This window comes from Macaca fascicularis, chromosome 5, assembly GCF_037993035.2.
Source record: "Macaca fascicularis isolate 582-1 chromosome 5, T2T-MFA8v1.1".
Lineage (NCBI taxonomy): Eukaryota > Metazoa > Chordata > Mammalia > Primates > Cercopithecidae > Macaca > Macaca fascicularis.
Window position 1 is genome coordinate 78,974,539 of NC_088379.1, and position 72,089 is coordinate 79,046,627.

The window sequence follows — 72,089 nt, forward strand, 5'->3', positions numbered from 1 at the left end:
CTCAATTCTGGCTCTCCTATGAACCAGCTTTGTCACCTCGGGTATATCATTTGTCTAGGCTTTGGTTTCCTCTGTTGATTGCCTGTAAAATGGCAATAACTTAGAGCAGCACTACTCAGTGTGATCCATAGTCTGCTGCCCATCTGTGACCTGATATTGGTCAATGATGAGGAATCTAGAGAAACAGACTGCATGCATTAAAATACTTCTATAACAATTTGATAGCATAATTATATGTCGTTTGACTCTACTAATAAAACGTTTGACTTTGTATTTTGTAAATCTCTTTTTTCATTATTCTAGTGATTCATTTTTATTACATTCTCTAAGGTATCAGTGCACAACAGACTGGGTGAGGGGCAATCAAAAGAAACAAAACAAAATGAAAAGGAAAACAACAACTGCTTCTTCATCCCGGATAGTTTGAGAACTCTTTTAGACCAGTGCTTCTCCAGTGTCAACGGGCAAAGGAATCACCTGGTAATCCTATTAGATTAATATGCAGATTCTGATCCAGCAAGTCTTGGAGCACCTCAGAGTCTGCATTTCCGACAAGCTCCTGGGTATGCTGGTGTTGCTGGTCTGTAGGCCACTTTGAGTGGCAAGGCCTTAGATAACTTCCATGACCACATGTTGACTAATTTGTACCCTACTTTCTTCCAAAGTGGAATTACCAGAGCATGAGGAAATTGAGGTGACCTCTGAAGACTTCTAAACCTGTCATTTCTTTGGGACTTTTATGTACTTTGTTCAATTTGATTTTTAAAGCTTTAGCATGATCATCTAGGAATGGTCACCATGTTGTTTTCCACTTTTATTAAGGCTAGATAACTTTACAGGAATTACTAAGTCTTCTGTATCGTGATTTTATGAATGCTTGTTTATATAGTTAGATTCAGGTCAATGGCTTTTTAGAAATACAAATTCTCTAGGCCACATGAGCCATCACTCCAGTCAGGCATCTGTCCTTTGGGGGGCAGGGTTCTTGTTTAGCCATCAGAGAGGCCTTGTGCTAGACTCTCAACACAGCTAGATGACTTGACCTTAAAGAGAAGAATATAAGGACCCAGAGGGAAGCATACGTGAAAAGTGACAAACAAAATGCCTTAAAGTATATGAAAGTTGTGGGTAGGAGTGGAAGGGGTTGGCCCTCCTCACAGGTTTCAGTTACGGAATTTGCAATATAAAAGACCATGACCTAGCTTGAAGAAAAAGAGACATGAATAGCACCACTGGAGCTTGAGTAGTGGAAGAGAGGTTGCCTGACAGGAGCTCAATCCACAGCATCTGGCCACTGCCAGGGTCAGAGCAGGGGGTGTTGGGTGTGGGAAAGCATTAATACCCTTGTTCCTCTCTGATATTGCAGTCTTCATATTGGCGTCTCCCATTGGCTGAACCCACTGGTAACCAGACGGCAAGGAATTCTGCTTTTACCATCTATGGCAGTCAGCCTCCTGGGACACAGAACAAGGCAGGGAATGATGGAGAACAGATTTAGAGAGAAATGCAGAGGGTAACCAGCCCAGAACCCACATTCTCCCACTCACCCCTCTCCCGCACCTCAATCTCAGCCTTCCCAAAACGTTTTATACACACATTCACATTTGAAACCACCACCAGGCATTTACATACCACATTGTGTTGGGACCAAATAATACAAGACATACTGTACAACAGAGGAGTTTGTTAGGGTTGAGTTGGTTTAATCTAAGATGCCTTTCTGCAGAGTGGCTTTGAGGTGGGCTCATAAGGAGCTGAGGGACAGGGACTGGGGGAAAAGAGAAAGTCCCTTGAGATAGAGAGTGGTACGAGTAGCTTTGTGGGTGGGAAGAGGGATGGTAGGAGCTGAATGCAAAAAAGCCTAGAGTCTGAGTTGAACAAAATAGAGGGAGCAATGGCTCTTAAATATGGGAATGACATCATGGAGACACAGAAGGTTAATAATGATAATAATAGCTCTGCATTGGGTAAATTAGGGATAAAGCCATAATGAATTACATCTTCATAGTAATTTTTACCTACACCATGTCTTTTGCCTAGCGTGGGGACTGTGTTATTGTGCACAAATGTTTTCTGTCACTCCCTGTGGAACTTCTTTTTATCAGCTCCTCCCTACCAGACAACTTTCTGATTATCCTTGTTCATTGGCATCAAGCTTGGCTATATGACTTGCCTTGGCCAATAAAATGTGAGTAAAAGTCAAGTTTGCCACATTTCCAAGCAGAAGCCTTAAGATCCATTGCATGATTTCTCCACCGATCTTTTCCTTCTAGATGGAGGCAATAAAGTGTGAGTAAAAGTTATGTTTGCCACGTTTCCAAGCAGAAGCTCTAGATTCATTGCATGATTCCTCCGTTGATCTTTTCCTTCTAGATGGAGGCTATCCTTTCTGCCTGGATCTTAGAGTGAAAAGGACCTGAACAGATCACTAGCCAATAATCCACAGTGGACGCATAATGAGAGCAAAAAATAAGCCTCTGATATCACGAGCTGTTGGTATGTGGGATCATTTGTTAATGAAACATAATCTGTTTATCTCAACTGGTAAACCAAAGATACTAATTTCTTCTCCATTGCTGAATTCAGAATACTCTTTTTAGCTTTTATCGTATTCGACTTTCCTTTCATATTTAATGCTGAATCAGTCCTTTCTTCATGAGATATTTTCCTTTGTAGCTCCTCCTGGTTTTCCTTCTGTTCTGTGCCTCCTCTTGCTTCTTGCATCTTCTGTGGGTGCCTAAACCACTGTTCCTTTCTTCAGTGTTGGTGTTCACAAAGTTCTGTCCTTGGACCATTTACATAACACATGTACTCTGAGCAATTACATTCACGCCACTGGCTTCATCAGTTAATGAAGAGAGTCCTATAGAGATTGCAGTGGGATGTGGGAGCACCTCTTTCTTATAGCTCTAATGCCAGATCCAGAGGGAAATATCAGATCACGTGTAAAGGAAACAGTGAGAACAAGCTCAAGGGCATTTGAATGGGTTATCAGAAGAAAGAAGTTTATGGTGAACCGAGCTGAGCTGTGGAACCAAGTTAGGTTGGAGATTGAGAATGCTTAGATTGAGAGTGAGCCTGCCTTTGATATGTCTCCTTAGCATGTCAGATGCAATGCTGGACCACAGCTCTTCGTAGCCCTGGACAACTTCTGGAATGTTGGTATTGTCAGAATGTGGAGAAGGAAGTAGTAAGAAGGAAAATTGTAATTGCTTAAAAAATATGTTTTGATGGGAGAAGCTGAATTCTGCACTGACTGGGCAGGTGGGTCTGTAAGTGAGGGCAGTACCAGTATCCCTAGAGTAGGAAGTTGACATCTCCACTTGCCTACATCCTGCTGGTAATAAGCAGGGGAAGGTGATGGCACATACTGGATGCTCCACAGATATGGAAGGCTTTGATTAGAACTGCAAATTCAACACACCCTAAACTGGTTTGATTTATCCGCCCAACCTCAATCCATTCTTCCTTCTTTTTTCTGACTCTCAGGAGGTATTTGGAAATATGTGTGTTGGGGTTGTGGGGGTATGGAAGGGGACTTTTTTGATGTTGCAACGACCAGGCAATTCTATTGGCATTTAAGTGGATTGTAGCCAAGGATGTCAAACATTAAAAAATGCACAAGAGAGTCCCATACACAAAGAATTGTCCTGTCAAAAATGCTACTGGCACTTCTGTTAAGAAACACTATGGATGTCATCATTGGACACCCAATTGCCCAAGTTAGAAACATGGATGTCATCCAAGATCTCTTCTTGTCCCTTCTCCCCTTACTCAGCTAAGCTGTCACTGAGTCCTATTAATTCTGTCTTCGAAATATTTCTCAAATTAATATTCTTCTCTTCATTCACACTGCCTTATATTGGCCTCCAAGTCTTCCTCTTGTCTCTAAACTAGACTGCATGGTCTGGTTGGCAGAAACCCTGCCTGCCAAATGTGTGCCAGGCACACAGAAGATGCCACTAAATATTTGTTAAATGAATGCATTTTAACTCCCTTTACTGCTTTCTGTTTCTTAGAGTGAGCATTCCAAAATGCGTATCTGATCAGGCTACTTCTGTTTTTAAATCTTTCATTTGCTCCCCATGATCTATGGGGTAAAAATCAAACGCCCTGTTGCAGAACACAGGCCGCTTACCTCGCATTCCAGCATCGTCTCCGACCATTCTTCCACATGAACTCTTTGTGCCAGATTTTTCAAACTGACACGGAGCCCCCTGCCATTTCTTGACTTTGCATATTTTGTGCTCTGTGCCAGATAATCCCTTTCTCCTCTTCTCCAAATGCTTAATTCATAACTCTAGACCTGGCTGTTGTGTCATTTCCTCTGGAAAGCCTTCCCTGACTGCTGCCCCTTCCACCAACAGCTGGACTCAGACCCTTCACTGTGCATCCATGACATCTCTATCACATGCCTCCACCACACTACACAGCAATTGTTGTTGCAATTGTTGTTTCTATGCTTTCTCCACTAGGCTGTGGGATCTTTGCAGCTTGTGGGAAGGCACTTTGTCTTTCATTTCTCTCTCTCCTGTGTATTGCACAGTCCTTGACCTGTAACCATTCAATTAGTGCTTGCTCACATGTGTGAGGAAGCTGGCCCAGGACCACATAATCAAGAAGTGGCAAAGCTGATCTTGATCAGACCTTCAGGCTCCAGCACACCCCACCGTCTCTCATGAAGCTTAGCAATAAGAAAAACAGTTGATGGATTGATGCACTAATTCTAGAATGAGGGAATATCAGTGAAACTGGAAAAGAATGCATAGAGTTCGTGCAACTTTCAAATATATCTATTGAGCATATACAATGTCCAGGAACAGAGATAAATGTTTTGGTGGAAAGTGTAACAGGTCTAAAGGATGGATTTTTGTTGGCTATGGCAGATAAAGGGGCATGACCAGGGGAATCCTGGAGTCACATAGGTACTATCCTAAGACTGGGTGCTCAGGGAGGAGGTGGCTGACCTCAGAAACTTTGTAAGTTGGGTAACGTTAGAGTAAATGTTGGCCACCATCAGAAATAGCCCCAGGGACTCCTGCACAGCCAGTTTCTGTCACTCTGTGGGGGTTGGAGATGAGTTACCAAAGGAAAAATGTCTCAAAGCCACAGCCAAGTTTCCTCCCATGTCGATCAGCAGCCAGAATAAATGAGGCCTGAATTCCCAGGAGGAAATCTGGTATTAGAACTTGTTGTTTATCAACAGCACCACCTGGCACATCTTTAACCACTGGTTTCTTTTAAAAGTGGGAAAGGGAGCTATAAATAAACAGCAGCTTGTCATTTCAAACACAGGGCTAGCGGGGTGGAGGTGGGGAGTCGGCAAGTGAGGGACCCAGAGGTCATCAAAAATCCAAGAACTGGAGTCTTCATAGCGTGTGAGTTGTGGAAACGGCATCCTCCAGTCCATGGTCCCACCAGGACGCCTTCAAGGGCAGGCAGGCAGGAAGCAGGAGTACAGAAGCCAAGGTGCAGAGGATACTCTAATCTGAAAGCATCATGGGGCCTTCCTGCCTTCCTGGATCACCACAAGTGACCTTCGTGCTTTACAAGCCCATTGCAGGGTTTTGATAGGTGCTGGGAAATAGCAGGATGATGACAAACTGGTGTGAGTGTGAAGCTGCGTCCTGGCTATAAACGGGTTTTAGAAAAAGGGATGAATGGTTTTGCAGGCAGTGGCCAATATTGGCTAACAGAACGCTGTGGAAATGTGCAAATCAAGAGTTAATAAGAGCCAGCTAGATCACAAAATGTCATATCCCTATTTTAACATTCATGTTGATTTCCTCACTAAACTTTTACTAGGACAATGGGACACACAATAAAATGAATTTCGGTAGTGGAAATAAACTTCGTTCATTACTAAAGATGTTGCTTTTGGAAAGTTTGTGTTTATATGATCTTTTTTTTTTTCCTAAAAGTTTAACGATCTTAGCTCAGCTTGGTTCTCAAATATGGACATATAAACAGTATTTCAATTTTTTTTTTTTTCTGTGCAAGACAAGCTTAGAAAAAACAGCTAACTTTCCTAAGCTTTTAAAGCCATTAAAATGAAAAATATTTTAAAATTAATTTATGGCTTCTCATTTGTCCTGGATGCTTAAAAACATTTTTTCCCCTATGGAATTAGTTGGAACTTTACACTGATGCCTAGGTTTGGCTTAGCATGACCACTGGACTTTGTTTTGCCTTCCACAGACTTTATGTCTGTGCATTCCTCTTAGAAAGGGCTAAACTCCTCGGGGATTCAAAACTAAGTCTTAAGCAAATCATTGTAAAGACCTTTTCTACGGTCTAAAAAAAATCCTTAATAGAAAAGCACAAGAAGAAGGAGTGGTTATTAAAGTGAGCCTTGAGTTGGATCTTCAAAAAATCAGAAAAAAAGAGGATCTCGCACCATTTTATGGCCAAGTTTCATGGTGTTTTCTGTAGTAAACAAATAGTCTTAAGTATGCTTAAGTGGAAGCTCAATTAAAAAGACAAACCTTGGAAAAGGCTTTGTGGAAGGCCAAGAGATTTCGATTCTGCAGTTGCCAGTCCAGGAAGGAAGAGGATTCCAAAGATAAAGAGCATCCATAGAAAACATCTTGTTTGCAACTCCCAGGAGTGGTCCGCCAGGAAATGAACAGGAATTGCTGCTTCACTTCTGTGAATCAAAGAGAGAGAGACAATCTCAAAGGTAGCCCAACCGCCTAACTTGTTGGTTATGTCCATTCCTTACCATCCAAGTGTTTTGGTTACCAATACCTCCAGAGAAACTCTCTGTTCTCCAAATGGTAAATACATTAAAGGGTTGAGCAGCTAATACTGTATTTCCATTGCACTGTTTTGCAATTCTCTCTCCCCAATTTCAATTTAAGTCTAAATTTAACTGCATTCTTTGTTTCAGACTCTGCCATAGATGACTATTCCTGCTGTATATGCCAGAAAATTTAATTGCTAGGGAAATGCAAATTCTTAGGTTAAGGGTTATGCGATATGAAGTTGTCTGTTTCTTGGCACAGCAATTATATTTGAGCAGGTTTGATGAGGTGCTCTGAGGAGTGCCTGGCAGTTAGCATGACTAGGTCCTGGCTATTGCAGGACTAACCTTCACCCTGAGGGGAGACAAACAGACTCCTGTGTCTGGACTTGCCTTGAGGGCAACTATGTGTGGTACCTGGGAGGTGGGAAGTTGGGTTGCTAGAACGATTGAAACGGTTTATTCAAGAGCCACGTAACAATGCGGTAGCAGCATTGGGTGATGATGGTGGTGGTAGAAAGCCTTCATTGGAGAGCCAGAAACAGGGGAATTATGTCTGCAACAAACCATAGCGGGAACAGAAGTGGAAGTCTCTCCCATACAGCCTGTTGGGTACAGGTGCCTGCTCTGCACTCTGAGAGCCTGGGTACATTAATTGTGTGGTAATGGGCAAGTTACTTAGCCTTTTTAGTCTTGGTTCTTGTTAACTCTAAAATGGAAAGAATTAACAGTGCTTACCTTGTTGGGCTAACTAAAAATTACTAAGTTCATCTGCAGATAGCCATGAACACCTAATGTTATACCCTCACCATGCTATATTATCACCCCTGCTCCTAATGGAATTGTGCCACTTTCTAGTTGTGTGATCTCAGGCAAGTTGTTTGCCTTGTCTGTACCTAGGTTTGTTCTTCTGTAAAATGTTATAGGTTTATTGTGAGGATGAAATGAGTTAGTATTTGTGAAATGCTTAGAAAAAAGTAGCTGGTACATAGAAGTGCTTGTTAAATGAACAAAACTCTGCCTGGAACATCTGAGAGTTTACTACATGTTAGTTCTGATTATAAGTGTGTCCACCTTCAAGGAGAACTTAGCTCTGTTCTGAGCTCTGGACTAGAATGAGAACTTATGAAGCTGGCCAGGGAACAGTGGTAAGAGAAAGTGCCTGTGTGGGTATGGTGGAGAGCGGGTGGGGGAATGCTAAAACATCGCTTTGAAGATTATCCATTACTATGCATAATGATCTCAGTGTGGTAGAAGAATTAAATGTAGGCCCAAGGCAAATTAATTAATATTACTTATAGCCATGTCTTCATCATGATTAAACAATTACTTTTTCTAGAACTATTGTGAAGAATCGAGGACTTCACAATGTAGAACTACTGGACCTTTGATACAATGGTGGCATTTCTGTAGTGTTTCATCTTCTTTAATCCTTAAAATGTGTTTCTTTTTATTTGGTTTTAATGGATCTCCTGCTGCTGATCAGGAAGCATTTAATATGAAGTTTGCCTTGGACAAAATTGAGTCACTGAAGCATGTCTTTTGAAATACAAAGTTATTTTTTTAAGTGATGAAGAAACCATTGGCCTATATACCAAAGGTAGAATGGCAGTAGAAATGACTTTCTTTTCTTTGACTTCACTCCAAGATCTGGAAGGCTGTGAGTCAGGGAAATGAATTTAGAAGGAGAAGCGGGGCCAGCACTAGGATTTTTTCCCCCATCAGTCGGTAGCCTGAGACTTTTATTCCTAGTTTCCATTACTGGGTTTTAGTGCTTCCAATTTAGTGTTCTAAAAGTGTCCCAGGATTCGGTTTTCCTGCTCTGGTGTGGCCAAACGTGTCTGTCTCATAGACTCCAAAGCAGCTCTCACCAACCACCGCACAGTCTCCAAGAGGGTTATGAAGCCTTGTCCAGACTCTGCAGGGCAGAATACTATGATCAATTAGCAATGCCTTTCACCAGCAGAGGTGATGATGCGAGAGGTATGGTCTTTACATTTTATTTTGACATCCCTGCTCTAATTTCTCTGTTTAACTGGGAGAGAGGCTTGCAGAGAGCTCCCAGCTGTGAGAGTTTAAGTTATATTACTCAAACTCTCAAAGTCTCAATCCTCATTTTTAAAATGGAGAAACAACAATAACAACAGTAATTAATCCTTGCCAAGCCTGTTTCTAAGGGCTTTACATATATTAACTCATTTAATCCTCACAACAACTTTTGAGGTAGGGCTATTGTTATCCCTTTCCCCAAAGGAAGCTGAGGCTCAGAATAATTAATTGTCCCAGCTAGGAAGCAGCTCAGCTCTTCTCCTTTCAGAATGTAACCTCTTCCACGTGCATGTGGAAACCACTCAGTATATGTTCACGATTTGCTTTTATTTCCAGATTACAAGAGCTTCTGGGAAGAACAGGAATCTGTAGAAGGAGCAAACAGGAAATGGGTTAGCAGATTCTGCTATAGTTTTCATCTGTCATGTGCTGTTGAATTCTCATGTCACTCTGAAAAAGGATATTAACACTTAGATGGAGTCTACAGGCAAATCTCTTCAAGCCACATTTCCCATCTACATAGTCCCAGACAGTTTGCAAAGCACTTATGTGTTGTTATCACTGTCCATCCTCACCACTGTGTGATATTGGCAGGGACCTTAGTTTTTATTAGGGATTTTTGTTTTGTTAGAAACCTTTGGGTTTGTTGTTATTATTATTATTATTATTATTATTTAGAAGATGGCACAGCCGGCATGACAACCCAGGTCTTTCAACTTCTCATGGAAGACTCTTTCTACCATCCTATACATCTCAAGCCCAGTGGTTCTCAAAGAATGGTCGTTGGATCCCAGCATCAGCAGTGCGTGGGAACTTGTTTGATATGAAAATTCTCCAGTCCTACCACAGATCTCCTGAATCAGAAACTCTGAGGATGAGGTCCTAGAATCCATGTTGTAACAAGCCCTCTGAATGATTCAGATGCATGCTCGAATTTAAGGACCATTGCACTATTTTAACCTTGTATAAGAGGAAAAGTGGAAGGAAATTGAGATAATTGACTGAGAAATATGTGATGTCTGTCATGAAAGGTTTGAAAGATGTTTATGTAGAAGATGGAGCAGTTTTGTTCTGTGCTGCTTCAGAAGCTTTTTAATAAATTTAAGAAAGAACATTCTAAGAAACAGCCATTGTAATTTGAATGTTTTAGGAGGCATTTCCAATCACTAGAGAGAGTCAAACAGAGACCTATGGCCCATCCATGACCACAGAGTGGGGTGGGAGAAATTCTTATAATGGACAATTAAAGATGGAGTTTTAGGGAGCCACAAAATAGATTTCTTTCTTTTCTGAGTTTGTAACCAATTGAGAAATAAGAAAGGGGATTTAAAGGGAGGTCCATCTTCATTACTAGTAAAGCCTAGGGTGTAGAGCATGTATGTTCCATTTTTTTTTCTTTTTTTCCTTCTTGCTGTGTGATAAGCCACCCAAAACAGTGACATGAAGTAATCATTTATTTCCTTGTGATGTGAAAATTGGCCAGGCTCATCAAAGTTTCACTCCGGTCTCTGGTGTGTTTGTATTTAAATAGTGGCTGGATATGGGAGTATGCACGCACACATCTAGCAACTGAGCTGGAAAGACTCCATCAGCTGGGCCTGGAATGACATCACTCCCCTACACCTGTCCATATGGTGACCTCAGGGCACCTGGACTTCTTTCAGAGACTGAAGGGTCCCAAAGTGAGAGTCCCAAGAGAAACCAACAGAAGCTGCATGGCTTTCTAACAGCCCCGGGAATCAAGCTGAACCACGACCACAGCATTTTGTTTATTAAGACAGTCACAAAGTCCCACCTAGGTTCAAAGGGAGGGATCATAGACTACACATCTTCATGGGAAGAATGTCAAGGAATTTGCAGATATGTTTTAAAACCACCACGACAGTCTTTAAAATCTTCTCCCCTTGAACTGAATTCAGCCTCAAACAGTAGACTTACCTCTTCCAGGCCAAAGATTGATATAAGAAGCTTACTAACTGCCCTCTCTGCAGGCAGGCAGGGCTCCAGAACAGAAAATGCTTCGTTTCTTTTTCAAATTCACCAATCAGATAAGTTGTTCCTGAGCTGGGGAGAGGGGACTACGACAGGCCAGGAGGGTTACACTGGAAGTAGTCCTCATACTGAAACTTGAGCCCGGAGAATATGGATTACCTCATCACATGCAGTTAGATTGGCTGGAATTCATTTTATTTTTAAGCTTTCAAGAAATTATGAATTTTAATTCCTAAATATTATTTGTCGATTTAGTTCCAGGATAACTTCGTATCTCTGGCAATTCTTGTCTTCAAAGAGAATATGGACATTTTGTCATAAATATGTGTCATTGTATTTTTTTGTTTATTCATTTATTTCCCTTCCTAGCAAACTGCCTTAATTTTTTGAAACATCTTTTTCTGAGATATAAATCATATAGCACACATTCCATCCATTTAAAGTATCTAATTCAACGGTTTAGGGTATATTCACAGTTATAAGCAACTATCACAACACCCAATTTTAGAGCATTTTTGTCACTTTAAAAAAAAACCCTGTACCCTTTAGCTATCACCTCCCTGTCCTTGCATTCCCCTCCAGCCCTAAGCAACCACTACTTTATTTTTTGTCTTTATAGATTTGGACATTTAATCTAGACAGAATCATGTATATGTAGTCTTTTGCGATTAGGCTTCTTTCATTCAGCACGCTGTTTTCAAGGTTAATTCATGTTGTAGCATATATCAATACCTCATCCATTTTCATGGTCAAATAATATTCCACTGTTTAGATACATCACATTTTGTTTATGCACTTATCAAGTGATGGACATTTGAGTTGTTCCCACCTTTTGGTTATAAACATATGTGTACAAGTTTATGTGTGGGCATGTTTTCATTTCTCTTGTGTATATACCTAGGAGTGCAATTGCTGGGTCATAGGGACCATTTGAAGAAATGTCAAAATAGTTTCCAAAGTGGCTACACCTTCATATTGCCACTAGCTGTGGATGAAGGTTCTTGTTTTTCCAGATCTTCAACACTTGTTATCATCTGACTTTTTAATTCTAGCCATCCTAGTGGATGTAAAGTAATATTTCATTGTGGATTTGATTTGCAGTTCCCTGATGACTAATGAGGTTGAGCATCTTATGTGCTTATTGGCCATTTGTATATTGTCTTTGGAAGAGTGTTAATTCAGATCGTTTTCTAATTTTTAAAATGTGTTGTTTTTAATTATTGAGTTGTACAAGTTCTTTATGTATTCTAGATACATCTGTTATCAGATATTTGATTTGCAAATATATTCTCTCATTCTGTGTCTCTTTTCACTTTCTTGGTAGTGATCCTTGAATCACAAAAGTTTTTAATTTTAATGAAGTGCAATTTATCGATTTTTTCTTTTGTTGCTCTTGCTTTTTATATTGTATCTAAGAACTTATTGACAAGTCTGAAGTCATTATGCTCTACACCAATATTCTAAGAGTTTTAAAATTTAGCTTTTGTGTTTAGGTCTTTGATCCATTTTGAATTAATTTCTGTTAATGATGTGAAATAAGGGTCCAACTTCATTTTGTAATGTGGATATCCAGTTGTGCCAGCACCATTTGTTGAAAATATTATTCTTTCTCCATTTGATGGTCTTGGGACCATTGTCAAAACTCAATTGGCCATAGACACATGGTTTATTTTTGGGCTTACAATTCTATACCATTGATCTACATGCCAGTACCACACTGTCTTGATTACCATTGCATTGTAGTAAGTTTTGAAATCAGCAAGTTTGAGTCCCCTATCTTTGTTTTTTTTTCATAATTGTTTTGGTTATTTTGGTATCTTGCAACCATATGAATTTTAAAATCAGCTTGTTGATTTCCACAAAGAAATCAGCTGGATTCAGATAGGAATTGCATTGAATATGTAGATAAGTTTGGAAATATTGCCATTTTAACAATCTTACATTTTTAAATCCATGAACATGGGATGTTTTTGCATTTATTTAGATCTTTAACTTCTTTCAACAACATTTTGCAGTTTTTAGAGTGTAAGTTATACACTTATTTTGTCAAACCAATCTTGCCTGCCGGTAATATATCTCACTTGATTGTGGTGTATAATTCTTTCTGTATATTTCTGGATTCAGTTTGCTAGTATTTCATTGAGGATATCTGCTTCCACGTTTAAAAGAGACATTGGTCTATAGTTTCTTTTCTTCTGATTATTTTGTCGTGTTTTGATTTCAGAGTCATTTGATCTTATAGTGGTGTACTTTGTCTCTTTTCTATTTCTTGGCAGAGTTTGTGAAAAAGTTGGTAATAATTCTTCTTTAAATATTCGGTAGAATTCAGCAGTGAAGATATCTGGACCTATAATTTTCTTTGTGGGCAGATTACTAATTCAATTTCTTTGCTTGTTACAGGTCTATTCATATTGTCTACTTTTTTTGGAGTCAGCTTCAGTAGTTTGTATCTTTCTAATAATTTGCCCATTTCATTTATCTAATTTACAGTCATGCGATTGTCCATATTATTAATTTATGACCCTTTATATCCTGTAAGGTTGATAGTAATGTCTCCTTTCTCATTTCTGACTCTAGTGATTTGAGTCTTCTCTCTTTTTTCTTGGTTAATCTAGCTAATGGTTTGCCAGTTTTCTTTATGTTTTCAAATAATCAGCTTTTGGTTATACTCATTTTTCTCTATTGTTTTTCTATTGTCTAGTTCATTAATTTTCATTGTAATATTTATTATTTCCTTCCTTCTGCTTGATTTGAATGTAGTTCACTCTTCTTTATCCAGTATCAGAAAGTAAAATGGTAGATTATTAGTTTAAGATCTTTCTTCATATTTAAGAGAGGTATTTATAGCTATAAATTTCCTTTTGAGCACTGCTTTAGCTATATTGCATAAGTTTGGCAAGCTGTGCCTTCATTGTCATTCATCTCAAAGTATTTTCTTTTTTTTTTTTTTTTTTTTTGAGACGGAGTCTCGCTCTGTTGCCCAGGCTGGAGTGCAGTGGCCGGATCTCAGCTCACTGCAAGCTCCGCCTCCCGGGTTTACGCCATTCTCCTGCCTCAGCCTCCCGAGTAGCTAGGACTACAGGCGCCCGCCACCGTGCCCGGCTAGTTTTTTGTATTTTTTAGTAGAGACGGGGTTTCATCGTGTTAGCCAGGATGGTCTCGATCTCCTGACCTCGTGATCCGCCCGTCTCGGCCTCCCAAAGTGCTGGGATTACAGGCTTGAGCCACCGCGCCCGGCCTCAAAGTATTTTCTAATTTCATTTTTGATCCACATGTTATTTAGAACTGTCTGCATATTTGTATATTTCCCAAATTTCTTTTGATATTAATTTCTAATTTCATTTCTTAAAGTAGGAGAACATACTTCATATTATTTTAATTCATTAAAATTTATTGAGTTTGTTTTGTGGCCTAGCTTATAGTCTATCCTGGAGAATATTCCGTGTGCATTTGAGAAAAGCATGTTCTACCGTGTTGTTGGGTGGAATGTTCTAAAGGTGCCTGTAAGGCCTAGTTGGTTTGTCAATTTTACCTTACAGTTAATTTTCCTGACATTCCAGTGAGATTTATAATTATTATTTCCACTAAAAAAAATAAGCCTTAGTGCTATGGTAAGTCTAGTGGACATCCATTGTTTGTGTGGCGTGGGCTCTGTTCCCCGGTTCTCCTAGTAACATTCCCCTAGTTAATCACCCCTAATTTCAGGCTGTGCTTCAGATGAAGTTGACTCCATTCTTTGCTTCAGGAGTAGACATATGACCCGTCCTGCCCCATTAGAGCATGGCATTCCCCAGGATAGTCATTGGATCAGGGATGGGCACGTGGCACAAGCCTAGCCAATCAGGTCCAATCTAGTTAATTTTGCCCTGTTTTGTGAGCAACAGAGAAAGGAGTGTTTTCTCTTCCTAAAGGACTGGCACTGTGAGGATATAAGCCGGATGCTCTCAGCAGCCATCAGGAGAATGGAATCCAGCCAAAGGGAAATTGAACCTAGAGATAAAAAAGGTTGGGGCCTAATGACATTCTTCAAAACCCCAAACCCAGTTGGATCTGAAAACAACATTATTTCTAGACCTTTAAATTATGTAAGCCAGGAAATCCTATTTTTGCTTATGCTTAAGCTACTGAATTAGTTTTCTATCACTTGTAACCAGAGCTCTAAGTAACGTAGCATGATTATGGTGAAAGAATAGGTGAGTGATCAAATATGAAAGTAAATTAGGATTGAGAGGAGAGTTTTAAATCTGTATTTTAAAATAAGTAACTCTTTTTTTGGCTATTATTACCATCTCTCCAAAGGAACACTGGTAATCCACATTCATGCTGAAGTCACAAGCAAATCATTTTTATCATAATATTATATTTCCTCCACTCCTGTTTACCCTCCTATACTATTTATTTTGTTATGGCATCACAATTACCCAAGCTAGAAACTCAAGCCTTTTAAAATTCTTTTGTCTCCTTATGCCTCACATTCAATTGATCATTAAATCCTACCAAGCTACTTCAGAATTTTCTCTCAAACCCATATGCTCCCTTCTGCTTCCACCATTTCCCCACTACCAGGCATTTCCCACACTGTTACCTGATAATGTACGTCTCAGTCCTACTCCTAACATTTGTGGGGCCCAAAGAAGAGTTAAAATGGAGGTTTCTAGTCCATTGCCCAATTCCTTCTTTTCCCACCCAATCACTGTCCCACTGCAAGGGGCCTGACATAGGTGGACAGTTCAGCCTACATATCTAAGCTCTTTCCCAAATCCCACCAAAAAACAGCCTCCTGTTGGCATAGAGGATGGACCTGTGGAAGAATGCACAATTTGCAAAACCTAAAAGCAGGCTTATGATTTTCTCACCAGAAAGTGTCAGTTCTCAAGAAAACAGACTGTGATCTAGAGTATAGGCTCTGGATAGGCATATCCTGTTGGCCCTATGGACTCCTCGCCTTGTGGAAATTGGTGTGTTATAAGAGAGTCAGAGCTGGGTCTCCTAAAGGCTTTGTTCCAGTGAAGATCCCTCTTGTCTCAGTCTAAAGACAGTACTATGCCACTATGCCACTCAGTCTGGGTAAAGTTCTCAAGTCTCACTCTGTAGCCCACTGAATGGTATCTAAACTTCTCACCTCCATACCCAAGGACTAGCACAACTCAATTTCAGCATATTTCCCATCTTTTCTCATTTTTCCATAAACTTTACAACTCAAAAATTACCTCCCCTTTACAGTTTTACTTAAACTCCTAGGCTGAATTAATTTCTTTCTCATATTTTCATAACCCTCAGTCTAACTCTTTTTTCAAAAATTTATTTATTTATTTATTTTATTATTATACTTTAAGTTCTAGGGTACATGTGCACAACGTGCAGGTTTGTTACATATCTATACTTGTGCCATGTTGGTGTGCTGCACCCATCAACTTGTCATTTACATCAGATATAACTCCCATTGCAATTCCTCCCCCCTCCCCCCTCCCCATAATAGGCCCGGTGTGTGATGTTCCCCTTCCCGAGTCCAAGTGATCTCATTGTTCAGTTCCCACCTATGAGTGAGAACATGCGGTGTTTGGTTTGCTGTTCTTGCGATAGTTTGCTGAGAATGATAGTTTCCAGCTGCATCCATGTCCCTACAAAGGACACAAACTCATCCTTTTTTATGGCTGCATAGTATTCCATGGTGTATATGTGCCACATTTTCTTAATCTAGTCTGTCACTGATGGACATTTTGATTGAATCCAAGTCTTTGCTATTGTGAATAGTGCCGCAATGAACATACGTGTGCATGTGTCTTTATAGCAGCATGATTTATAATCCTTTGAGTATATACTCAGTAATGGGATGGCTGGGTCATATGGTACATCTAGTTCTAGATCCTTGAGGAATCGCCATACTGTTTTCCATAATGGTTGAACTAGTTTACAATCCCACCAACAGTGTAAAAGTGTTTCTATTTCTCCACATCCTCCCCTCAGTCTAACTCTTGAAGATACTTCCACTGAAGCCTGTATAACATTGCATTATTGTTACTTTTCTGCATATCTGTTTTCCCTATAAAAGAGTAAGTTACCTGAGGTAGATCTGCGGTCTTTTCTCTGCCCAGCAGCCATTCTTTATTCAGGGAGTAGCACCCCACCTCTTCTTTTTAGGAAAGCTCCTCCTTCTCTCACTCCTTCAAAACTCTTTGTTCCAATATGAGATTTGAACAAGAGCTGTCTCTGCCTCTTCAGCTATGGTGATTGTTAGCAGGTGACCCAGTTTGGGGCACTCAAGTCCTTCCCCACTAGTTTCTAGCCTGCAAATATGTAGATGAGACTTTTCCTCTTGGGTGGTGAATCTGGAAAGGTGGAACCTGGAGTTCCTGGTGTCAACTGGGTGGTTATGATGGTCACCTTCAAGGGGAGAATTGCCAGAACAGAGGGCAAGCTGAGATAACAGATGGGAAGAAAACATCTGGAAAGTGCTCGAGGCTCTAGTTCTTGTCACCACTTCTGCAGTTGAACATGTTAGTCAATACATTTTTTTTTTTTGCCTCAGCTAATTTAAGTTTTGTTTTCATAATTTGCAACTTAAGAATACTGTAAGTTTCTCCTCCAGTGAAGAGGTCATGAATTTTTCATTTTTGTATCCCAAAGACTGCTATAGATCTTCACACAGAGTAAGGACTCAAGGTGTTTATTGCTTTGAAGAAAAATATAAATTAGTTGAATTAATTTATTGAAGACTGTGCTTGAAATTAAAAATGAAAAAAAATCCAGTGTTACTTAGGTGTATTGAGAGAACAAGAACTTGATGGTTTGTGCAATTCAATGTGAGACAAAATAATGAAAAGCAAAACAGTTCTAGAAAAAGAATGAATCTGTTGCCAGCTTGGCAAAGTGAACTATAGAAAGCTGGAAATATTCATTTTCTTTCCTTCTTATCCAATGGCCATTATCTACCTTTAACAAAATGATATAATTGTGATTTTGATTATTAAGTATGAAAACTGGGGAGTTTAACTCCTCTCCCTGAGCCTTGTTGTAGTTCACCATCCTAGTTTGGGCTTTGGAAGGCAGGCGAAGAAGATAAAATGAGGTGGAGAATGTAATGGTCTGCACCAACTCACAAGCAGGATGACTCATTCCTAAACAAGAGTGAAAGCTTTGTACCAATGCTCAGACATTCAGTAAAATGAGGGCTGGTTATAACAATATTGAAAAATGCAACCACATCTTCACTGAACTGGTCTGACTGGTTTAGAGCTGCATGTTTTGCCAACTGTAGTGATCGTACCAATAATAAGATCATGAACAGTCCATCAGTTGTGAAAACCAAGTGTCATTTAGTCCCAGAACTGGATGGAACCTTAGAGGTCGCCTGGTTCAACTACTACCTGCTGCCTGATCATCTCCATAACTGCCCTTAAATTAATTTCCAAGTCCTTCCTGAATCCATTCATCAAGAGAGGTCTAGGTCTCAAGACACCCCATTCCCCCTAGGGACTGCTAGACAATTTTTTTAATACTGGGCCAAAAGCTATTTTATGAAGCTTCCTGCCAATGATTCAAATGCCCTCACTTAAATTCTTATAAAATAGATCTAATCCTTCTTCCAAGTAAATCTAATCCCTCTTGCAAGTCCTTCAGATACTTGCAGCTATGACATATATCCAGGCAAAGCACCTCAAGGTTCTTCAGCAGTCCTTCATGGGACATTAGGGTTTAATCCCCTTAGGGCAAAGACTGGGTCAGGTAGCTACTTAGTGCAAAGGACATGCAGCCAGATAGAGCTAAACCACAGTCCCTTCTCCTCAGTGCACCCCAAGGCAGCCATGCTTCATGTACATCAAATAACCTTTCTCAATTTCAGACTTATCATGGCTAAAAGAAAAATATAATTTCTCTGAACTTCAGTTATTTTATTTGGAAAATGGAAACAAGAATAGCCACATTAAAGGTTGTCGTGAAGATTTAGTGAGGTAATCCATATAGAATGGCTATCACAATGCCTGGAACACACAAAGTAGACTATTATTATAGTAATACTGTATCTTAATATTATGTATATTATCTTAGTCAGTTTGGGCTGCTATAACAAAATACCATAGATTGAGTGGCTTAAACAAGACAAATATATTTCTTATAGTTCTGGAGGCTACAAGTTCAAAATCAAGGTGCCAATAATGCAGGTTTCATTTTCAGGACTCCTGCCTTGGTTTGTGGGCAGCCACCGTCTCACTGTGTGCTCAAGGATCTGTGTATGTGTGACGAAAGAGAGAGGTGGGGTGGGGAGAGAGACAGTGTGTGTACTGGCTGGTCTCTCTGGTGTCTCTTTCAATAAGGACACTAATCCTGTTGAATCAGGGCCCCACCCTTATGACCACTGCTAAAGTCCCTGTCTCCAAATATAACTTCGCACACTGGAAGACACAGTTTAGTTCACAGCATATACTATCTCCAGAATTAAAGAGAAAAACACACATGCAGCAAAAAAGTCAGCATCTATCATGGCTCCCAGGTGAACACTAAATAGACCCCAGTGCAGTGGAGGCAGACAGTACAGGAGATGGATTACACTTGATAAATGAGCAGGATAGGACTGCAATGGGACCGGCAGTTCATGTTAAGGAGTCTGCATTTTTCTCTCCAAAGGGTAATGGGAAGACTTTGACAAGTTGTAAGTAGCAGAAGGACCTGATATGACTTGTGTGTTACTAGACTCATTCTCTCTGCAGTGCAGAGAATGGGTTGGAGGGGATTTAATCGTATGAGAAACCTATCTTGCAAATATTAGAGGGCTGTCCTAAGAGTAACAGGAAAAGGATAAAGGTGTTCAGAATCCAGGCACAAACCCAAAAGGATGGAATTTGAACTCAAACCTTATTGGTTATTATTGAGCCTTTCTAATAACTAGTGGCACCCCACCACCTCCCTCTCCCCACAGCCTTTCTATAATCTCTGATTTTCTCTGATTATTGTGGAAGAGTGAATTTTGGGTGCTGATACTAATTAGCATAGTGTAAGATAAGCAGCAATTTGGTTGGAACATTTTAATAATAGTTATTTTCTCTTTTGCCTGTATTTAAAAGTTCTAATTTAATGAATAAATTATCTTTAGAGATCTTAGTTATTTCTAGTTTTGTTGTTCCATCTGATATGTTAATTTCGTCAACAGATTTATTTCAATAATGGAAAAAGAAAGTTAAAAAAAAAAACCCCTTTTCACCTTGAAGTCTAAACCAACTTGTATGTCAATACCTTAAGGAAGTCTGGTGAATTAAAGAAGTTTTTGCATGGAAGGGCATGAATGATGAACTTGCACAGAACTTTTTTCATACCTAAAGATGGGGCATTCCTGAATCAGAGTCACCTGAATTTATTTTAAACAATTTTTAAAAAATACTCAAAATAAGATTAATTTTCATTTAAATGAACAGCAAGAAGGTGTAGCAGAAATAGCAGTGGACTAGAAACTACAGGACCAAACCCTCACTTTGGCTCCATTCTTAACTGGCTATGTGTGTTGCATCATGAACCAATAGCGTCTCTGGATCTCAATTATTCTCAGAAAACAAGAGAGCAGGAATAGATAATTCCTACGGCCTTCCAAGCACATGCTTATTATGTTCAGGCTGTGCTCTAGGGGTGTGAGAATGAATAAAACACATTGATCATTCACTCTTATGAGGGAACATGATTTATAAAACTGCCATTGACAAACAAACAAATAGGATACATTCATACAGGGTAAGAGTATAAAGAAAATGAAATGGAAGAAAGGCATGTAAAGAGATGTGAGTTTGTTGGGAGTAAACATTTATATTTGCAAATAAAATATTTATATACAGTGGTAGTCAGGAAAACTCTGATGAGGTTCCTTCTTTGCTGAGATCTGAGTGATGAGAAATAGTTATCCATACAAAATTTAGGGTAGGAGTGTTTCTGGCAGTAAGATACCTAGAGCAAGGTCCCAAATACTGAAGGAGATTGGCGTATTCCAGGAATAAGAAGCTCAGCATGGCTGAAGCGTAGTGAGTGAGAGAAAAAGTGACATGAAGGGAGGGCTAACAAGTGGGCAGTGGCTGGATCATGTGAGTCTCGTTGGCTATGGAGAGGGGTTTGGATTTTATTATCATATTCATGAGCAATTTTGGACCTTTGGACAGTTTTAGGCAAGTAGGGATGGGGTCTCTTTTTGTCTTATTTTATTTTTTAAGGTTACTCGTGGAAATGGACTGTAGTAGGGGTGAAAATGAAGCAGGCACTAGATAAGAGCCTGCTGCAGTAATCCAGATGAGAGATGATGGTAGCCATGGCAGTGGTGGGAAAAAGAGTTGGGATATGTTACAGAGCTGTAGTTGTGAGTACTTGCTGAGGAGTGGATGTTTATGAGATTGAGCTATTGGCCTCTAAGATTCCATTGTTCTATGCTCCTATCTGAGTTTGCCTCTCTCCCTTCCCACATCTAAGCAGTGGCTGATTGGGGTGAGAAAGGTGGTTTGTGGTTAATAAGACTAATGCAAGCTAGCCTACAGGGAGATCAGAGAGAGACCTTGCATCTGTTAGCTTGTTGCCTCATCTCAATGAGCCAATGGAATGTTCAATGTAAGAGATAATCTCTGGAGAGAAAACTAAAGTGGGGAGTAGTGGTGGCATTTAGGCAAACCTGAACCCTCTGACAAAGCAAATTTCTGCTTCCTTTCCCTTTCAAATTTGTTCCCAAGAACTTGGTACATTCAGTTTGGCTGTAGTGGAGACAGCTGTTTCAAACAGAATTGAATCCAATTTCCATGACATTTTGCACACATGCAGATCTTGGCATTCAAATGATTCGTGAGTGCAATTAATAAATGGCAGCATTATTTTGGAACACTTAGTGCATTATGTTTTCAGGAAATGCAGTCTACCTAACCTTTAACAATTTATACTCTGCTTTCATTTTTATTTAGTCATTTCACTGTAGTTTTTGGACACTTGTTCCTAAAACATAATTATCTTCCTATTGAGATAAACAGTAGAATGTTATTTTCTTCTTGCCATGACCCAAATTATGGGATGTGTCCATTTTAAAGGAGTAACATGATCAAACTGATGTTTTAAAAATGCCATGTTCATTCTAAACCTACAAAGAATATTCTTGGTGTCTTTGGGATCTTGCCTCTATCTGCTTTTGTCAATAATTTTGTTGCATAAACAACTCTGCCTAGCACAGCTGGGAGGTCTAGATACTGGATGTACTCATTTAGCAGATATTTGAGCCTCTTACTCCATGCAAGGCTCTATGCTGGACATTTGGGAGAATCTGAAAACAAAAGACTACCTCTGCCTTCCATCTAGATACTATCCACTTGGGAAGATTGCACAGAAAAGGCTAAATGATGCAGTAATTTTAGAAATGTATAATAATATCAGAGATCTTACAATAGTAGGATGTGACTAGGTGATGAGTAATGGTTTATAACTGTGCTTCTCAAACTGTCAAATACACATGAAGCTCTTAGGCAGCTTGTTAAACTGCACATTCTGATTCAGCAAGTCTACGGGAGTGGAAATAAGGTGAGAATGAGTTCCCCATGGATGCCAATGTTGTTGTCCCATAACCAAATTTTGAGTAGCAAGGGATTAGATTTAAGATCTCTAAATTGTATGCTGAGGTATCAGGTGCTGTAATAAATTCACAAGGACAGCACAAGATATTTTAAATTTTAAAATAAAACAAAACGCAGTGATGCTCATCCTCTGCCATGTGAACTACTAGTTTGATATAATGTATAGTTTCAACATTAGATCAAATTACATTCCTTTCAATCTTATCACATCCTTGCAATGTTGGATTCTTGACAGTTGCTGTGATAAAAATGCAAGTAATGTGCAAAAATCAGTGTGGAACAGGCAATGAGGGTTGTGGTGTCCAATCTGAGCTCAAAGTCTGAGCAGTTGTGCTGTGGCTCGACAGGCACACACATCCTATTAGTAAGCAAATGTGGTTATATAAAAATAACATTTTTTTCTTTATAAATTTTAGGAGCACAAGTGCAGTTTTGTTACATGGATATATTGCACAGTGGTGAAGTCTAAGATTTTAGTGTAACCATCACCCAAATAGTGTACATTGTACCCATTAAGTTATTTTTTCATCCCTCACCTCACTCTCGCCCTCCCACCCTTTGGAGACACCAATATCTATTACTTTACACTCTATGTCTGTGTGTACCAATTATTGGGCTCCCATTTATGAGTAAGAACATGCAGTATTTGACTATTTCTGAGTTGTTTTAGTTAAGATAATGTCCTCTAGTTCCATCCATGCTGCTGCAAAATACATAATTTCATTATTTTTAATGGATGAATAGTATTTCATTGTGTATATATACACACGCGCACACACACACACACACACATATATATATACACAGTTATATCACATTTTCTTTATCCAATCATCCATTGATGGACACTTACATTGATTCCATATCTTTGCTCTTATGAATAGTGCTGTGCTAAACATATGAGGGTATCTTTTTAATATAATGATTTTTTTTCCATTTGAGTAGATATCCAATAGTGGGGTTGCTGGATGCAATAGAAGTTTCTATTTTTAGTTCTTCGAAAAATCTCCATACTGTTTTCCATAGAGATGATATTAATTTACATTCCCACCAACAGTATACAAGCATTCTCTTTTCTCTACATCCTTGCCAACATCCATAATTTGTTTGAGTTTTTAAATATTTGTCATTTTGACTGGTGTGAGATTATATCTCATTGTGGTTTTAATTTCCATTTCTCTGATGATTACTGTTGCTGAGCATTCTTTCATAATTTTGTTGGCCATTTGTAAGTCTTCTTTTGAAAAATGTCTATTCATGTCCTTTGCCCACTTTTAAATGGGGTTATTTGTGTTGTTTGTTGTTATTAGAGTTTCTTATAAATTCTGGATATTAGTCCCCCGTTGAATGCACACTTGGTAAATATTTTCTCCCATTCTGTAGGCTGTCTGTTCACTCTGTTGATGTATACCTTTTGCTGTGCAGAAGTTTTTAGTTTAATTAAGTCCCGTTTGTCTGTTTCTGGTTTTGTTGCTTGTTCTTTTGAGGTCTTAGTCAGGAATTCTTTGCCTAGACCAATGTCCAGAAGAGGTTTCCCTTGGTTTTCTTTTAGTATTTTTATAGTTTCAGGTTCTACATTTAAGTCTTTAATCAATTTTGAGTGACTTTTGTATACAGTATAAGAAAGGGGTCCAATTTCATTATTCTGCATATGGCAATCTGATTTTCCCAGCACCATTTATTGCAAAGAGCGTCTTTCCCCAGTGCATATTTTTGTTGACTTTGTCAAAGATCAGTTGGCTGTAGACATTTCTGGGTTCTCTATTCTGTTCCATTGATTTTGTGTCTATTTTTATACTAGTACCATGCTGCTTTGGTTACTATACCGTTGCAGTATCATTTGAAGTAAGCTAATGTAATGCTTCCAGCTTTGTCCTTTTGCTTAGAATTGCTTTGGCTGTTTGGGCTCTTTTTTGGTCCCATGTGAATTTTAGAATTGTAATCCCAGCACTTTGGGAGGCTAAGGTGGGTGGATCCCCTGAGGTCAGGAGTTTGAGACCAGCCTGGCCAACATTCCAAATCCCCGTCTCTACTAAAAAATTAGCTGGATGTGGTGGCAGGTGCCTATAATCCCAGCTACTCAGGAGGCTGAGGCAGAAAAATCACTTGAACCCGGGAGGTGGAGGTTGTAGTGAGCCGAGATTGCGCCATTGTACTTCAGCCTGGGAGACAGAGCAAGACTCTGTCTCAAAAAAAAAAAAAAAAAAAAAAAAAAGGTTCTTTCTAATTCTGTGAAAAGTTGTATTTGTATCTTGATAGGGATTGTACTGACTCTGTAGATTGCTTTGGGCAATAGAATCATTTTAATGATATCAATTTTTCTGATCCATGAGCATGAGATGTTTTTCCATTTATTTGTGTCATCTTTAACTTCTTTAAACAGTGTTTTATAGTTTTTCTTGTAGACATCTTTCATCTCCTTAGTTAATATAATATATTCTTAGGTATTTTATTTTTTTGGTATCTATTGCAAATGGGATTGCCTTCTTGATCTGGTTCTCAGCTTGATCGTTAGTGGTATATAGAAATGCTCCTGATTTTTGTATGCTGATTTTGTATGCTGAAACTTACTGAATTCATTTATCAAATCTAAGAGTTTTTTTTAGTGAGGTCTTTAGGGTTTTCCAGCTACAAGATCATATACTTTCTTTCAATTTACATGTACTTTTTTTTTAAAACAGCTGCTAAGCTTTTAGAACATGATTACTTATTAAGTTGTTTGAGCCTAACTACTTAGTAATGAAACTATTAGGTATTTCTTTTGGTCTACAGACCCCATGGAAGAAAGGGAGAGACACCTAGGACCCTGTGAATAGAGGAAGTTTGAGAAACCTCTGGGTTATGTAATAAGTACTATAAATTCAGAGAGGCCTGGAGAGGTCAGTTAAGGTCATGTGAAGGACATGGAAACTGAGACAGGTCTGCAGGGAAATGATGTGGCTGCACACCCCAGATTTTCTAAAATGCATGAAGAATATATGCTTAGATTGACATGTTTATTCAAAACTTCCACTTCTCTGTTCTCTTTGGTTGTTCTTTGAATCCACACAGGCTTCTGCTGAGGACAGCTTTTGTGCCAGGCAGGACCCACATTGTGGAGCCGGCAGAGGCAGAACAGAGTAGCCTCCAGAATCTCAAAACACATGCTCTAATCTGGAGAGTGGTTTGGTGCACTGGTCTATGCCTTTGGTGCCAGTGTTGTCCTTCCTTGGTGAATAGTACCAATGCCAGCTGGCATTCATCATGACAAACCACAATATGCTTCTGTCATTTAAATTTCTCCAAAACCCTAAATTCTGTTTTCATTGTCTGAGTGACATTAGTTTTTGTTAAGCAAACCAATTTTTAAATTGTCCTTCTCTTGGCCAGACGCGATGGCTCACGCCTGTAATCCCAGCACTTTGGGAGGCCGAGGCGGGCGGATCACTAGGTCAGTATATCGAGACCATCCTGGCTAACACGGTGAAACCCCATCTCTACTAAAAATACAAAAAAAAAAAAAAAATCAGCCAGTTGTGGTGGCAGGCGCCCGTAGTCCCAGCTACTGGGGAGGCTGAGGCGGTAGAATGGCGTGAACCCGGAAGGTGGAGCTTGCAGTGAGCCAAGATCGCACCACTGCACTCCAGCCTGGGTGACAGAGCGAGGCTCCATCTCAAAAAAAAAAAAAATTGTCCTTCTCTCATACTTTTTTGGGGAACAAGTCTATATTTTCTCCACAGAACACACATTGATTTCTAGAGAGTGCTTCAACACGAACATGTTAATAAAGTTTCTGGTCAATTTTACTAATCACTTTCCTCCCCAACCCAACTGGTAATGGTGTTGAGTTTGGAGGAATGGGCAATGGAAAAGGAACTGGGGTTCAAGCAGCAGGCAATGGGGAACTTGTTGGTACAGAGCAATGGTGAGGTAGGAAAGCAAGTGACATTTGAGGAAGATTATTTTTGTAGTGTTATTCAGGATGGATTGGAGAGAGGAATGGCCAGGGAAGCTACTAGAAGAAGCTCTAGTGTGTGGTGACAGTGGCAGTGGAAACGAGAATGAAAAGAAAGAGATGCAGCGAAAGACTCATGGGACTTTAGCCAAAAAGAGATGCCGCAAAAGATACAAGGGACTCTAGGCACTGGTTGCTTATGATGTGAGGCAGATGGAGGAGGCGGAAAACATGCTGAGGATCCCAGAGGGCTGGGACGCTGGGGGAATGATGGGGAAACAGAGGAAAGCCAAGAGGGAAGACCGCATTTTGCAAGTCTTCAAGAGGTAAGTTTGGGTTTTGATGTATTGAATTTCAGTCATGGTGGAAATATGCCATTGCAGTGAGAACTGGAGATAAAAAGACCAGGGGTAGAGGTTTGGTCAGTGCAGAGGTAAGAGGTGAAGGACTGGTGATGAGGACATACTCTGAGGGAAAGCGTGGGTGTGAAAGTCCAGCTACACTGTGAACCGTGGGGAGCACCTAATCTGGTGGGACAGCAGGATAAGACAGAGCCAATGAATTAAACAAAGAAGGAACAGTCAAACAACTTGGAAGAGGACAGTATATTTTAAGGTGGACTGAAGGAAGCTGGAAAATTTCATTGATCCAGTGGCTCATAGGTGTAGAGTATGATCTTAGGTATTTTTCACACATCAGTACATGGATTACCCACAACACACTTTGAGCTAGATAGCTTCTTCCTCATTTACAGTTGAGGAAATTGATGGTCAGAGATACTAAGTGACTTGGCCAAGGCCATTCAGATATCAAGTGGAAGAATTTGAACCCAGGTGCTAAGTTTTAATCCAAAGTGCTTGCTCTTCCCCTAAACTTTTCAAGAGTGGAAATGAAGATGGTTAAAAGATTCTTGTGACCATTGAGAGCAAAGGGTCTTAACCTTTGGTTCTTAAGGGCTCTCTGGATAAACTTCAGGAAGTTTTTTAATCCCTACAATTATATGCAAAATTTTGTATGCAAAAAAAGTTTACACCCTCCTGCCCACCCACAGTGAGATGATCGATAACATCTACCAGATTCTCAAAGGGATTTTGAATCCTACCAAGAATTTCAGAACAGCTATTCTAGATGGCTGTTTTAGTGCAGCAGTGAAGGTTAGGGAATTATGGATTAAATAGGTAGTGAGGAAGACAAAAGTAGTCTGAGACATAGTCAAGAAATTCAGCTCTGAAAGAAGAAAAGAATAGTACAGTAGCTTGAGGAGGTAAACAAGTGAAGCTTTTATTTAGTTTTTTTTTTTTTTTTTTTTTTTTTTTTTTTTTTTTTTCTTTAAGACAGGGAGAGGTCATCAGGCACAGTGACTCATGCCTGTAATCCCAGCTCTTTGGAAGGCCTGGCTTGAGCCCAAGAGTTCAAGATCAGCCTGAGCAACACAGTGAGACCCCATCTCTACACAACATACAAAAATTAGGTGTGCATGGTGGCCTGCTGCTGTAGTCCCAGCTACTTAGGAGGCTGAGGCAGGAGGATCACCTGAGCCTAGGAGGCAGAGGTTGCAGTGAGTCAAGCTTGCATCACTGTACTCCAGCCTGAGTGCCAGAGTGAAACCCTGTCTCAAAAGAGAAAAAAAAGAAAAACGAAGATAGACAGATATGAGATATGAGCCTGCTTGGCAGCAGAGAGGAAGGATCTAGTGAAGAAAGAGATATTGATGACCTAAGGGTAGGAGGGGGAGTGGGTGCTGACCAAGGAAGTTCACCAGAGACAGGAAAAAGGTTGGTAGTCTCTCCTGGGGATGTCAGTCTCCATTAATCACTGCTGGTGTTCTGTTAGCTGGTTCAGTGAGATTCTAGGAAAATTCTCTCTCAGAAATATAGTCCAAAATATCTATAAAAAAGATAGGAGGGAAGAGAGAGAGGGAGGGAGGGAGGAGGAAAGAAACAAAGGGAGGGAGGGAGGGAGAAAGGAAGGGAGGGAGGGAGGGAGGAAGGAAGGGAGGGAGGGAGGGAGAGAGGGAGGGAGGGAGGAAGGAGAGATGGAAAACAAGTCCCGTAATGTTTCTCTAGGATCAAGGCAAGGAGAAGAAGGTGAGAGAAAGCAAACCGCCTAAGTGGTCAAAGCCAATTCTGTGACATCTTTCTTCCTAGGGGTCAAAGCTAATTCTGTGACAATGTCTACTTTGTGCGTTAAGAGGAGGTAGAGACTCTCAGAGTCAAAATCCACACTCAGAGCTTTCAGGGATACACTAAAAGAAAAACTCCTTCTGGGCCGGGCGCGGTGGCTCAAGCCTGGATTCCCAGCACTTTGGGAGGCCGAGACGGGCGGATCACAAGGTCAGGAGATCGAGACCATCCTGGCTAACACGGCGAAACCCCGTCTCTACTAAAAACACAAAAAATTAGCCGGGCGAGGTGGCGGCGCCTGTGGTCCCAGCTACTCGGGAGGCTGAGGCAGGAGAATGGCGGGAACCCGGGAGGCGGAGCTTGCAGTGAGCTGGGATCTGGCCACTGCACTCCAGCCTGGGCGACAGAGCGAGACTCCGTCTCAAAAAAAAAAAAAAAAAAAAAAAAAAAAGAAAAAAAAAAGAAAAACTCCTTCTGTCTTCCAGGTACCGTCATTTTTAAAGTTAGAAGGAGAGGGAGGGGATCTGGCTAGGCCGTTTTTATTACAAAACTCTTCATCTGTTTTTATCTCCTGAGTTTCAGATCCATTTAATTAGTCTTTCTAAATGCCGTATTCTGCTTTTAATGATTTTTTTTTAAGAAAACCTCTTCTTCATGCAGATCCAAATTAAATTTGGTGTTTTGTTTACATGAAGGAAAATATAAGGATTGCCTTGTTTGATTCTCCATGGACTGTGGGCATTGTGTTTTGGAGCTTGTTTTTAAACAAAAATAGAATTTTATTATTATTATTAATAGATGCCCATGGAATACCAAAAAAGAAATTGAGTTCAAGTGTATAACTTCTGGGCATTATTAGCTCACAATTCACTAAGGTATGCATAGGTGCAGAAGATTTTAATTAAAAAAATACATATATACATACACACACGTATTTTACCTAAATTAAAATTTTGATTAGCATGAAATGTATGTTCAGATTCTACTTTGTGCTGGGCGTTGTGTTGTCCTTAATTTCAAGGAGTTCAGAATCAAATCAGTAAACAGAAAAGTGAGTAAATTAAGAATTTTAATAAAAATAATAACTAACATTTATTGAGCACTAAGTCTGTGCCAGGCACTGTTCTAAGTGCTTTACAAGTATTAATTCAGTGAATCCTCATGATAAAGCTACGTCATAGCCACTAGTATTATTCTTATTATTTTTATTTTTTATTTTTATTTTTTGAGACAGAGTCTTGCTCTGTCGCCTAGGTTGGAGTGCAGTGGTGTGATCTACGCTCACTCCAAGCCCCGCCTCCCGGGTTCACGCCATTCTCCTGCCTCAGCCTCCCGAGTAGCTGGGACTACAGGCGCCCGCCACCACTCCCGGCTAATTTTTTGTATTTTTAGTAGAGTCGGGGTTTCACTGTGTTAGCCAGGGTGGTCTCTATCTACTGACCTTGTGATCCGCCCGCCTCGGCCTCCCAACATGCTGGGATTACAGGCATGAGCCACTGCGCCCGGTATTATCCTCATTTTGTAAGCGAGGAATTGAAGGATAGAATAGTTAAGTAACTTGCCCAGGGTCACACAGCCAGTAAGTGGTGGCTCTAAACATCCCGCGTTCTGACCGGTAAGTGCAGTTATGGAAACAGAAAGCCCAGGACAGCAGGGGCTAGGAGAAAGGATTGATGGAGGTAGAGGATGCTTCCCCATGCGGGTGACCTTGGAGTTGAGATCCTAAGGATGAAGCGGGTGGTAAATTATAGGAAGAGAAGTCTGAAACAGCAGGGTGAGTTCTGGAACTCTAGCAGTTTGGTGTTGCTGGAGTGTGTTGTAGGAGGAGTAAATATTGGATGGGAAATGAGATTGGAGAGATATCCAGGAGGCAGATCATAAAGGCCTTGAATGCCCTGCCCAGCAGCTTAGACTTTGTCCTAAGTCTTGTGAAAGAGTTAAATAAAGGAGAGATACAGCCGCATCTCAGAGCAAAATACTGGAGGTGATTATATAAGTGTTTTATTCTCTGAACCCGTCTAGATTCTTAGTTTTTAAAAAATATACATAATTTTAAAAAGAAAAAGAAAAAATAACCCAAGAAACTACAAAGGTTTATAAAAATGACGTAAGTTATGGAAAATTTTAACTTACTGCTGACTTAGGTCCTTGATTAGTAAATAACACATCTCCTTTGTATCTCATTAATAAGAGATTAATGAGATAGATAAATTAATTTTAATTCATACTATTATTAATTAATAATAAATAAAATGAGGATGTAGTAAAAACCTGATTGTCCTTCAGGCTTTGGGAAAGACATCTCTTGAGTGTTAATAGAATAATTTGCTTTATGCCTGCAGTTTAGATTCTGTCCCCAGACTCAATTCTAAGCTTTATTCTGGGGCTAAATTGCAGTCCTGTATGCACGGTGTAATTCATGTGTGTCCTGCCCATATGTTCCAGGCTCTCCACCTTTCTAGAGACAGGTTTTCTTTTCACATACACATTAAATAGTATGAGGCCCCCTCTCCTGTGTTATGAAAAGGCCCTGCCTTCCCAAGATTGCCAACACTTCCCAGGGGTGACACATTATCAGGGTCACCTCCTGCTTTGAATTCCAGCTCCCAATAAAATTTTCTCTTTCATAATCATACCTGCTTATTTAGTCTCCCTCCCTCCTTAAACAAAACAACTGCTTTCTTCGTAATAATTTTTGCCTTTCTTCTGAGTCAACAAGTGTAAACTGCAAACAGCTTTTAAAGTAACAATGTTTTCTTTACTATTACAATAATACCTTACATTGCTACATGTATTATAATTGCCCAGTACATTACAGTTTTCAAAATATTTTCACACTAGAGCAGGTATTACTGTTCTCATTTGAGAGGGGAATGGAGGGGAAACTAGCATTTGTAGACTGCATTTTATGAGCCAGCCATGGTGCTCCCTTCTTCACATATTTGAGTTCATTAGCATATGGAATCTAATGAAACCCATTTTCCCTATCATTCTTCACAAAACTTTTGCAAAAGCATGTGTAACTGTTGTCTATTGCCGTATAACAAATTTATACAAATTTAGCAGCTTAAAACAACAAATATTCATTACCTCACAATTTTTGTGGGTCAGGGATCTGGTTGTGGCTTGACTGGGTACCTCTGGGTCAAGGTGTCTCAGGAGGTTGCAGTTCTGCTGTTGGTCTGGGCTGTGGTCTCATCTAAAGGCTTGACTAGGGGAAACTTATCTTCTAAGCTCATAATATAGCTGTGAAAAGGCCTCAGATCTTAACCTAGCTGAGGTCTCCCTCAGTTTATTCCCATGTGGGCCCCTCCATAAAGCAGCTCACATATGGTAGCTGGCTTCCCTATAGTGAGTGAGCAAGAAAGTGAAGTGAGCTCTTAAGTTGGGAGGCACGGTCTCTTTGTACTCTAATCTTAGAAGTAATATCTCATTACTTTCGCCCTATTGTATTTGGTAGAAGTGAATCACTGGATCAAACCCACACTCAAGGGAGTGGATTATACATAAATACCAGAAAGCAGGACTTTTGGGGGCCACTTTAGAACTTGCTTACCATAGCATTATCATCCCCACTTTATAGTGGAAGACAAAGGGAGGTTAAAGAGAGTAAGAAAATTGATCAAGATCCACAACTAGCAAATTAAAAAACCAGCAGTAAACTCTGATTTGATGTTCTAAGAGGAAAATGTTCCAAAAACATCTCTTTTTTTAATCAATAAAGAGAGCTAAGTCAAGGATATCAGCAATTTTTATTAAAAAAAAAACAAAACAGAAGGTCCTTCCAGTGACTTCCTTGGGTTCAGCACAGATTCAGCCACATCCTTTATCCAGTGGTTCCCAAATGCTAGTCAATGCCTAGGAAATAGTTTTGGCCAGTCTGCAGCAAACTAAGACATATAAGAACTATGTAGAAGTTTTTCATAATAATAACGTTCAGTGAAAAGTCTTTTCTTTATTCTTATTCTTTTCATTTTGAGTTGTTAAAACTGTCTTTTGTAATGTGTTAGCAATAATAGAATGATAGTCTTTCTAAAAAAGTATTAGTCTTATTTGACACAATGAATAATATGAAACACTCTGCTAGATTCCTAGTTTTTTTAATGAACTTTCACTGGTTTTTGAAATTCGAGAGTTTAGAGGCCTCTGCTTCACATCACAGTTACACAATCCTGTAAAGTGTCCCTTAATAGAATGATGTCTCTGAGCTTTAGATAAGATCCTCAAATGTTAAAGAAAGTCTCAAGTATGTTTAAAACATTTAGTAAGGCAGGAGAGTGGGGTTTTATTTATAGGAAGTAAATAAAATCATTTTTCCTCAAACTTCTAAAAAATAAACATTTGTATTTTATAATAGTTTTAGATTTACAGAATGCAAAGATAGAGGGTTCTTGTATTCCCTCATCTAGTTTCCTGTACTGTTAATATCTGACTTTACTAGGAGACATTTATCACAGCTGAGGAACCAACACTGACATATTATTATTAACTATGCTCTACAATGTATTCAGATTTCACTAGTTTTCCCCTGATGTCCTTTTCCTGTTCCAAGATCTTACTCAAGATACCACATTACTTTAGTAGTTGTGTCTTCTCAGCCTCATCAAGTATCTAATAGTTTTCTCTGACCTTTCTTGTTTTTGATGACCTTGATAGTTTTGAGGGATATTGTCAGGCATTTTGTTGAATGTCACTCAATTTAGATTTTTCTACTGTTTTTCTATAAAGATTCAGAACTCTAAGAAGACAAAATAATTTACATTGAAGCCAAACACAATTTATGAAAGATATAAGAAACCTGAGTTGTAGGCCAGGTGTGGTGGGTCATGCCTATAATCCCAGTACTTTGGGAGGCCAAGGCGGGCGAATCACAAGGTCAGGAGTTTGAGACTAGTCTGGCCAATATGGTGAAACCCCATCTCTACTAAAAATACAAAAATTATCCTGGTGTGGTGGCAGGCACCTGTAGTCCCAGCTACTTGGGAGGCTGAGGCAGGAGAATGGTTTGAACCTGGGAGGCGGGGGTTGCAGTGAGCTGAGATCGTGCCACCGCACTCCAGCCTGGGTGACAGAGAGAGACTCTGTCTCGAATAATAATTAAAAAAAAAGAAATCTGAGTTCTAGATCCTTGGGATATAGCTCTACAAATTCCAGAGTTCTGCAACAGTGATCTTTCTAAAGCACAAAACTTCTTGTGTCTTCATTCTCACAATCTAATCTTTCAATAGCTCCCAAAGATTGTAAGATTAATACCATTTATTCAATGATTACCTACCAAGATCCAGGTACTATGCTGTTACTGGTGAGTCAAAAAGACATACAACTTTATGTTGAATATCAAGAGGCTTTCAGATCCCACTTTCATCCTCCCTTTGACCTCTGAATGTATTATTTTCCTCTACAGTGGTTAATTCCATTTTAATATAAATCAATTTAGCACCTACCTTAGATTTTGTCTATTTTTCAGCTGTACTTGTTTTCCTGATCTGCACATAAAGGATCACAACACAAGCACAGATACCTTTCAAGGTGGCTGGAGTGGGATAAGCAGCAGGGGAAAGAGGAAGAGGAAAGCTCTTGTTGCTGACACTTGAATGTTTTTTGATGCTTGAATATTTTGACAGGGACAAGGAGAATTATAGGATATAGGCAACAGAAAGTTGAACAGAGGTTCAGAAAAAGCATAAAAAAGGAGTGAACAATTCTACCTGGGAGGACAGAATCAGATGCATAGTCTCTAAGGTACCATTAAACTGAAGTTTAAAAGCTATCCAGATGGATGGTGGTTTGAGTTGTATTGTGTCTCCCCAAAATATATATTCCTCTTAACCCCCTGTGAATGTGACCTTAGTTGGTAATAATGAGTCTTCAGATTAAATCAAGTTAAGATGAAGTCATACTGGATTAGGGTAGGCCCCAACCCAATGACTGGTATCTTTATAAAAGAGAAATTTGTACACAGAGAAACATGGGGAGAACACTACATGGTGGCAGAGGCAGAGATTGGGGTGATGCATCTACAAGTCAAAAAAATGCCAAGGATTGCCAGCAACCACTAGAAACTAGGAGTGAGGCATGCAACATATTCTTCCTCTAGACCCCAGAAAGAATCAAACCTGCTAGCACCTTGACTTTGGACTTTTAACCTCTGGAACTGCGAGATAGTACATTTCTGATGTTTTAAACCATCCAAGTTTGTGGCAATTTGTTATGGCAGCTCTAGGAAACTAATATAGATGGCGTATGGAAGAAAATAGTGGACAGAAGACTCAGCACAGTGAAGGCCTAGGCTGTAAAGTAGCCTAGGCATCTGCTTATGGAAGATCCTCAGGAACAATTTGTAGGTGGGGTTTCAGACCCCTGACCCTACTATTAATAGGCTGTTACTACTGTGTGTTAGTATCAGGCAAAGGACGGCTTAGACTTTCTAAAATATTACCTGCATATCTACAATAAGGGAGAACATTTAAAGTCTGTAAACACACTATTACACATACTTGTTTGTTTTTTGCATTTCTTTAAAAATTAAAAAGAATTTGTTCTTTTCTATTCCAAATATGGTAAAAGAAAGTTGTAACTGCATATCTGTTCTGTGAAACATAAGAAAAGAAACCCTTTTCCCTGCTCCCCTTGCTGGAACATTATGCTTACTTGGCTGTAGGCTGGTGGTTAATTCCTCTGTATCTCTCCCTTGCCAAGGAACTCTCATAGCCCTGAGACGGAGGGTAATTGAGGTGAGTGAGAGGGGTTTACAATCTTCTTCCCAGGGAGAAGTTCAAGTAATGTTGGAGGATAATAAGCTACCTTCTGAGAAGAGTGGGCTCATCAGTGGCTGAGTATTGGCTTTGATGACTGAGATGTATATAGGAGGGAAGCACCCAGCTAGCTCATAGCCCACGCAGGGCTCAACACTCCTCAAAATGAATATTGAACATTTAAAGAATATTGGTTTTGAAGTGGCATCAAGTTATTCAGCTTTACTAGGGAAATGTTGGGGGCAGGCAGGCACTTATGTGTCTCCTTTGGTCCTCTATGGAGCCCTACCTGGTATAATTATAACAGCTGATATAAAATGAACTCTATGTGCCAGGCACTGGGCTAGTTTACAAACAAGATCAGCATTGATCTTCAAACCAATCCTTTAAGGAAAGTAGTGTTATGACTCCATATTACAGATAGAAAAGCTGAGGTTTCAAGGGGCTAAGAAATGTGCCCAAAGTCACATGACTAGGTAAGTGTTGCAGCTGAAATTGATAGCCATGTCTAATTTCAAAGCCCCAGTAGCATTTGAGAGGTAACTTAGGGGAATGAGGGTGAAGGACAATGCAGGAATGGAGGCTGACATTAGATCTTAGACATCCTTGGCTGCCCCACTAAAGACTTTGGACTTTGTAAATATGCAACAAGGACCACTGAACAATTTTAATCAAGTAAGTCAGAGCATCCGGTTTTAGTAGGTCTTCAGTCAATATCTGTTGAATAGACATCAACAACCTGTGGTTTATAAACTACAGAAAATGTATTGGAGGAGGGCGGGACCAGAGGAAGGGAGGCCAGTTAGGAAGTTGGAGAATAGACTGGGAAAAAAAGAGTTGAAATTTCTTAGCATGTCACACAGGGTCTCGCTATGCTCTCTCTGTGTTCTCCTATTTAAGAACATCGGGCAGACTTAATCAAAGGTGTCCATGAAATAACCCTACCCCTCTTGAATTTCACCCAACTCATCCTACAACATTTAAAATCCATCTTTCCAATATCAATGACATGAATTCTGAAGGGAACCAATTAATTATGCAAAATTTAGAGTCCACCTTGGAGCGAATCAGAGACTTGAGATCAGAATAGTCTTTGCCTGATCTGATGTGATTCCTTCTTTTTACCCTATATGCAGCCCATTCTGTTGGGAAACTGGCTGAACTCACACTCAAGTATCGTGCCTCGGCTTTGCCAGGCATATTGAGCCCTGCATGGGCTATGAAATATCTGAATGCTACCCTCCTGTGTACAACTCACTCATCAAATAGAGTAGTAAGCTCACTTCACTTCAAACTGGCATTTGGTAGTCTTTATTTCCTTCCAGCTCTTTCAATCTTGAACTCCAACTGTCTGCATTGGTAAACTTTTTATTCTAGCCCTGGCATTTCCCGGAATGGGATAGGCTTGCCCCAGATTCATCCCTTTCCTTATGTTTTTTCTTCTTCCTGGAAGGTCTTCTCTTCTCTTGTTTATCTCATGGATTTCCCACTAATTCTTAAAGATTTTGTTCAAGTGTTACTCTCTCTGAAGACTTCTTTTGTCCTGCTCCCTCATCTTCCAAAACTTTGTGCTCATATCAGCATCTCTTTAATTACACTGGTGCATATACAGCCTTTCTATCATATCAAATTATTTTACTAGGTTTTGTACATGTCTGTTCATGAATTCAATAAGTGTTGATTGAAAACCTGCTATGTGTTAGGCACCGGGTGCCTAGTAATGCAGGAATTTCGTGCTCGTTTATGAGAGCTCTCACCCCTACAAATCCACACTGTTTCTAAGTGTGTTTGTTTTACTGTTGTAAATGTTTTCATAAATAATAACTACCTCCCTAAATGCCCTCTTTTGGGTTTGTAGGCAGTGATGCCAAAGAAGCATCAGGATCCCAGAAGTGAAATATTCATTCAGTGTAACTTTGGGTTAAAATGGTTCTCTGTCATTTAGCCATTTAGCCAAGTAGCTAGTATACTATTTTTTGTGTTACAGCTAAATGCAATTTTTCCTTACAGCATTTTTATTTTTAAATAGTATTTATAGCTTATAAAATTACTATAGTTATCTATAAATATATATTTATAGATAATATGTATATTATAACTTCTTGTAATAATACTCTGATTGTGAATAGCTGAGAAAATACAAAGAAACATAAAGAATAACACTAAAGTCACCAGTAACCAAACCATTTAAGAAAAGTCTCATTAATATTTTGGTGAGTTTTCATTCACATTTACATAAAATATATATCCATATATGCATAAGCATCTATTTAATGGAGTTGAGAATAATATTGCCAAAAAAGTTGCATTCTACTTTTCTCCTTTAACCTTCTGTTATAAATATTTTGCATCCCTCAAAAAATTCTTAGTAAACAGAATTTTGAATGATTTCATACTTTCATATTATTATATTAAGATTGGCTTAATCAATCTCTTATTGTTGGATATTTAAGTCATTTCTGGGCATTAGCTATTATAAATAATATTGTAATGTACATTTTTACAAGAATATTTATAATAGCTTTATTAACAATAGTAAAAAACTAAAAATAGCCCAAATGTTTATCCACAGAAGAATGAACAAATTGTTGTATATTCATACAATGGAAGACTACTCAGCAGTATAAAGAAAAAAAGGTACTGATACACAAAATAACAGAGATGCATCCCAAAAACATGCTCTGTGAAAGATATTAGACAGGAAAGAGTTCATACTGTGTAATTTCTCTTACACATACTTTTCGGATGAGATATACAGAAAGAATAGTAAAGATTAGAATAGTGGTTGCCTCTAGGGGAGGCAACTGGCTGGAATGGGCAAGGTGGAACTTTCTGGAGAGATGAGACAGGCTGTGTTTTGATTGGAATGGTAGTTGCATAGGTATATACATTTGTCAAAGTTCATAGAACTATACATTGGAAATTCATGAACTTTATCATATGTAAATTATTCCTTAATTTGTTGAAATTTTTAAAATGGTAATAAAAAGAGGAACTGTAAATAAAGAGAATTAAAAGACATATCAAGTTAAACAACAAAAAAAATGGACAAGGCTATAATGTTTAGGGATGTAGACTTGAGTGATGAAATTATAGAGAAATGTGAGGAAGCAATTGTAACAGTTACTTTAGTGGTATAGGAGAGGACAGTGTTGGGTACAGAGCCAGTGAAAAGGATTCTGGGAGGCTGTCAATGGTCTTTCTTCAGCTGGTTTGAGGTTGTGATGGTGTTCACTATATAGTGATTCATTAAGTAATTTTTTTTGATGCAGGTTTGTGTTATTTGTGTTTTATTTGATGACAAGTAAGAACTTTTTTAAAAATTAAAAAGCAAACCCAGTGAATCACTATAGACAATTAATGTTCAAAGGTCTCTCTGATAATGTGACTTTGTGATGAAACTTGAAGAAAAAGAGTATGAAAAGAATCTGGCTATGTGAGGAGAAGCGGGGAAGACCCAGGAAGGGAATGCCATTGACAAATGTACCTAGGAAAACCAGAAGAAGACCATAGAGCTTGAGTGAGGACCACACTGGGGACGTGTGAGATTTAGTGGAAGAGGAAAGCATGTGCTGAAAACATACACGAGTGTGTGAAGAACAGTTACAGAGCTTGGATTTTATTCTATGCAAAAGGAGAAAACATTGAAGGGTACTACACAGGAAAGAAACAGACTTCAATTTATGTTTTTAAATAATTATTGTGGCTACTCTGTGAAGGATGGATCCAAGGGAAACAAAATGGAAACAGGACATTAGCAAAGTAGTTGGGTGAGAGAGATGCAGTACGTGGGGTTTCGGTGGTGACAGTGAAGATGGTTAAACGTGAATCTTTCTGCGTTTGGCTATAGAGTGATGAGAAGTGAAGAATTTAGGAGTCTGCTTTCCTTCATAAATAACAGAATAGACAATGATATCATTTACTAAAATAGATATGTGATGGGAGGAAAACTTTGAGAAGGAAAACTAAGAGTTACCTTTAAGAGGTGGGAAATCAACAATCCAACCAGAAATGTGAAAGTTTATTTCCACTTCATACTAACTCTGCCATCCCATGTAAGTGTTCATCCAGCTTACCTCTGAGCCTCTGCTTCTTGCAACTAACTCTTGTTCCAGCCATAGTGTCCTTCCTTGTTTGTTCCATCCGCCTCGCTCCTAGCCCTTATCCATGTCTGTGCCCTTTAAATATATTTTTCTGTTAACAAATACCCTTTCCTATTATATTTCTGTCACTAATTTAGCATCTGTTCACCAAGACTCACTTTATATCATATTGCCTTTGGTCCCTGTCCAGCCCATCTCCTATTTTTGTGTGACCCGTGAGCTAAGAATAGTTTTTACATTTGTAAATGGTTATACAGTTTAAATGCTTATATAATAGTCTAGGTTTTGCCTCTTGGACTGAAAAGCCTACAAAAAATGTACTATCTGGCCCATTTAAATTTGCTGACCCTTGTTCTAGATGCTTAGGAAAGATGTTAATTCATTATATTCAAAGATTCCTTGGGGTGTTAGGCCTTAATTCTCTCATGGAACTCTGCTGAGGAGGCTAAGAGAGAAAGTACTTACCCCTAAGCCACGTGTTTTTTGCTGTCTCAGCTGAATGTCCAGGTTGTTAGAGAGGTGTTAACAAACTAAGATCTCTTCTCTGCAGCTGAGCTACTATTCCCATCCTCCAGTACTGCTTAATCTCTATGATCTCTTTTCCTCTATCAACCCTTTAGTAACCACTCTCTGGGAAGTCTTCCCCTTGCATGTATATACTAGACGTCAGTCAAAAACTCATGGATGAAATCCAGGGAAATCCTAGGCTCTTCCTCTGCACAGGTCCTTCTTCTCTGTTGTGCTCTTGTTATGGACTGAATGTTTGTGTCCCTCTAAAATTAATAGGTTGAATTCCTAACCCCCATTGTGATGATATTTGGAGTTGAGGCCTTTGGGAGGTAATTAGATTTAGATGAGGTCATGAGGGTGGGCGGCCTCGTAATGTGATTAGTGTTCTTAGAAGAAGAAGAAGAAAGATTAGCATTCTTCATCTCTCTATGCCATGTGAGGACACAGCAAGAAGGTGACCATTTGCAAACCAGGAAGAGAGCCTTCACTGGGGAACAGACTCAGTGGGCACCTTGATGTTGGACTTCCCAGCCTCCAGAACTGTGAGAGATAAATTTCTGTTGTTTGAGCCACCCAGACTACAGTATTTTGTTATAATAGCCCAAGCTAAGATACCTCTTCTGCAGATTCTACCCATTTCAGTTGCCTGCCCCAAATTCTGATCTCTGCCTCCTCAGCTCTGAAAGACCACTGTGCTCTGCTTGGCTGCTTAGGCAGGGCTCTGAGGGAATAAGTGTCTCTTCTCTGTCCTGGCTCTAGCCTTTCCACCTCCGGGTTAAAGTACAACTCCCATCTGAATCCTAGAATCCTAAAACCACCACTTATATTTATCTCACCTTCTGAAGTAATGAGATAATCTAGGAAGATGTTCTCAAATGGACAAGTTAGATAACAGTTAAGCTCAAATAAAAAGAAAAACAGTCACTTGTGGCACCGTTAATACATGACAGCCACAGTCAAGCAAGACCTTACTCTAAATCTTGTTGTATATCGTGATCACCTAAGGAGCATTAAAAAATAGATTCCTGGTGATTTTTGCCTCATAATGTACTTTTAAAGGTACTTTAGGGGAATCCTCCTACAACTAGCCTAACCCTTAATCTCAAACATATACATTTAGGAATTCCAATGGTTATATGTCATTTATCTCCACCCACTAGATTCATTCTCTATTCTTTACTGCCAGCCCTGCACCCTGGGGGCTGACTCATGCAGAAGGCATACTCTCATGGATGCCGTGTTCTCTCAGCTCCTTGGTTAGAGATTAGAGGGCCTGGTATCTCTTTCCCAGGATCCTTCCCGGAATTCTGGTTTTGATAGTGGTTATTCCCTCTATGGCCACAGCCAGTGGTTTGCTGTTGCTGTGGCTTGTTAAATTTCCAGTAATTTTGTGGGTCAGTTGCTAAACATAGTCAGTATTAAAAAACAAAGTGTATATATATATATATATATATATATATATATATATATATATGTACAATTAAATATATTAAAAATAACAAATTCAAAACCTATGACTTCCCAATTATTTTACTGCATTTTACTATTATCTATGCTTTTGAAGTTCCTTACCTCTACCTGTGTGATCAAAATACATAATGATGTGCTATTCTGCATCTCTTCCAAACTTCACGTTCACTGACCACATTGGTAGCTTGAGATTGTCCCTAGTGGGAGGATTTACTGCATAAAAGTCAGTATTACAAGTAGGGTTTTTTTGTTTTTTGTTTTTTTTTTTTTCACCTGAAGAGCAGGCTGTTAAACATTTCCCAGGAGGCACACCACTGGCTCCAGCTACTATGAACGGCTCCTCTTCCACCATCTCAGCTCTCTTCAGGCCCTAGGAATGCTATACCTCCACTTTGGGTCTTAAGGCCTATGGATGATAACAGTTTCCCCTCACTGTTAACACCTGGATTCTTGTTAGTTCTCTTACCTCTAGCCATACCTTCAGAACAGTCCCTTCTTTAGACTCACATCAGTCAAACCCTTTTGAGTTGACATCTGTTTCCTACTGGATCTCTGACTGATACAGGCACCATCTCCAGAGACCAGTACTTTCAGAAGTGCAACTGGTAGAAGACAAATACTGTAAAATGTAGATAACTTTCACACTGAAGTAGGTTAATTGGTCAAATGTTTAAGAAAAACTAAATCTAACAAAAATAGGGATGTTTCTTTACTGTAGGACATCTCAAAACCTTTTGTATAGGTAATATATTTTGTGATATACCTTAAACTTTCATGGCCTTTTTTTTTCTATAAAACTTCTATTGCAACCAATTTTCCAAGAGACACTACTATGGAGTTGTTTTAGAAATACAATATTAGGGGCCAGACATAGTGGCTCACACCTGTAATCCCAGCACTTTGGGAGGCTAAGGGGGAATGATTGCTTGAGGTCAGGAGTTCGAAACCAGCCTGATCAACATGGTGAAACCCCATCTCTACTAAAAATACAAAAATGAACTGGGCATAGTTGTGCATGCCTGTAATCCCAGCTACTCGGGAGGCTGAGGCAGGAGAATTGCTTGAACCCAGGAGGTGGAGGTTGCAGCAAGCCAAGATCACACGACTGTGCTCCAGCATGGGCGACAGAGTGAGACTCCATCTCAAAAAGAAAAGAAAAGAAAAGAAAAGAAAAGAAAAGAAAAGAAAAGAAAAGAAAGGAAGGAAGGAAGGAAAACAATATCAGTGTTAGGCACTATATTGGAAATTGACCTAAAAGAGAAATGCTTTAGTAATTCTCACAAAGTGTTTATATTTTTAAAACTAATGAAACTGATAGATGCTGCCATACTTATAAATATATATAACATCGTTTTTATCCATTGACATTGAAGAATAAGTGTTGTACACGTAAGTAGACATTTTAAATGTCTGAATATTACCCCCAGGAACAGTGAAAATAAATTTAAATTATTTTGAATGGAGAGAAATTTTAAATGTATGATGACTTTATGATGTATGTATGATGACGACTTGAAACATTTCTCAGTATGCTTTGGAGGTCAGTAGCTGTTGATTTATCCCTACATGTAATGACTCCAAACTTCAGGTTTTATATTTTCATGGATGTGCTTATTTCCCTCTGTGTCAGGTTGTCAGCTAACATTGCTTACAGTTGTCAATGCATCTAATTCTAGCTTCCCTCTTGCTTCTAATCTTCTCTAACATGGGAAACCAGATATCCAAGCTGGTTAGAATTGTGTATACAGTGATGGGGGATGTTTATCCCCTAAATTCTAGGTTGATATGGCTGTCAGATAAATGGTCTCCAGAGAAGAGACATAATGTATCCAACTTAGCCCAAATTTAAGAGAACTAAATTGAGTCCGTTTAATTGTCACAAATATGTGAAGTAACAAACACCAGTAAATAGAATATATTTTGTGGAAATTAATCTTTCAGCCTAAAGTTATTTTCACAAGATACCTTTTAAAATACAGACAACTTTTCAGTTTTTGGTGAAGCTAAGCCTATTTTCTTGACATCCATTTTGTGAGTTTTATGTCAGACAAATTAATTCCAAAGGGAAAAATAAATATTCACTTTTTTTTTTCTTTCTTGACTGGCTCTTCAATCCAGGGTTGAGATCATCTCTGTGGGATGACATCTCAGAGAACCCAAACATCTGAAGGAGGGAGAACACGAAAATCACAAGAAAAACCCCAAGGAAATCTGAAAAGGCGCCTGCCCGAGGCAACCCACACTCACATAAGCTTCCATCATGCATGAAGTTGCTGAGAATCTTTGCAATGGCTCATGGGAGATCTATTTACATGGATTTTGTTACAGAAACTTACCACATTTTGAGTCAGACAGAGTGGTGTCTGATGTTAAGTAAATAAATAAAAATTTCTCTTGTGAAAAATCATCTCTTCTACTCAGGGGCAGTCACTGGTGTGACTCATGACCTTGAAGCTGCATTTGGACTTGATGGAAGATGGTCATTAGTCCACCTAAAGACCTGATCATGCTTTTTGACTTCTAGAGCACCGTTATTTTTTTGTTAATGCTGGGAATTTGCAGTGAGACATTCACACACACACACACACACACACATTTTTCTTTTTTCTTTTTTTTCTTTTTTTGAGACGGAGTCTCGCTCTGTCACCCAGGCTGGAGTGCAGTGGCCGGATCTCAGCTCACTGCAAGCTCCGCCTTCCAGGTTCACGCCATTCTCCTGCCTCAGCCTCCCGAGTAGCTGGGACTACAGGCGCCCACCACCTCGCCCGGCTAATTTTTTGTATTTTTTAGTAGAGACGGGGTTTCACACATTTTTCTTTTCTTTTGTCTTCTTTTATACACTATGTTTGGAAGGAATTTCAATAGGGCTTCAATTTGTTGAAAGAGATTGCCTCCTTATGGGGTAGGAGGTGGGACTCAACTCAAGAGGCAGGGCTCAGCTCTGGACCACGTTGAAGACTGGCTCTATAAGACAGGCCTTCCAATATCATGACAGTTTACTCATTTTCTGGCAACAACCCGACCCGGAAGTTACCACCCCTTTTTCTAGAAATTTCTGAATTGCCTGCCCCCTAATTTGCACATAATTAAATGTGGGTATAAATGTGGCTGTAGAACTGCCCTGAGCTACTACTCTTGACGCACTGCCTATGGGGTAGCCCTGCTCTGCACCAGCAGTCATGAAGCTTTAATACTACTCCCTCAGTAAAGCTGTTTCCTTTGACCACTGGCTCGCCCTTCAATTCCTTCTTAGGCAAAACCAAGAACCTTCTGGAGGGGAGCCCCAAAATTGGGGCAACACCTAAAGGTTGATGTTCACCTTCTGGGTGAAAGGAATCTAACTTAGGCTAGACACAAAGAAAACTGAGGTAATAATGATTGTAATGACCACTACCATTTATAAGCTTGCTATTATGAGCAGTGTACTCGTTCCTTTGTATTCGTTGATATTCATAACCCTTATCACAATTCTATGTTAGCTCCACTTTACAAATGCTTGGAAATGTTAGTTTCCCCTAGTTTTGCAAGTCAGTAAAGTAGTAGAGCTGGGATTGAAACATCAGATCCGTTTGACTCATTTGCTCCTTTGAAGTGCATACTCAATACCTTTCTCTGTCACACTTGTAGGTACATGAATCCAAGCACTTCACACTTCAGGTCTGGATTGTAGCCAATCTCTTACCTGGCTTTTCATAGCTGGCTCTTGCCACGTAAGATCTGATGGCCATATTGTGGCTTTTTTTTTTTTTTTTTTTGAGACGGAGTCTCGCTGTGTTGCCCAGGCTGGAGTGCAGTGGCCGGATCTCAGCTCACTGCAAGCTCCGCCTCCCGGGTTTACGCCATTCTCCTGCCTCAGCCTCTCGAGCGCCCACCACCTCGCCCGGCTAGTTTTTTTGTATTTTTTAGTAGAGATGGGGTTTCACTGTGTTAGCCAGGATGGTCTCGATCTCCTGACCTCGTGATCCACCCGTCTCGGCCTCCCAAAGTGCTGGGATTACAGGCTTGAGCCACCGCGCCCGGCCTATTGTGGCTATTTTTATCTTCTTAAAGCTCACTTCTCCTTCATTAAAACCCCACCCTCTGCAGGATGGAGCCTGACTCTTTAGCCTAATAGTAAGAGACTTCCAGGACTGAAGTTTGTTTTCATTTCCCATCACTCCCTGCCATCTTCCTGTGCTTCAGCCACCCTAAAGCCTTTGACCTCTCCACATTCACTTTATACTCACCCTATGTGTACCATTTTCTCTAACTGCAAAGTCTTCTACCATGTCCACATATATAAATTTCACCTGTCCCTCCTGGCCCACCTGCTGTGTCACCTCTTCCATTAAACCTCTCCTGATGCCCCAGCCAAAACTGATCTTGCCCTCCCTTGAACCCCTGCAACAGTTTGCACTTCCATTTCTTATGGGTTTTATCACTTACTTCCTAAGGGCAATAATTTTTAGTGACCAATACTCATCTTGACACTAGGGGACCATGCTGGTCTTGATCACCATAGAAACCTCATTCTCATATTAAGCATACAGAAAGCACTTAATAAATAATTGTTACATGGATGTAGAGATATTGATTTTTTTTACTGCTAATATGTCTTTCTATTGAAATATAACATACAGAAAAGAGAGAATTGTGTACAGCACAAAGAATTGTCACAAAATGAATATTCTCATTAAACCATCACTCAGATCAAGAAATTGAACATTAAGGCCAGGAGTGGTTGCTCACACCTGTAATCACAGCACTTTGGGAGGCCGAGGCAGTTGGATTGCTTGAGGTCAGGAGTTCGAGACCAACCTGGCCAACATGGAGAAACCCTGTTTCTACTAAAAATACAAAAATTAGCCGGGTATGGTGGTACACACCTGTAATCCCAGTTACTCCAGAGGCTGAGGCAACAGAATCACTTGAACCTGGGAGGTGGAAGTTGCAGTGAGCCAAGAACATGCCACTGCACTCCAGCCTGGGTGGCAGAGTGAGATTCTGTCTCAAAAAAAAAGAAAAAAATTTGAACATTAAACGCACCCCTAGAATCTTTCCTTCATTTATTTTCCAAATTGCTAACTCATTCTTCTTTCCCCAAAGTAGCTACTATGATTACTTTTAATACCATAAATTAATTTGACTCTTAAAATTTTATAAAATGTAATCATACATATGTTTTCTTTGGTATTTGGTTCTTTAGGTCAGTATTATATTTGTGAGACTTATCTAAGTTGTTGCATGTGGTTGTACTTTGCTTATTTTCTTTTTTTGTTTTGTTTTGTTTTTTGGTTTTTTTTTTTTTGAGATGGAGTTTCCCTCTTGTCGCTCAGGCTGGAGTGCAATGGTGCAATCTCGGCTCACTGCAACTTCCATCTCCTGGATTCAAACAATTCTCCTGCTTCAGCCTCCCGAGTAGCTGGGATTACAGGTATGTACCACCACGCCCAGCTAGTTTTGTATTTTTAGTAGAGACAGGGTTTCTCCATGTTGGTCAGGCTGGTCTCGAACTCCTGACCTCAGGTGATCCACCCATCTTGGCCTCCCAAAGTGCTGGGATTACAGGTGTGAGCCACCACACCTGGCCCTGCTTATTTTCATTGCTGAATAGTATTCCACTCTATACATATTTCTTGGTTTATTAATTCATTCTACTCTTGATGGACATTTTGCTTGAGACATTGGTTCTTCTTGGACATTCCAGTTTGGGACTCTTACAAATAATGCTGCTATAAACATCCTTCTATGGTATTTGCATTTTAGTACTGATTATGGTATTGAGTTTAACATAGTCCAAATTGATTTCAGGATAAATTATAATACATATGAGCAGTGAAAATATTTCCAACTTTGTGTTAGACAGTGAACACTATTAGTATAAGTGAAAGAATTACTGAGATGAAAATCCAATGTCCAGTCAAAAGGTTTTAAATACTAAGGCATCTGGGAGTTAGCATAAGCCCATGCCTGAGTGTTGGAGGTAATGATGGTAATAAAGGGAATCTCAAAGCTTTCTGAAATCCATGTTCTGTGTGGCAAACTTACACCTGTATGCCATTTAGTACACTCATCAAACTAAAATCCCACTCAAAACCAAATCACGTGTTTTAATGGCTTCCTATTCACTTCGTTGGGATTCCTGCTCTGGGGTTACAGGGATGGTGGAACACAAAACATCCAGCATTGGACAGATGAGATCTACAGGAGTGTATTATACTCCGTGTCCATAAACTCAAACCCTGGGAGAGGACGGCAGTGCACACCCTGAAGGGCCACATGGGGATTGCACTCAAGAGCATAATGAGCCATCAGGGGCTGTGAGGCAGGCTTTGTAGTATCAAAAGGATGAGTGCCCTGGTTTTCATGGGAGGAGTGATTGGCTTGTTTGAATAATTCTCTAGGCTGGAAGGGAAACAAAACCTACTACTCAGGGATAAGCAGGAATTGCACCTGGGCCCTTTGATGAGGCGGGCTGTTTGACTAAGGGATCTTACTCACAGAAGCAGACTAGGGAGGGGAACTTGCAGTTATTCCACTCAAAGCCTTTCTAATGTCACCTGAAGGCAGCACATAATATTGGGCCTTAATATTAGAACTTATACCACACATATAAACGAAGAACAGGGGTTTCACCAAAATTGAGAGTAAGATCCAATTACTCTGAGAAAGACAGAATTTTATTTACTTACAGGTATATTTTAAGTTGCTTACCATGGATTTGGCACTAGGTCCTATGCCTTTATTATAGGGCCTTTTCATGTTATAATCATAGTGCTATTTTATGTCCTTGGCTTTGAGCTTAGATATGGTCTGGAAACTCATCGAGGGTAGAAATCAAATATTTATCTTTGTACCTTCCCCAGGACCTAGGAGACTGTTTCTGGTTTGAAAATAAATGTCAATTCAACGTCTAGGGCAGGCCTAGTGCAGGTAGATACTTAGCAAATGCTATGTCCTATGATGACAATGATAGGACCTCACTACTCCAAATGTGGCCCAGGGACCATCAGCATTGGCATCACCTGGGTGCTTGCTAGACATGCAGATCATCCTGTGCCAACCCAGACCTACTGACTCAGAAGATGCTCGAGTGATTCACATTCTCATTAAAGTTTGAGAAGCACTGCTCTAGAAGACCATCTTCTCAGCATGTGAAATTCCCTGTGGCCAAGACTGCCTCCAGCATGACTCGGGAAGTTTACTGAAAACAAGAAAGAGCTGAGGGAGTTGATACATCTCCCCTTCACCGCATCCTCCTTACTCCAGTGTAATTGAAAACGAATTGACCAGGACCCAAATATTTCATCAGAGTACGCATTTAATTTCTCCCTTTAAACAAATAACAAAGGGAAAATGTATTGGGAAAGGGAAACAGGAAAAAGAGGAGACATGAAGAAACACTCTTGGTCCTCGCAAGCTGGGATGCAATCCTCCCTTACGATGTCCCCACGTGTGGGATTTGATCCTCATAAAGTGAGGAAATCTCCACGGACTTGCTGCTCATTTCTGTTTGCTTCCTTCTTCATGCCTCACTTTTATTGTTCTGTTTTGGTATGCATAGTGCCTGATGCCAAGATGTTTGGTGAAACTTTCTAACCAGAAACTTGCCGGTAGAACATGATAAGATGAGGGGAGAAGTAAGAAAACAAGAGCTTGGAGCCTTTCCTTTTGGGTTAGGGAGGAGGCTGGCTTTATTATTTTTTTTTTCCTCAAACTTGGTCATCCATAGCAGAAGTATATCTGGGACTTATTTTGCTCCTGATAAGTTTATTCCTTATAAAATAGCACCAGATCCTAGCATGAAGTTCCTAGAAAAATCCTCAGAGATCCCTCAACTTTAGCCATATGAGAAATAAAGTTTTATGTATAACTTATTACATATGTAATATTTTATATATATTATATATAAAACTTTATTTCTCAAATGGACCAGGACCATCAGAATCTGTGGTCTGCCTACCCACAGTCTACCCAAGGAACTACTATTATTAAATCTGTCTGCCTTCACTAAAAGAGAACAAACATATTAATTTTTGCTGATGTTAACAATCTAATTTGGGGGATTTCTATATTTCCATAGAGGCACTTATTAACCCATGGTTCCTCTTTAACTTAGATCATAGTCCAAGTTTGCTTTCTGCCCTCTTAGACCTATAACCCCTGGCCTAGACCATGCAAGATTAGAAATGAAGAGACCAATTGGGAGTTTATTGCAATACTCTAGATGAGAAATGCTGAGATACTGAACTAGGGTAGAGGTAAGATGGAGAGAAGAGGTGGAGCTCAAATAAGGTGTAAACTTGGCAGGACTTGATGAATATTTGGACCTGAAGGGTGAGAGACAACTTACATTTTTCTAGCGTGAGTGCTAAGAGTGGTGGTACTGCTCCAAGAAACAGAAAATATAGGAAGAAAATAAAATCTTAGGGGAAGATATAGTGTTGAATTTTGAACGTGCTCTTTGAGGTCTGTGTGCATGCATGTGGAGATTCCAGCAGGCAATTAGATATTCTGATTCTCAATACTCAGAATCCCAATAGGTAATTATGAGTTGGTATCTAATCAGTGGTCATGACTTTACATACAATGATGGGATCTGGTAGTTCATAGGAAGTAGTTAAAATTATGAGATTACTTACGGGGAATAGGCGAAGTGAAAATAGCCAGAGAATGAGGGGTAAGCCCTAGTGAACCAAAATGCTTATGGAGAACACAAAGGGTGAAGCACTTGTAAGACTGGAGAATGATCAGGAAATGAGAAAGATGCCCAGGATAATTTGTATAAAGATCAGATAGTGCATAATAATATTCCTTTTAACTCACAAAATTGATATTCATAAAATGGAAAAGTGGTTTGTAATCTATAAACAATTCTAAAGATGTAGAATAATATTAAGAATTTATAGTTGGCTTTTATGCATGTACTGTTTTATATATGTGTATTTGCCTATATATTTATAAGACATAATGATTTGAAGGCACTGGAGATTGAAAAAAAGTGGGCAGAATTTCTAAGGGATTCAAACCTTGGAAGAAGGGAACAACAGTGGGTGAGGTCTGCATTTATCTGACTGTTCCTCTGAGGGCACTCTCCATTCTACAAAGTATAGGGTGGCTGGAATTCAAGCAGAAAAAGCTACCATCTTATTGGCCTGAGTCATCAGAAGATGCAATGTGGGCCTGCAAGAGTGGCTGGAAATTGAGCAGGGAAATCCCGAAAAGGAGGCACTTGTAAAAGAAGAAACCTGCAGATCTGACGACAAACTCTCCTCAAATCCATGGATGAACTAGAGGCAAGAGGAAGATTCCAATTTGCTGAGCAGAACTCAACAGCTAGAAGTCTGAAAAAGCTGGGCGGAATTTTAGCTGTTATTCAGTACAGGGGAAACAGACTTTGAAGTTGGAAGGACTTGATAAAATCTCCAGTTTTTCTTTGTTTCTTCTAAGCCTTTTATTTAGAATTAATAAATAGTAAAGTCACAGGAAGTTACAAAGATAGGTCTCATGTACCCATCACTCAATTTCTCCCGTGGTTATCACTTACGTAACTAAAATACAATAACAAAACCAGTCTATGAACTTAGCATAATACATGTATACAGTTCTATGCCATTTCATCCTGTGACTAAATTCATGTAACCTCTACCGCAATCAAGATACAAAACTATACCAGGTATGGTAGCTCACTCCTGTAATCCTAGCTCTTAGGGAGGCCAAGGCAGAAAGATATCTAACCTTTTTTACAAATTACCCTGGGCCTCCTACTCATTTTCCGATCATTCTTCAGTCTTTTACGAGTACTTCACCTTCTGTGTTCTCCATAAGCATAAGGCCATAAGGACAGGAGGTTGACATCAGCCTGGGCTACATAGAGAGACCCCATCTCTACAAAAAAAAAAAAAAGAAAATTAAAAATGAGCCAGGTGTGGTGGGGCACATTTGTAGTCCCCAGTTACTCAAGAGGCTGAGGTGGGAGTATGACTTGAGCCCAGGAGTTCGAGGCTGCAATGAGCGATGATTGTGCCACTGCACTCCAGACTGGGTGAAAGAGGGAGATTCATTCCCTAAAAAGAAAAGAAAAAAAAAAAAAAAAAAAAAAGATACAAAATGATTCCATCACCATGAAAAAAATCCTCATGTGAATCCTTTATAGTCAAGCCCAACCTCTTCCCCACAACCCTTTCTAACCCCTGGCAATGACCTAAAATGTCCTCAATCTCTCTAATTTTGTCATTTTGTAAGTGTTATATATGCAGTCATACAGTATGTGACCTTTTGAGGTTGCCTTTTTTTTTCCTTTCAACTCAGTGTAGTGCTCTTGAGATCCACCCAAACTCTTGCATGTATCAATAGTTTCACTTTGTTACTGAGCAGCGTTTCATGGTATGGCTGTCATGCAATGTGGTTAACCATTCACCTAATGAGGGATATCTTGGTTGTTTCCAGTTTTTGGCTGTCACAAATAAAGCTTCTATAATTATCAGTATATGGGTTTTTGTGCAACATAAGTTTTTATTTCTCTGAACTAAATATCCAGGAGAGCAATTGCCGGGTAAGGTTTTCTTTTTGAAATGCCATGAAGACCATGATTTTGTAGTAAAATCTATGTCCTTAAAGGCCGAGTAAAAGCTTTAAAATAGGGAAACACTGAAGCAGGTTACTAATAAAGCTTAAAACCAAGTGATTACATATTCATGGGGAGTGATTAGTAATTAAACTGTTGAAAGAAAAAAAAATCTGTTTCAGGGAAGACAACAGAATCTGGAGTTTCTACAGTATATTATCCACATTGTCCAGTACACAATTAGAACTTACTAGACATGAACAGAAACAGGAAATCAAGTCAACACAAACAACTCCTGAAATTTCTCATATATTTGAATTTGCTGAAAAAGAGTTTAAAGCAGCTATTATAAACATTCTCAAAGATTTAAGTAAAAAGATAGTCATAAAAAGTGACTAGATGTGGAAACTCAGTAGAAAAATAAAAAAGAATTAACACATTCTAGAATTAATATGTGTAATATATGAAATGAAAAATTTAGTAGTTAGGCTTAAGAATAGACTGCAGACAGCAGAAATGCTAGTGCACTTGAAGACAAATCAATATAAATAATCAAAATAACAGAGAAAAAAGTTTGAAAAAAATAGACAGGGACTCAGTGACCTGTGAGACAATACCAAAAAGCCTAACACACATTTCATTGATTTCCCAGGTGCAGAAGAGAGAAAGAAGAAAACAGAAAAAATATTTGAAAAAATACTGGTGAAAATCTTTCTAAATTTGATGAAAATAACAACACACAGAACCAAGAAGCTCAAGGAAGCACAAGCAGAATTAATACAAAGAAAATCACAAACAGATTAATCATCATCAAACAGAAAGAGAAAAAATTTGAAAGCAGCCGGAGTGAAAAAAGACACATTACACATAGGAAAATAACAAAATGTATGATGGTTATCTCTCCTTAGAAAAAATGAGCCCAGAAAAACATTGGAATGATGTCTTTGAAGAGCTGGAAAAAAAAAAAAGGTTAATCATGAGTTTTGTACTCAGCAAAAATAAACTTTGAAACTGAAGATGGGGAGTGTGTGTGTGCACACGCATGTGTAACCTCATTAAAAGCATAGATTTGAGCAACACTATTAGCCATCTTGATTTCTTTGACCTATTTGAACACAACATCTCAAAATAGCAGAATACATCTTCTTTTCAAGTGTACATCAAATGCTCACTAAGATAGACCATATGCGGGGCTACAAAATGTCTCAAATTTCAAAAGATTAAAATTTTACATAGAATATGTTCTTATTTCAAGAGAATTAACTTGGAAGTCAGTAAAAAATCTAAAAGAAAAAAGCCAAAATGTTAAGAAGTTAAACAATATGCCTTTAAATAACCCATGTGTTAAAGAAGGAATGGCAAGTGAAATTATAAAATATTTGAACCACATATCAAAATTTGCAAGATGTATCTAAAAGCACTGCAAGACTTCTGGACTAAAAATAGCAAACATCTTGAGAGAATTTTTAAAATACCTAAATATATGAAGAGAGATACTATTCTCCTGAATTGGAAGGCTTAATATTGGTAGGATGCCAATTCTTCCCAAACTGACCTATAGACTCAACACAATCTCTATCAAAATGTCAATAGACATTTATTTAAAAGAAATTGCCATGCTAATTAATAGTAAAATGTATATTTAAACAAAGGATGTAGAATGACAGAATAACTTTGGGCCCAGCATGGTGGCTCATGCCTGTAATCCCAGCACTTCAGGAGGCTGAGGCAGGTGGATTGCTTGAACTCAGGAGTTTGAGACCAACCTGAGCAACATGGTAAAACCTCGTCTCCCCCCAAAATACAAAAATTAGCCAGATACGATGGTGTGCACTACTTGGGAGGCTGAGGTGGGAGGATTGCTTGAGCCTGGGAGGTTGAGGCTGCAGTGAGCAGAGATCACACTACTATACTCCAGTCTGGGCAACAGAGCCAGACCCTGTCTCGAAAAAATAAACTAACAAACAAAATGGGAAAAAAAAAGAACAAAGGAGGCCCACATTATCTGATTTTAAGAGTTACTATGAAGCTACAGAAATCTAGACGTTATTTTTCCCCATAAAAATAGACAAATAGATCAATGGAACAGAATAATCTAATAATAAATACATTATATATATGGCTAACTGATTTTCAACAAGATCACCAAAGCAATTCAGTTGAGGAAAGGAAAATATTTTTAACAAATACTACGGGACTATCTGATTAAATGTAGGTTAAGTGCATGTTAGGTGCAATTATAGGTGATTATAAGTGACTTCTTTGTACCTTTTTGTATTTTTCATATTTCTTACAAAAAATTATTATTTTATATCCAAAAATAAAATATTTTTAAAAATTCCTTTCATTAATCAACAATTTGGTCTTGTATGCTTCAAATACTTAGCCCACTTTGTCCTCCCCATCTAGTAGGATAGCTAAACAAGAATCAGAAGGTCAACCTTAGTTGGTCAGCCTTTGCACACCCTGATGAGCCCTCTCAGTTTATCCAGCCTTGCACCAGGATCCCCCACCTAACACATAAACAATCTCAGCCTACATAAAATAATATATGTCAATTTACAAAGTAGATAAAGTTGGATATTCATGCTTCTGCTCTTTATTCAACCAGTGATGGTTAAAGAAATAGCTGGTTAATGGGGAAGTAAGGGAAGGCAGGAAGAGACTGAAGTGGAAAAACAGCTGGAGATACTACTTTTAAAAGGTAATTTTGAGGGTCATAAAATATAGTGGTTAGAATGTGGGCTGTTTTGAATTTTATTCCAGTTCTAGTGCTTCTTACTTTTTTTGACTTAGAGCAAGTTACTTACATTCCCTATGTTTTCTCTGTAAGGCAAGGATCTGTAAAATAAGGATGATATTAGTACTAACTTCTGGGTTATTATGAAGATTAAATGAGATAAACATGTATCTAAAGTGTTGGGAAAATGCCTGTTACTACTAATCACTTAGTAAATTAGTTGGCTATTAGTATGTATTACTTGGCAGGTATTAGAGGCTTCAGAACCCCTCTCTTTGATTCATCTTTATGATAAATAAAGAATGTCAGAGAACTCAGTTGAGTTGACTACTTAGTGACTATGAAGAGAAGAGGCTCAGAAATATATATCCATCTGTCTCAGTCTGTTTTCTGTTGCCACACCAGAATATCTTTGACTAGGTAATTTATAAAGAAAAGAACTTTATTTCTTACAGTTCTGGAGGCTGTAAAGTCCAAGATTGAGGAGCTATATCTGTTGAAAGCCTTCTTACTTGTGGAGACTCTGCATAGAGTCCCAAAGGGGGCTCATGAGAGAGATAGCCGAGCTGACTTTTATTTTAAAAACCCACTGTCGTAACACTTATCCCACTTCCTCAATAACCTATTAATCCATGAGTGAATTAACTCAATCCTCTGGATGACTCAGTCACCTCCCAAAAGCCCTACCTTTCAACATTGCTGCATTGAGGACTAAGTTTCCAACGTATGAGCTTTTGGAGGACACATTCACACCATATCATCCTTTGACACGCTTTTCATATTTTTAACTTGTCATCAGAGACCAGGCTCTAGTGTAAAGTATTCATAATTCTGTTTCATTAAGATTTGCTGTTAGACACCCATGCTAGGTGCTAGCCTGTTTGAGTGTGGGGAAGATAAGTGGGGCTATAATATACAGAGCTATGCCTCCTATATCAATCAGGAAGCATCAGTTATGCCTTGGTGAAAAATGAACCCCCAAAACCTAGTAGCTTAACACAACAAGGTTTATTTTTGCTCACACTATATGTCCATCATGGGTCAGTGTGGGGCTCTGCTCCGCAGGGTCATTCAGGTTCCCCAGGTCGGCAGATGCTACTCCATTTAAAGTTGTACCATCCAAAATATGCAGACAACTCCCTTCTCATTGCGGCAAGGAAATGAAAGCCTGGAGAATCCTGCCTGGGTCTCTCACTAACTCAGCCTGGAAGTGACTTATTTTACTTCTGTTCCTAGTCAATGGCTGGGAGAACTAGTGAAACGGCTTCACTTGACTGTAAGACAGTTGAGAAGTACAACTTTACAGCTCCCAGAAATAAAGGAGAACTGGATGTGAGTGGATTTCAGTAAATACCTACTATATCTCACAGCTTGCCCCTTTCTCTCAGGTGACTCTCTCTCAGTATCATTTGAAAAGTAAGATTCACAGAGGCACATAGGACAGCACAGTCATCTCATAACCAAAGAGGCAACCCATGTTCTTGATGGCACGCTTCACAGGGGAACTATGACTCAACTTTTTTTTTTTTTTTTTTTGAGATAGAGTATCACTCCATCATCGCCCAGGTTGGAGTGCAGCGGCGCTATCTCTGCTCACTGCAACCTCCGTCTCTTAGGTTCAAGTGATTCTCCTGCCTTGGCCTACCGAGTGGCTGGGATTACAGGCACATGCCACCACGCCCAGCTAATTTTTTTTTAGTTTTTGTATTTTTAGTGGAGATGGGGTTTTGCCGTGTTAGCCAGGATGGTCTTGACCTGATCTCGTGATCCGCCCGCCTTAGCCTCTCAAAGTGTTGGGATTACAGGCATGAGCCACTGTGCTCAACCTTACTCAATATTTTTAAAATATCTTCCAAGTTCCCCATTTCTCCCCTTCTTTAAGTCATGAAGCACAAATCCCAATCTAATGCTAACAGTCAATGACAGTGTAATATGCAAATCCTCAAGTTCACAGGGTTCTGCTTATGTAGACTGCTATTGCTTAGGAATTCAGGACTTGGGAGGCACTTGGGATATTGTATCTCACACTCAATTCAATTCTGTTCTCAATTCTGTTCAACTCTTCTCTCACTTCCCGGGCTATTTTAATGGCCCTGCCCTGTGTGTCAAGGTAGTGAAAGAATCTATACCATGTCTCCTTTACTAATAGGGACAGTAGTCCCAGAACTCAAGATTCTGGCTTCTTTCTAGTTGCACTAAGCAAATAGAAATTGCAAAAGCTCAAAGAAACTCAAAAGAAAGTGCAGATCTGTGGTCTGGAGCAGGCCATCTGGCTACCCAAATAGTGGCAAAATCCCACAAAATAACATTTGTCTGATTCTGTGCTGGCCAAAGTGTGTTCCATTGAGCATTTGTTCCCCAAGATGCCACTAGAGAAGGTAGTTGCAGAATTTAATTTGTCTAAGAAACTCTGCACCCTCTATCGTCTTCTTAGAGGCTGATGGTATAGGAGCCTATTAAATGTTCCAAAAAACACGTAGCATAAAGAAGAATGACATTTCTTAATTTAATGATTTGAAAATTTACTTGACCAAAGAACTGTATACTTTTGGCATAAAAACCTATTAACACACTGTGGAAAAATATTCTTTGGGATTCACTTTGGAAAAGGTAAACCTAGGAAAATGCACTATGATAATCTAGAGTCTTTCTTGCCAACACAGCTGGAATAGATTGGTCTTTTAGAGCAGACACACTCTAACAAAGAAGTCTATAATCCTCAGATGAAATTATTTATGTTTGGGGTTTGGGGGAATAAGTGGTGGGTGGGGGTGGGGGCATAAATAAAGCAAGAGTCACTTACTAGTTGAGGATTTGATTTAGCTGGGTAATGGGTACATGGGAGCTTCTTTATACTATTATCTGCTTTTCTGCTTCCTTGAGATTTTTCCTCAAAAACTTTTTTTTTTAAAGGAAAAATGTAAACCAGAAATTTCAATGATTTATGTATAATAGTAGTAATAAGGGTAAATTTATCATGTTCCAAGATATGTTCTAGGAACTTGACAAGCATTGTCACTTAATCGTAACAGCTCAATGAGTAAGGCATTCATTAGTATTCTCATTTTATAGATTGAAAAAACAGGCTCAGAAATGTGATCACATGCTTGAGGTCACACAGCTAGCAAAAAAACAGGCAGAATGTGGACCCAGGTCTCTCTGATTACTAAGCCTGTGCTCTTAACAAGTGTGTTATGTATACTAGTTGCAAAGAGGACCACACCCTCACGTTCTCTGGCTTCCCTAAAGGTAAACTGTATGATCAAGGTTGCTCACAATGGGTGGAGAAAGAAAATAAATAGAGCCAAAGGCTCTCAGAATTGGGGTGGCATTAGCATCTGCCAGTGCAACCTCTGTCTCCTCTTTAGTGTTCTGCACGTGGGGATATCAACAAAGTTTCCTTCCTATTTGTCATTAGAATAAGTGCCTATCTTGGAGCTGGAAAGCAAACTTAGGACAGCAATACTATTCCAGACCTGTTAACTAATTTTAAAATCTTCTGATCCTAAGTTTTACAGAAGGGCTAACACAACACTGGCTTAATCAGTACAGAAGCTCTTCTACTTATGAAATTTTGTTAATTAAGTGAATAGGAGAAAAGCTTTGCTTTAAGGGAAAAAAAAAGTGTCTATTCTGCTTGCCACCAAAAAAGGCAAAAGCAATCATGCCCAGTCATTTTCACCTATGACCACTTTGCTGATTTCTGCTTAATTTCTGAGGCATTTTTCCAAATGTTATTAACCTCATCATGTCCAGAAAGTATAAAAGCCATAAATGTGAAAGGAGTATTGAACATAGGTATACTATTACAATTTTAAGTTGAAAGTGGAGAGAAAATGACAAATGTCTATTGTCATTATGGATTTCCTAATAAATGGACCCACAAACAAACAGTTTCCATAACCCAAGCTGTGTGTAAGCGGGTCGATTCTATATTCCAAATCAATGGGATGTTTTTAGGGTTGTTTCATCGTCAGCAGCAAAAGTCTTGTTTGAGAAAAAGAAACAAATACCAAATAGTGTATATGCAAGTTTCGTTAAGTCAAATTGTGTGTATTTAGATGGGAGGGTGAAGGAGTTTATTTTTGTATTGAAATGGCTCATGTCAGTTTTGTCTTTTAAGTCCTTGTGGAGCTCCCAGGAGCCCTTACCTGAGCCAAGTTTTCCATTTATAAGCAACAATCTATTTGTTTATGCACATCCATTTTAAATTTCAATTTTGTTTGGGGACAAAAGAGAGAGCTAATTACTGTATTAACTGAATTTTTTATTGCAACAGGGCACAGAAAGCTGCAGTCAAAGAAAAACGAGAATATTCAAATGTCAGCAACTGCTACGTGCTCACTCTTGAACCAATCACTTAGCAAAAGATTTTAGAATACTGTGATTGGCCAGGACTGGGTCAAAAGCCCTTTCCTAGGGGAAGAGGAAGGGAAGGGAAATTTCACCTAAACCATACAGGCTGAGCGAAATTGTTATGGACTAGGGAGGGATAATTCCCCAAAGGAAAGCATGCTGAGTAGACAAATCATACTTCCATATGGGAAACAAACAACAAAAGAAAAAAAGTCCTCGACGTATAGAGTAGATGCTCAGTGCAAAGTGTAACTAAAATTTCAGAACTTAAACCTGCAAACAAGCCATGTTCCCACTGCTGCTTTGATAGAATAGATTCTTCATTTAAAATGCTATCATTGGTTGAAAGTGCTTCAGAAAATGTTTTGATGAAAGTAAGAAGAATGAGAAACAGCACAAGGATGCTTGGAATGGGAAAGAAAAGAGGGGTCTTTTGAGGACTGGGAAGGAGAGGAAGAGATTGTCTAGAAAGTGCTGCTTATTTCTGTCAGATGACAAGACTGAGTTCTTCAAAAAAGACTTGGCCACTTGATGCGTTTAAGCTGATTACATGGTGTTCTGTTCGCTTACTTCTGGGTGTCACAGCCAGCCGTGGTCATCAAAAGGCCCATTTGCCACAGGGCAAAACAAAGTCCAGGTAAGCAGCTAGACTATGTTCAGCAGTTGGGAATACAGGACTCCTAGCCCTTCAAGTTTGAGGCTAAAACGGATTTTGTTTGTTTTCAAAATTCACTCCCATACCCTAAGCAGATTTCTGGAAAAGAACCCTAGTTCCCCTACCTCCTACCAATAGTACAGCCAAGCATTCCTGAAAGCGTTGCTTGCAATTTAAAGCAGAGCCATATTTAATTTTTCCCATGCTTTTCTATTTGACCTTGTTTCCTTCTTTCCCTAGAGAAAAATCTGAGATTCCAGAGGAATCATCATATCTCTGGCAGAGTATTTCTCAGCCCTTTCATTCTTGCCTTTAACCCTACAATTTAGCTCCTTACCTTTGCAAATAAAATACGCTTTTGAGAGCTTTGCTTCTTAAAAGGTCCTCCCTAGAAAGCCTTTGAGAATTTTCTTTGTGTGTACTGTGTGTGTTTGTGTAAATATGTTCTTTTAAGTAAGACCATATCAATGTCAAAGAAAGGCAACTCCTTTTCAGCTGGGCCAAGATCCAAGGCGTCCTCCTTACCTAAAACACTGAATATGCAAACCCCACTATACATAAATTCCTGCCTTGCTGCAAGCTAACGGCTGATGGTACAGGCAACGCACTTGGAAATTCAGGTCACAGCCTGACATCCTAACCATGGAAAATGACATAGTCAGGAGAGTATGAATAAAATGCTGCTGTCAATGCAGTGGTATCTGCTGGGCTCCAGGTCCTGCTCTTTGGACATTGTATTATGTGTAGATACTATTAATGCCTGCTATTATCTACATCTTTTCCTGGTGCTTTTTCTAACCCTTGGCTTCATCGGATGCCACCCAGAGACTGACACGGTGCCCTCCTCAGTGGAAAGGGCTTCCTATGCAAGTCTAAAGGAGAGTGGCTGTTCTTAATCACACCTGACAGTTATTAAAGTTTGCCAGTGTGCCTGCCTTTATTGAGAAGAAAACTGTAAGACTATGAGAGATGGGAAGATATTCCGATACCTATAACTGTTCCCACCAGTGAGCCTACAGCTTAGATATATAAAGGTGGCAAGGAAAACTCAGAATCCCAGACTACTGGAAGAAACCACAGTTTGTTAGTCTAAGAGCTTCTGATTACTAGCAGTTAAGATGATCACGTGGTCTACGTGCACAACACAGTTCAGTGACTTCTCATTGGTTTACGAAAAAAAACAAAACACCCAACATTTCCTTAACATGGTCTATCCCCGTATCATTCTAACCCCCTAAAACTGTCCTCAGCTTCATCTCATACCGCTGTCCACCTCACCATCTGAGTTCCATTTCCTCTTGCCTGTCAAACTCCACCTTCCACAGGGCTTCTGTGTAAGCTGCTCCCTCCACCCAGAATTCTCTTCCTTCCTCATTCACTCTTGCTCACCTCAGAGAAGCCTCTCCTGATAGCAGATGGATCAAATACCCTTCAATATTCATGTCTTCAAAGATAGGGATGTAGGAAATGGAAATGGACTTCCCTAGTCTCTAGTAGGAAAATCCTATTTAAACTTCAAAGTTCAGCTCCAAATGTCTTCTATGCTATGGGGTCATTCCTACATCCTCTGGGCACAGTCTGTGGTTTGCGACTTATTATTCTTATCTTTTCTTTGGCACTTAAACAAATTTTGCTATTTATATGCTCACAATTCTGTTTTTCCACCCAATTTTTCCTTTTGAAGGGCATGAACTTTGTCTTATTCATCTTTGTGCCCCTAGTGCCTATGTGCTTAATAAATGTTTGTTGAATGAATCAATGATTGAGTGAATAAGGAGAAAAACATGAAGGGCAAGTGTAGGAGAAAACAGATATGATGACAGTCTTTATTTATATATATAGGGGCTATTCATGCCCCTAAGTAGTAATTTCTTTTTTGTTTAAACCAGACACCTTCTGGCCATAGGTTCAGATACTTCATTTGTAGTGGGTTTCCTACTTTCTAAAACTACGCTTCTACTTTATAAAACCATCACTTACAGTTAGAGATGCCCTCTCACTTTCTGCCTCCTGATGATGACATGTCCTTGACACTCCTCCATCCAGCTCTTCAGTTTGAATCCACGAACACCTACTTCTCCTGTGTTCTAATCAAGGTAATGACTAGTTGATATCATTATGTGAGCTCAGCTAATCTGCTACTCGGTAAAGGGCTACAGAGAAAGTTAGTCATATCTTCAGGCTCCTTACTCTTGTCCCAGGCAATTTTTTCTTGGTGGCCTTCTGAAAGTAATGCCATTGCTTAATCTGATAGTGACTGAGATTAGGTGATATCAGTCAAGAGTGGACTCAGCTGCAAGTAGCAAGAAACTTGAGAAGACTGGCATAAGCAAGGAAGAGGTTTGTTTTTCTCCTATTAAGAAAAGCAGAGGTACTTAAGTGCAGGGCTGAGACACCTAATCACAGTGTCTTCAACTATGCAGAGTCCTTCCACCTCCTGCGCTACCATCCTTTGTGGCTTTTATCTTCATGATTGCAAGATGGCTGCTGTACCATGAGGCTTTGTGTCTATATTCCAGACAAGAAGAATGGGAGAGAGGGAAGGATAAATCAGTGAAGAAATGTGCCAGCCAAATTGGAGTTCTTTTAGTAAGGAAGGAATAAGAGAGAATATCTTTAGGGTTGGGATCTAGCAGTGTCTGCCACAGAGCACTTACATCCTAACGAGCCAAGGAAGAGCCATGTTTGAATCCCTTTCCTTTGGGCATTTTCTCAAACTGTGAGAAAAGGCTTGCTCCTGCCCAGAACCTGGAAATATGTACTGTAGAACTACGTCACTCAGGATTCTCTGGAGAAACAGAACCAATAGGATATCACTATCTATCTATCTATCTATCTATCTATCTATCTATCTATCTATCTATCTGTCAATATTTTTATTTTAAATTGGCTGACATAATTGTGGGGACTGGCAAGTCTGAAATCCGTAGGGTGAGCTGGTAGTCCAGAAATTCAGGTAAGAGTTGATGTTGCAGTCTTAAATTCAAAATCTGCAGGGCAGGGCAGCAGTCAAAAACTCAGACAGGGTTTCTATTTTGCAGTTGGGAGGCAGAATTGCCTTTTCTTCGGCAATCTCAGTTCTCTCTCTCTCTCTCTCTCTCTCTCTCTCTCTCTCTCTCTCTCTGTGTGTGTGTGTGTGTGTGTGTGTGCGCGCGCACGCATACGCATGCTTGCTTGCTCTTAAGGCTTTCAGCTGATTGGATGGAGGGTAATCTGCTTTACTCAAAGCCTACTGATTATAAATGTTAATCACATCTAAAAATAATCTTCATGGAAACAACCAGATTTATGTTTGACCAAACAACTGGGCATCATAGCCTAGCCAAGTTGACACATAAAATTCTCTGTCAAACCCTCAAGATCTAGTCCAAAACCATAGCCCAGGGAATCCAAAGCCCTTTCCAAAGTAGCTGCACTTCCCAGGGGCTTATGTTTTCAGGGCCACCTCAGGTGCTACAACACATTCTGCTTCGCAGCTTCCATTCTACACCCCAATTCAAGTTGGCCCTAAAATTCAAACCTGTCCTCAATATCCTATGACAAAATCCTCACTTGCACATAGCATTTATGAATTTTAAAGACTTCCCTGACTGTTGAGTGGGGAGACATCCCTCCACCATATTCCATATCCCTTTCCCCTCCCTTTTCAGCAGCTTGCTTTTCTACTGAAATCCCCACCAAAACCCCAAATTCTTTATCTCCAGTTACACAAAATTATTTCCCTTCTGATGTTTAAAACCTTGAATTCTCAGGTATTTGGAATCTACCTTGAGTTCTTATCAACATATTTTTTTTTCGCACAAAGACATGTCTTTTCCTAATTGGAACTCTGGTCTGATTGCTAAGATGACAGTATTTTTTGCCTCTTTATACCTAGGAGTGTGAGACCAATAAAACATGGCCCTTGAGAGAGTTCAGGCTTTTCAATCAAAACAGGGTGATGAAGACATACAGAGGCAGAGATTTCAGAAAGGCATTATAACCCCAAACAGTGGCCCCATTTTTCTGCCAACAAGCTCAAGCTCCACAGCACAGCACACATGGTTCACACTATTTCTCTACCTTCCCAGGCCATCTACCCTCCAACCTTACATTCCAGTCATGGTAGACTACTGGCTGTGCCACGCCTTTGCCCATATTGCTGTTGCTTCTCTCTCTCTCTCTCTCTCTCTCTCTGTCTCTCTCTGCCAGTCATTCTGGTGAACTCATCCTTCTGAGAAGCTTTTTCTGACCCCTCCAGGGAGAATGCTCCCATAGATCCTTGTACAATAATTCTCCCCCAAGAGGACCAGGATCCTTAGCACTCTCTATTCCCTTGTGCCTGCCATAGCATCAAGACCACAGTTCCATAAATACTTGTTGGATTGAATTCAGCTTAAATGAATTGGCACAAGACGTAGTTCATCTTTGGAGATTTTCCACCCAAAGTCATTACAAAGCCAAGTAGAATTTCACTTCTGGGTCTTGTATCTAAACTATTGTTTTTCCACTTTTAAGAGAGGAAAGAAAAAGACCCTTCACATAGATCATTGAGAATGTACAGAAAGATCTGCTATTCTCTTGAAGACCACAGCTAGAGAGACACTGACTTAAAAAAAAATCAAATTTTATTTGATGGAAGAGGAATTCCAAATGGGAATTGCTACTCCAAAAGAAAACTCTTCTCTTTATAACTGGTAAAACTTCTGTTTTACAATTATCATTAAGACAAATGCCTAAATGAAGAATGTCTAGGGTTTCTAAAAATAACCCAGACTCCAGTTTCAGAAACATTAAGGTCATAGACTCAGGATGCAGGCTTCATGACAAGATGAAGGTGAGACCCTGAGGCAGAGGATCAGGTCCTTGTACGAAGATACCTTTGATCTTCATTTCACAGATTTACATTCAGCAAGGCCAGGGGCAAATCAGCATGAGAGAGTAAGCAAGCTGGCGTGCACACGTCCTAGACACAAAAGTTGCCATGACTACCTGTGGTTGAGTCTGTGTGCAGGGCCCTACTCACAAGGGAGGCCGGTACCCAATACCCTCAGCACAGGACTCCCCCAAAGATCCTTTTAACTCTTACCTTTGTTCTTGCCATTGTGCCTGAGAAGAGAATGTAGAGGCCTGGAAGATTACAGCAGGCTGGCCCCTGGCCCCACAAGTTCATCCCATTATTTGCCCAAGCGCTGCCCATTTGCCAACTCAGCAAACTGCTATCTCCTAGAGATTTACGAAAACGTTTAAACATTGAAAAGTATGCTTCCTTTATCAACAGGATGCCACATGTCAGTCCTCTGAAACCTGCCATCTACCAACATGTGGCTCGTGGCACCACCTGCAGTGGAATCACTTTGGGAGCTGTTAAGAATGCAGGTTCTTGCTCCCCCCAACACTTTCTTTCTTCTACATGTCTCAAGGAGTTTAATTAGCAAGGAGATGCTCTGCTGTTCTTCTGTCTGTCCTAAGCCCCTTCTTTTCATCTGGGTTCACTCCATTAGCTCATGGTGTTCTATTAGCTTTCTCAGGCAGCCTGCAGGCCCTGACCTCAACCCAGGTCTGGCCGCAGGATTGTCCCCCAGGGCCATGGCAATAGATTATTTCTGTGTGTGCACACCATTCACCCTGGACATTGAGAGATGGGTTTTGCCTGATGAGCTCTGTGATCCTAATCTTACTGGAAGACAGCCTGCTGAGCAAAGACTGGCTGCAATCCCCTTGACTGCCAGTGCTCTTTTACTCTCCAGTAATTTTTTGACTCCAAGGGGCCCTTGGGTTTACACTAAACACAGAAAATAAAGTCCAAACATTTTCTCCTTCACCAGTTCCTTCTTCACCCACAGCTGCATCCGGGAGCCTCATAAGAGGGGCTGGGCTCTGTAAATCAATGCTGGAGTAATTTCTCCTCACTCAGCTCTCAGACTCCTTGCTCCCATCATCTGGCAGATTGCAGGTGCTTCTCTTGGGATTGGGAGCCTGCCAACCCCCTGTGTGTGTGGTGCTTTGGATTGTAACTTTCCTCCAAGTCTCTTTTTTCACCAAATAATGTCTTTGGTTTCCTGTTTCCCATGCCCATTAGCTGCAGACCAGCCCCATCTCCCTTTTTCTCTTTTCCAGCCTTGTGAGGGGACTTAGGACAACCACCTTGGGGTTTTGGCTGGAAACCAAAGGACTGAGACACAAAGGAGGGTCTTCCTTCCTTCCTTCCTACCTTCCTTTCTTTTTCTGTTCTTCTTTTCTTTTCTTTCTTTCTTTCTTTCTTTTTTTTTTTTTTTTTTTTTTTTTTTTTTTTTTTGAGACAAGAGTCTTGCTCTGTCACCCAGGCTGGAATACAGTGGTGTGATCTCAGCTCACTGTAACCTCTGCCTCTCAGGTTCAAGTGATTCATGTACCTCAGCCTCTTGAGTAGTTGGGACTACAAGCATGCACCACCCCGCCAAGTTAATTTTTGTATTTTCAGTAGAGGCAGGGTTTCGCCATGCTGCTCAAGCTGGTCTTGAACTCCCAGCCTAAAGTGATCTGCCTGCCTTGACCTCCCAAAGTGTTGGGTTTACGGGTGTGAGCTACTGCACCCAGCCAAAGGTGGAATTTCTATTCTGGTTTTTGCTCATTGTATACCATTAAGAAAACAGAACTGCCACCATGTTCATGAATAACGGTGACAGACCTCCAAGGAGAGAGTCAAAAGGAAGAGTCACACACTAACTGATGTGAACTTATTACAAAGACACATGGGGACTCAGAGTAACACAGGAAGTCATGTCCTTGGCCTTATTGGCTATGCAGTCACACTGGTGACCCCTTATGGGGTAGGGTTCAAAGCAAGGTTCAGAGCAGGGGGCCTCCCTTGGGCCTAGGTCACAAATAGTGGCCTTCGGGACATAAAACTTTCCTTGGCCCAATATACGGTGATGGGTGCGGGAGGCTTGGTTTATTTGACACAGCTTGTGTGATAAACTACCCACAAATTAAAGTGGCCAGACAGTTGGGTTTATCTTCTGTGCTAACATGACAGAAAATCATGGGCTGGAATATTGTTATAATCCTGACCTTCACCTGCCCTTCACTCCACTTACAACTTTGGGCAGATTACTCTGACACACCTGAAATAAGTGATGCCAGCTATTTAGTTATTGCAATGGGCGCAGGAGGGTTTGTGTGTATAATCCCCTGTATTCCAGCTCCCTAATTGTTCATTTAGTACTTCTGCTGATGCTCCTTGACCAAGTGTTACCTGCACTGACCTCCCAGCAGGCAGTGGTTCTATTTATACGAAGCTTTAGTCTGGTATTCTCAAGATGGTACTTACCCTCCTGCCTTATCCCACCCTCAATGGGATAATTCTCTCAGAAGACAAATATCAGCTTCAAAGGCAACCACTGAAATGTTTACGTATTGCTGTTAGTTGTCCAGAAAATTCCCCAAAAGGGTCCGAGAAGCCTAGGAAAAAGGCCCTTACAAAGCACCCTATGCAGATAACATGTTCAGCAAAACTGTCCTTCAAATGTAAGAGAGCGATAAAGATTTTCTGAGACAAGCAAAAGCTGTGGGACTTCATCATTACTAGACCAACCTTATAAAAAATGCTAAGGGGAGCTCTTCAAGTTAAAGAAAAGGATGCTGAACAATATGAAAGCATGCAAAAGCATAAAACCCACTGATAAAAGTAAATATATAGGCAAATACAGAATACTGTAACAGTGTAATGGTGCTATGTAAATCAGTTTTAATTCAGGGAGCACAGATTTCCAACAGTACAAGGTCTTCTTTATATCTTTATAATGTCAAAAACAAAACAAAACAAAACCTGGCAAACCACCACCGCTCCTCACTCCCCTCCCAAATTATGCTAAAACCTGCTTTGAGGAGCTGTAGATTGAGAAAATGTGCAATGATAAAATCAATTCAGTACCTGTTTAAAATCGAATGTATATTTTATGGATCACAATTGCTGCATGCATTCTAAAAATAGCAATACACATCTGGGAAGGTGTACTCTTTAGCAGTTTACAGATACAGAAGCTATCACAGACCTCTTGCAGGAATTCTAGATTGGAACCAATGTCAGAAAATAGTTCCCTACAGCCCCTGCTCCAGGGATCTGTTTTTCTCCTACCAAGAAGGCCAGGAAGAGTCCAAATGATTCAATATGTTTTCAAATTTTCCCCAATCTGGAGGACTCCACAAAGATAAGCAAGGGATCAATTATTGTAGGACTAAGCTAGGGATTCTGACCTCTTCAGGTAAGAATGGGGTATCTGACCAAAGCTAGAGTTCTAGGCTGTGGAAAACAACCCGTTCTCAAGGGCCTCTCCCTATCCTCAGAGGCCCCTAGATCAACTCTACAGCCAGGCTGGGCCAAAGGTCTGTGGGCCCCTGCTTCTGTGTTAAAGTCATGGACTGTGCAAAGTTAGAGTCAGGACCCCAACTTTGCTACTTAGAGATGTGACCTAGGTGGCTGTGGTAGTCATTAATGGTAGATGGCAGTGCACACCATGACCCTCTTGTGGTTGCTGGGGCCATATGACTAATTCTGGTCAATGAATCTTGAGCAGATGAGATGCCATCACTTCCAGGCCAGATCATTTAGTTGCTACTTTGAGACCCTCCAGGGCTTTCTTTCCCTCTGGAAAAGGAATGCATGGCTTTGGAGATGGTGGCTGTTCCATCAGCCTGGATATATGAGGGCCATGAAGAGTGGAGCCTCTCTACTGGACTGTGATGAACAAGGAGTATGTCCGGAAATCTGCCTTTGTTGGGTTCAGCCACGACAAATCTAGAGTTGCTTATTACTGTGTCATAATTTAACCTATGCTGACCGGATAGGCTAGGTTACTCTTCGCAGTGGTTCTGTATTTTAGATTCTCCAATAAAATTAGTTGAAATGGCTGTTTTTATTTTTTACACTAACCAGATGCCCCCTCCAGCATTCTCCTCCTATTTCTATCAGTCCCCTCTGATTTGACTGGAATCAAATTGGTTTACAGGATTGCCAAGGTACTTGGCTAGTGTCATCTATCTGGCCAGGCTTCTTCTAAAACAGAGCCTTTCCCAATGTCCCCTCACAGGCAATGAGCCACACAGGCAAAGCACAGGAGGGCAGGTCCTCCCAGAAGCTCAGAAAACACAAGACTCACGTCTTTGTGCTTTATGGGTGTCAATCCAGTTTTCACCACAGGCACCTTTTTTTGTGCATGACTGTATATGACATTTTGAATGTTGGCCCATTTGAATGGTTTTATTCCTGTACCCTGATCCTCTGGGACTCTTGAATACACTTGGGCTTGTGTTTAGACAGTTGCGATGATGTATTCTCAAACCCAGTGTTTAGCTGCACACTTTAATGACAGACAAGGAGTAATTGGGCAGTTTGGCACATGTCAGGTCCTAAATGTAGAGATGAAGGTTCTAACGGTAACAGAGGGAGAAATAGATTTGTCCTGAACTTGGCAGGAATGTCACTCTGCCAAGCTCTGCCAGCCTGATGCTTGGATACTTCCAGATCCAGGACCCTTCTGAAAAATGGAAAAGCACCCTGAAATCATCAATGAAACAGGAAAGAAAAAAACAATCTCTGCTTTGCAACACCTTTAACAAACATAAGTGGCTTCAGTGTGACTCTTTGGGGTGAAGGTTTTTTAAAAGCATGACATTTAAACTTGGCCCAAGATCATTGTTTCCCCATTGCCATTTCCCTTCCTGTGACAGACATCTCATTATTAAGCATCACATTATTAGCGCAAATGCTTTTTGTAGAAGCATAAAGGCAAGGATGCTTATTAATCAGAAACCAAATTTTCTATTCAGGCACATAATCAGGGATCTTGGAAAATGTGAATAGCTTATATGGTTGGAGGGACTGAGAGCAGCTTCCTCCCATGGTACTTGATCTGCCAGGATAATGATGTCCTAGGCAAGAATACTGTGAGACTCAGTAGAAACTACTTGAAGCTCAGCAGTCCTGTGGATGTCACCAAGGCGAGTCTTACAGGAATGGATGAGCCCCTGCAAAGTGTGGAATAAAGAGTGCCAGGAGTGCTACTCTGCTTAAAAACAATCTCCCCACCAATTTGCCTGCATTTTCAAGCATTTCATTTCTTTCTTCTCTCAAAGGTTTCAGATGTTAGGAAAGGTAATATAGTCAGTGGCTAAGTTCATACACTTTGTGGTCATGCTCCCTGCATTTGAATCCCGGCTTTGCCACTTACTAGCTGTATGACTAGGGGTAAGTTACCAACTTCTCTGTGCCTCAGCTTCCTCACCTATAGAATGGGATAATAATCATTCTGCCTCATATATTTATTATTGTTTTGCCTCATATATTTATTATTTATTATTAGAGTCATTGTGAAGATTAAATTGAGGTGATACATGAAGCACACAGAACTGATCTGGTACCAAATTTCTAACTTGGGGTTGAAGTTCCACGAACAGCCAATAGTGGTGGCTAGGTAGTTAGGTTGAGAAGGAACTATTTCCAGGCTTGGAAAGTTCCCCTTGGGAAGGATTTGTTTTGGAGTTTCCTGTTGCTGTATAGCCTTTTTAAGGTCTTGATCAGTCCTAAATTCCCCAAAGACAACTCCAGATATTCACAACTATGGTGGAATGTGGACATGAGAGAATGAAATGAAAACAGAGCCATTCCTTTCTCCTGGGGGTCCTGGGCTGCTAGGGAAATACTGGGCCCAATCTGAACGAAAACTGGTTTCAAAAGGTAACCCCTAACTCAGTTTGTTAAGCTCATTTTTTGACTTCAAATGGTAGACAGATTTTCTTTCTTCAAAAGTAGAAAACACTCTGTTTAAAGTGAAAGACCATTGAAAAGTAAACATGATTAGCTTGCCTTAATCAAGAATGTTCAAAAAACGTTTCAGAAATTGCAGGATCTAATCCCACAGGGGGCAACTAGTTCCCAAGCTCTTTTCTTTTCTTTCTTTCTCTTTTTTTGAGACGGAGTCTCTGAGTCTCGCTCTGTCACTCAGACTGGAGTACGGTGGTGCTATCCTGGCTCACTGCAGCCTCCGCCTCCCAGGTTCAAGCGATTCTCCTGCCTCAACCTCCTGAGTATCTGGGACTACAGACGCGTGGCACCACACCTGCCCCAAGCCCTTTTCTACACACAGTACTGGAGGACAAAGGCACAGAAAGCTGCTGACCTGTCTGGTCACATCCTGAGCAGTGCCAAGAAGAGGCTGCCTCTATCTTCCTCTGACTTTTTGAGGTTCTAGTCACAAAATTGTTTTTCTTGCTCACAAATGGCTCTGTCCTATGCAAAGTGCTAAACAAACAAAATGGAAGTTTTAAAGTACACACTGACCTTTTTGGTGCCTGGGACAATGCAATCCTTTCAGTTCGTAATGGAAAATAGATTAAGCTACTTGCCTGGTTTGCTTTTAGGAAGTTGCCGCCTTCCCATTTTTAATGCCCTGAGATCTTTGCTCAAACTCTTCTTTTTGGTACAACCCATGGACATTGTTCGTAGTCAAGGAGGGATTATTTGTAACCTGGTTTGGGTTTTGCTTCTCTCCCAAAGCAAGTCGCCAGCTTTTTGTTTTAACATAATCTTCCATATTCTCTAGTTCCTTTATTCACATCATAAAAGTTCATGTTCTTTAGCTACTGACAGTTGAAATCAGAACAATGGGCCCAGAGAAATATATATATTATAAACGTTTTGAAAAGATCTTTTCTGGGCCTGGAGTCTTTCAATGCCAATTTATCCAGAGTTTTATTTTGTTGTGTGTGTGTGTGTTTTGCTATTACTCCAGGTTAATGGACTCTCTGAATACCAGCCCATCTCATTCTTTCTCTAAAAGGACATTTTGTATTTTCTTCCTGAAAACTCTTGACTCTGTTTCAGGACAGGGTATATACTGGATCTTCTCAAGGAACTGCCTGCCCACCAGACATTATTTTGGCTATGAAAACAAATAGGAAAATATTAAATAAGCATAAGGCTTTGCATTACCGGATTTTGTAAAAGCAAAAAGAAACATGTATTTATTTAATGGGTCCGCCCCACTGGAAAAGCCTCCAGAGAGCCAAGGAAATGTTTATGTCAGCAACCTGAAGGAAGGAAAACCTCCTCTAATTTTCATTTTCTTTTTTCTTCTCCCAAATCTTCAAATAAACTCTCCAGTAATTTTATACTTTTCCTTAACCAAAATGAGATTTCCTGGCATGCACTGCTAGAGCGTGTGCCTATGTATCCAAAGAAGAGCAAGTGCTGGGAACCTGCCTTGGTGATCGCATTCCTTCAGTCCCTTCGAGGGTTATCACTGGATTTGAGTTTCATGGATACACAAGTAGGATGTACTTATAAATTTGACTACTGACAACAGCTCATTTTATGTTTAATTTAGAAAATTGGAGATCTGCCCTGACTCTGCCCTAATATCAAGTTTCATTGAGATATACACTAGATAAGGAACAAAGTAGTTTGCATGCATTAATTAGTTCATTTAATTCTCAGGACAGCAACCCTATGAGGTAGATAGTGTTATTATCCCTATTTTACAGGTGAAAAAACTAAAGCACAGAGATATTAAGT